Here is a 72,089-nt window from a genome sequence, read left to right as displayed (position 1 = left end):
GGAAAATCATAAAAAGTGGTTGGAATTTCTAAGATATTGGGACAAAGTTTATTGTTCGCTTACCGAAGTTATGTACGAAAAGAGATTGGAGAAGTTTATTGCCGATTGGAATGAAGTTTATCCGACTGACGTCTGGTATTGTCGGACTCAATGGTTGGATAAGTTCAAGGAAAAATTTGTGCATGCATGGACAAACCGGTATATACACTTCAAGAATGAAGCAACTAGTGCAGCGGAGTCCGCTCATCGGAGATTTAAAGATCTCATCCAGTCCGGTCAAGGCAATGTGGTTACGGTCACCGAGGCAATGGAGCAATACTTTAAGGTTGATATCAATAGGATCAAGGAGTCTTTTGAGAAAATATCAATGGAAAGGATGACTCAATTTCTTCGTTATGGTAAGTTGCTCCAAGGAATAGAATTCAACGTCTCTCATTGGGCAATAAAACATATGATGAGACAAATGGAATATGAGAAGAATTACGGAAAACCGGGTGATGTGTGTATTTGTACCGACATGTCTTCATTGGGGCTTCCGTGTCGCCATATGCTTGTGAAGTATGAAGAAGTGATACCTATAGAGGTTATTGATCCGTTTTGGAAGAAACTATCTTTCGACCCTCCCCCATTGGGAGATCCCGGGAAATCTCCATGGGAACGAACGAAGCAAAGGAATTCTTCGAAGCTTACTCACGTGGCACATTGGTAATCCGGCAAGTCTTGTTGAGCCAACTAAGGCTAATTACTCGTCCATGGATCGCACAAAACGAAGACCCAAGAAAGGGAGATCCAATAGGTAGACCACAAACTAAAACGTCAAGGAGAAAACAAAGGGTAGAATTGAAAGAAATGACTCAACGTGAAGAAGAACGCGCGACAACTAAGAAACGAGATCTAACCGCATGTGAGATTTCGGAACAAAGGTTCGTGGAAGCGCAGGTTCCAAACAAAAGAGGTAGGCCGAGGAAGGAACCGATATCAAGTCAACAACAAACGAAGGATTCCGTATCCACACCAAAAGACAACTCATCGGAGGTTCCAATGGAGAGGGGTAGGCCGCCAAAGGTATCAACATCAAGTTACAAAGAACAACAAGGTGAGTGTTCCAAAGCCATACCCATAGTCGGTGTAGCGGAGGTTCCAAGAAAAAGGGGTAGGCCTCCAAAGGTATCAACATCAAGTGACATAGAACAACAAGGTGAGCATTCCGAAGACACACCTATAGTCGATCTAGCGGAGGTTCCAAGGAAAAGGGGTAGGCCTCCAAAAGTATCAACATCAAGTGATATAGAACAACAAGATAAGCATTCTGAAGCCATACCCATAATCGATCTAGCAGAGGTTCCAAGGAAAAGGGGTAGGCCTCCAAAGGTATCAACATCAAGTGACATAGAATTACAAGGTGACGAGCCAAAGGTGGTGAAAAACCCAACTGATAGCAAAGTTGATGTAGTTTTAGTTCCAAGGAGAAGGGGTAGGCCTAGGAAGTACGGACTCCCATCAGATATTGAAGACAGTGCAAGTGTAGAGATTGCAGAGGATGGTTTGGATATAATCAAGTTAGAAAAGGGTAAAATGAAGATGTATAAGGATCCCAAAACAGGTAGGACAATTAGAAGTTATCATACCAAGATACAGTCTTACATAGACCAACTTCCTGAGGTTATTCGCGAGTATATTGTATATACGGATGATGTCGATGGAGATGGAAATTGTGTCTATCATGCTGTGACAGAACAATTAGGAATCTTTGACACTGCGGTTAGTAGAGGTATGACACCATGACGATATGCTAGAACGAGGATGTCCGAACAACTTGTGAACAAGAGGAGCTTTTATGAGCAATTGCTCGGTGTAGGCGAGGGGTTTGATGATATACATGCCCAAGTATTAGGGACCAAGCAAGAGATGAACTTTCTTCCTTCTCAATATTGGATGAGAATGCCGCTTTGTGGGCATCTAGTGGAGGATACATTTTGATGTGTTGTTCATTATTTTACCCCCACCGTAGAAGTAACATTTACCCCAAAGTGGCAAAAATGTGAAGGATCCATTAACAAGAGAAGAGTTGTTTTGGCGTTCCTGAACGGTAATCATTTCGTTATTCCAAAACTCAAGGACAATTGTCCATTGCCACCTGTTTGTGGGATGGTAAAAAACAAGGATCTAGATCCCAATATCTCGAAGGGATGGATGGCATTGTATGAGGAGAATCACCAATTTTAGGATGCGTTGGCCTTATAAAGAAACCTCTTCAAGAGGAGGAGATTCAAGTTAATACGTGTGGAAGCGATGATGAGTAATTTCGATATATGTGGTTCACTAATACGCAAACTTTTGTTTTTTTTGGAAGTTTGAATTGTAAATACCGGCATAGTTGTGTTTTATAATTATGACGCCGGAACCATGGTGCCGGTGTAGATTATTGTTTTGAAATCATGTCGGAAATACAAAAAAAATATCCAGAGAAATCAGTAAATTCGCCGGCATAGAAGTTAACATAATATCAGTGCTGGTTTTCTGTGAAAAACATATTTTCCAAGGATATTGCAGACCACCGGCATAGTATCCAAACACATTTGAATGCCGGAACTTTTTCATTTAGGAAACCGGCATTGAGTTTACTCTTTTCGAGCATGCCAGTACTGGAGAAAACTTAGAAATTTATGTGATCTTGCCACATTCAAACTCTGTAAAAGAGGTAATTTGACACAAGTTTATCAACATAATAAATATAATAACAATACTAGATTGTATACAAGAACAAACTCCAAAGTTATGTGGTTCCAAACCGAAAAAAAATCAAACATAAACCAAGTCAAGCAAAGAGTTTAGCAAAACACACAAACAAACACATTGTTCAGGACTCACAAAAAAACATAAACCAACACTAGATTGTTCAAACCAAACTAATACTATAGAAGAAACACACGATCACTCGGTTCTTGGCTTCTTGTGTACCCTCTTATTCCTTTCGTCCCACAAGTCTTTTTCCTCTGGATCTTCAATTTTGTCTATCTTTTGCTCGACGTTCTCCATTTCTTTCTGGGTCAGCACCTCTCCTTTCTTGTTCTTTTTCTTAAAGAACTTTGACAAATTTCCAATCCGCCGATGATGTTAAGGAAATTTTAAACATGTACTTAGTATGTACAATTGTATAAGTTCATAGATATAGATTAAAAGAATAGTAATGAACAAGACGTAGGTACCAACAACCTAACGAGTTGTAGAAGTGCGGGTACGGTTTACGGAGTTGTGGAGCGACGTGCTGGTGGTGGAGGAATATCTACGATATCCGGACGTACAACATAAGGATGTGATAACTTCCGATGCCCTCTTAAGAAGGTTGGTTCACTCTCATAACCGTTCTCAGCCAATTCCCAATCATCCCTATCCAACACAAGTCCTTGTTCTTCCCTTTCACTCAAATGTGCAAGAATAGGTTTAGGGTCGTAAACTATGAGAGTATGGTTATCATTTGATTGGCATTGAGGAAAGTCATGAAAGAATTTCTGATAAGATGTATCCGTGAGATCTTTCTGCTTGTACCCAAGTTGGCGCATTACACGGCGAGGGTTGTGCATAACAAATCCTTTTGGATGAAATAACGGTCCGTTGTAAAATGAAACATTGTCACGCCTTTGCAAGTAAACTCCTATGCAATTCCTATATGGGTCAAACACAACATCTTGGACAGCCACCGAGTCCAAAGACAATCTCATTGCACATAACCGTTTCTTGTTATTGGGCCTCGGGGTATTGTTGAAGAAGTATTTGTTACCTAGAGGCATATTCTGTTGATATTCAGTGAAAGCACTCAATCCTTTATACCGTATGAACAATTTTGGGAAGTGTTCATAAGCCCACACCTATGCCGATGAAATGTATAAGAAAATAAATAATTCCAAAATAACAAATTTAATGAAAACGATCACAAAATAAGTAGTTCACTATACCTGAATTATAGTGAAATTCCCATTAAATTGACGAGCGTAAGCCTTAGAAGCTCGACGCATTTCTGCCAAAAAATGCGTCAAGAAAGCAGTGCCCCATGAATACTCATGAACCTTTTCCAACGGATCCAAGTATTGTAGGTTGTTCATATGCACTCTGTTACCATTAGCTTCAGGGAATATAGCGGTTCCCAAGATGATTAACATATAAGCAGCGGCAGTTTGTTGAACTTGTTCGGGATTCAGTTCCTTGTTCTTCGTATTCCCAAACAATTCAATGAGTTTGACGAATGTGATAGTCTTTGTCTGGGAACGGTTTGTCTTGTACATATTTTCCAAAGTGGTATCCTTGTCCCATCCAAACAATTTTTTAGTTAGCTCATAGATCTTGTCCCATCCTAGGTCCTTAGAGTCATCTCCTGCCTTAACGGTTTTCCAAAGAACCTCAAGACCTATTATCCTTTGGACATCTTCATGGATAATGGTTATCTCGCCAAAAGGAAAATGCATGGTATCAGTTTCACCAAAAAACCTCTCCAAAAAATAGTTCGCCGTGACGGTATCAGTGCCCACACAATTTTTTATCGCGGGATACAACCCATATGCTTTGACTACTGCTTTAACAGTACCACACTCAAACTTCAAAAGCCATAAATTCGATTGTTTATGGCGGCTAACAAGGAAAGCTTTCATCAAGCTTAATTAAATTCACTCGATCACAGATAAATAATATAATAAGAAGATGCAAACGTCTTACATAAGTTTGATAGATCCAATGAGCCCAAGAGTGTTTGTAAGCAAATAAGAGTTATGTTTTGCTTCTACAACAGCTTTGCCTTTTCCTTTGTTCTTTTGTTCTGCTGTAGACCTATGTTCCAATATGTAAACTGAGTTAAATAATCACAGCCGACATATATATTGGACATAACATCAATGCCGGGAACTGAGCCGGTATTGTAAATAATTAAAAATCCATGCCGGTTGTCTTGAATTTTAGACAGAAAACTAACAATTTTTGATAAAGAAAACCGGCATAGTAAGTTCACATATATACACTGCAGGAACACCTGCCGGCATTGTAAGATAGATTCTGTGTATGCCGGAACTATGTGATTTTAGTACAGAGTTTTTAACAAAAGAGGGTAATGAAAACGGCATAATATTGATCAAATATACAACGCCGGCAACTAAAACCGGCATGGTATTCAATTAAATATTTATGCCGGCAGGCTCATGCAATAAAATAGGGATTCAAGACACATAATCTGGCATGATTTTCAAATTGAATTCTACCGCGAATCAAACATGTAACTGAAATTCAAATTTCGATTTCAAAATTTACTTCTAGTGTAGTAGAAAGACTAAACAACCAAGTTTCACTTTGGATAAACCCTAAAAGTACTTCAATTCAACATATACATCACTTACCGGAGCAATTGTGTTATTCTCGCCTCACCAACAGACTCTTCAGGCTCAGACATTTCTTGCGCTTTTGATTTCGATTTACCACCATCATCAGCAGATTCTTCAGGATTGGTTATGGGTTTTTCACGAGGTTTGCGACGACCCATTGTCTTTGGTATAAAAGATGAAACAAAAAGGGAGAGTGAATACAAAGGGAGATTGAATAATTTCTTTTCTATAACCGTCACTTAAATAGAATGAAGGAGTTTGTAACCGACACATAAACTGGTATTAAGGATTTTATAACCATCAAATAAGTGGGATAAAATAATTTATAACCGTCAAATTAGTGGAATGAAGGAGTTTGTAACTGCCACATAACTTGTGTTTGTAACAGTCAGGATGCCGGCATGGAAAGATGGCACAATTGAATGCCGGCGTTCTGATAATAAGTTTCAATTGTAATCATAAAACCGGCATAGTAAGCTGATCAAAGTTCAACGCCGGTAGTGATTCTTGATTCATTATTAACGCTTCTCCAAAAGGTTTAAGCAAGAAAACTGACCCAAATTGGGCTTCATAATAATACTAAGGAAATAAACTAAAAAAACATTATACACATAAACAACGTTACACATAAACATTAAACACATAAAATGAAAGATCTCAAGTTAATTGCAACTAACATCATTTCTTGGTACGAGATTCAACAAACAACGCAACTTCGAAATGCCTAAAAGGATCTTTTCTCCATTTGGTATATGCGGCTTGAGCTTGATACCTATTATCTCGGTATGTTGCGAGAAACTCGTTGTATTTACGACACAATTTTGATGAGGACAATTTTCCGATTCGCTACAAACTCATCCTCGTAATCCATTTTGCGTTTCTTGCACTTACCGTCATATAACCTCGACATATAAGGACCATCCGCAACAAGACCCCAAAAAAGGTTTGAAGGGCGGTGGTCAACATCCTCTTCTATGTGCGCTTGTTTTACACGTTCGATTATCTTTTTAGTTTCTTTGCGATTCATGGAAACAAGTCAAACGGACTCATAATATCCCTTGGCTCCTACCTTTGGAAGCATATGTTCAGTACACAGTGTTCTGTAGTGGAGCACTTCACTGGAAGTCATCCTCTTCGTCCAAAGCCTTAATTTCTTTAGGCATGACTGATGAGATCATTAGTGAAATCTGACCACCAGATAATTCAAATTTCGACGAGGAGTCCGGTGAAACTACGCTTATTGATGTGTTGGATGGGTATCTTTCCATGCTTTATAGGGCAAACCTTGGTTTTGAAGTATGGTTGATGACGGATTATGAAAAGAAAGAGTCATGGACAAAAATTTACAGCATTTCAAACCTGACATCACTCGATGAATTTAGACGGTCATTGCGATTGAGAAGGATCAGGTGTTTAAAAAGTGGACAGATGTTCTTAGTGGTTGGTTACCACTGTTATGGGCCGTACAGAAAGGCTTTGGTTTTATATGATCCAAAGAACGAAACGTCTACGACGTGGGAAAATTAGGGGCAGGCCCAGAGTTTTTTTTTCTTACCCTCAGGCTCACAATTAATTTCTGCTAAAAAGGTTTAGAAACTCGGTAATACCCCTTCACCGGTTTTGTACGGTTACAATAACTCCCTGAAAATGGAAACATTTATTTCACTACCCGTTACTTCTTTTTCTATTTTTCTTCTTCATCGGTTACAATAGATCTGCAAAAGGATTTTGTTTTTCTCCATCATCATTCGGAGAAATCAAACCCTAGAAATCAATTTCAAATTCGAAAACCCTAGAAATCATCATTGGTTACACAGTTCATAAGAAATCGAAAACACGTTCATCAGAAAATCAATTTAATGGATGTAGGGATGTTTATGGTCGGTTTTGGTTCGGTTTCTAGCCAAACCGAAACTGATACCAATACTATCGGTTTCTAAAAATCTAAACCAAACCAATCCATTAACCATTGGTTCGGTTTCCAAATGGTTCCATCCGGTTTCGGTTTGTCCCAGTGTTTTTTGGTTAACCAATAATTATGTCAAACCAAAAAAAATAATTACACAAATTTACAGAAAAAAATCGTAGTTGCAGATAGTATTGGTTTACAAAAATTTACAGACAAAAAATAAATAAAAAGAATATCAAGAATAGTTAAATCTTACTCTAAATATAGATATCAAAACAAGATATATAATATATCTTAATTTAGTTAATGACAAACAAAAAAGAAGGAAGACGGAAAGAAGAAAGTCGAGTAGCATCACTGGCTGCTGTAGTTGGGGGTGGAGAAGGGAGGCGACTGAGAGAAGGAGAAAGACAAAGAGGGAGAGTATCATAATGAAATATTAGATTTAGGGTTTCTATTTATCCTCTAAATCAATGGGTAGAATCTAATACTTGTAAATCAACTGTAGAAACTAAGTTTAAAAATTAATCGGTTTTCCAATGGTTTTTGGTTCGGTTTTAGAGGTCAAACCAAACCAAAACCAACACTATCGGTTTTCCACTTTCTACACCATAACCAATCCATTAGTAAATGGTTCGTCTTGGTTTCTTCCTAATTGGTCTGGTTCGGTCCGGTTCCAGCGAGAAATCGAAAACATGTTCAGCAATTACTTCATCTGTTTGTGTTTTGATTTTGTTTTTTCCATTTGTTTTTTTAATTTGAAGTTTCCATTTTGTCGTACCAGAATCCGATGATGAACCAGAAGCCAGAAATACCAAAAAGAAGAACAAATCTAAGAAAAAAATTGTTTCTGGTGAAATTTTTATCCTCAAATATGTTTATACCTAATTTCTTTTGCTCTATAACTTACCCACTCTTTGATTTTAACATCAATTTTACCTGAAGATGTTGAAGATGAAAAAGGAGAAAGTGATAGCGACCAAACATTGCTAAAGATGAAAAAGAAGGCAAAGAAGGATGCTGAGATAAGTTTGGAAGTCTCTGGTATGCATCCTCACTAATTGATGTGTTGATTCTGCATAAAAAAAAACTGCATAACATAAATCTGCATAACTAGTTCATTCTGCATAAAAAAAAACTGCATAGCATAAATCTGCATAACTAGTTCATTCTGCATAAAAAAAACTGCATAACATAAATCTGCATAACTTGTTCTGCAGATGCATGACAGGGTATGCAGCATCAAATTAATGTGTATAACCTGTCATGCAGCATCAAATTAATGTGTGTAACCTGTTATGCAGATAAAAAAATATTGCATAACTCTCATTTTCATCTGTTTAAATTTTAACATCATTTTTACCTGCTAATGATGATAACCTAGAAGAGCAAAAAGGAGAAACTGCTGGTGACCAGCAACAAAAGGAGACAAGAACCAAAGGAAAGCATGACGCTGCAAATAAGAAAAGAAAAGTCGCGGGTATGCATTTACGTTCCTTTGTGTGTCTGTGATTCATCTGCATAACCTGTTATGCATCTATGTGGTGCTTACCAAAGTTACTGCATTACTTAATATGAATAGCTTGTTTATTTGTGTGTTGAAAAGATCCTGAAGCAAGCCCGTCAAGGAAGTCGCAGAGATTAAAAGATAAAGTGTCACCTCAAGTATCACCTAGTTCACCTAGGCCTGAAAAAGCTACTAAAGGAAAAAAGAAAGCAAAGAATGCTGCGCCAAAGGAAGTATTGGGTGATGATACAGATAATAAGGATGCCGAAGATGGTAATATTTGCTTGTGGCATCGTCTGATATATTGTTTAATTGTTGTCATTGATTTGTTTCAATATTGATTTGGTCTGTTTCAGTAAGGCAAGTTGTTGATCATCAGAAGAAAGGAAAAAGACATGAACCCAAACAATCGAAGACCTGAAAAGGATGAAGAAGAAGCAAATTGAAAGATCCGAGAGTGAAGAGGAGGAAGAGGAAGAATCTAATAATCAATGTGTTTTCTATAAACAAGGTGCGTTGAATTCCTTCTTGTTCCTGTTATGCATCAGCTAATAAACTTCTCTTATCATTTACCTTCTTGTTTGTATGTAAAACACATTATGCTTGTTAAAAAAACAAATGCATAACAGATTGTGCCTTCTTAAAAAATATGCAGAATATGTCATGCAGTCAACTGTTTGTTTATGTAGTATTAACTAGTAGTGCATGATAGATTATGCATGGTAAAAGATGTGCATAATGGTTTATGCGGATGCCTGAGAAAGAGGCATGTGTGGTTAAATGCATAATAAGTTAAGCAGGGTTGTGTTTTTAAATGCATAATAAGTTATGCACCTTAACAAATCAATGCATGACATATTATTCAATTCCAATATTAAATGCATGACTAGTTATGCAATGTGTAAAAAAATGTTGTTATATTTGTTATGCATTCCTTTTTTGTTCTAAAATAGCAGTTCTAAAATGCATTTTTTTGTTCTTTTTTTTATGCAGTTAAACCTAAAACCAAATCTGCAGTTCAAGGAGGTACTTATAAAAGACAGAGGTGGTTTGAATCCGTTGCCGGATAACATGATGAATGTGTGTGTGTTTGGAAAGTTCTATAGCTGGTTATATGCTGCAAACATGGCATACTTGGATGGTAAGAGCAACAAGATGATGGATGAAGTCTTTCTATCATATGACCATGAAGATTTGAATCAACATTCATTCAAGTTGTCTGAAAACAAGTCCATAGCATCAACGTCTAGTGAGCTTGCTGTTACATTTATGATTCCAAGAATTGAAGGAGACAGAGGAAATGATATTCTGACTTCGAAGGCAGAGATAGAGCCGACTCAGTCACATCCCCTCGTCAAGCAAGTCAAAACAAAGCCAAGATTTATCAGCAAAGATCCCAAATCACGGGTAACAAAGGTGTGGATAGATGACATTGAAAGGCTGGTGTTGGAAAAACTTGATAAGAAAGGTCATGAAGAGGAAGTTGTCTGCCTTATCTGCCTTTATATGCTAGTCTTCTTGTTCTTTTGTCGTTCAAGTGGAGACAATTTAGACGTCTCGTATGTTTTTTTGGTTAAGAATTTGGAAACCATGGACTCTGTCTTTTTTCCTGATCTTATTCAGGAACACCTGATGGAGAGCATCAAGACTATTAAAAGAAACAATTTTCATATCAGGAATTACAGTGGTTGCACTATATATTCTCTTGTGAGTTAGTTTTTTTTTTACTTTCATAACATCTGTCAATTACTTTCTTGGATACAGAATATCTTATTAGTTATTATTTTTTGCAGCTTTGGTTGGCTGAGCATTCTAACATAGATGAGATATCATCAGACATCATCAAGGTCAGTTCCAATGGTACACCGAGAGCTGCGAAGTGGGACTTGGCAACAATGAAAAAAGCAATGCTCAAGAAGAATATTACGTTCTTAAAGGTACCTGTTTGTGAACATTTCATGATTTATAATTGACCTTCATGCATCTATGACAGTATCTCTAAATTCCTTAAAAATGAATGCATAATAAGTTACGTTAGCAAAAAAGGATAACTGCATAATAAGTTATGCACCTTAATAAATCAATGCATAACATGTTATGCAGCCGAATATATGAATGCATGACCGGTTGCGCATTTTTCAATATTGAAAAGGAGTTAATCAGGGTTGTGTTTTTAAATGCATAGTAAGTTATGCACCTTAACAAATCAATGCATGACATATTATTGAGTTCCAATATTAAATGCATGACTAGTTATGTATTGTTTAGATTAGTTGCATCACAGGTTATGCATATAAAAATGTTGTTATATTTGTTATGCATTCCTTTGATGAGTGTCATTAATCATGTTGCAGTATCATGAGAAATTTAGAGATGAGTACAGTGCAATGGAGATGAAATTATGTGAACCAAGAAAACCAAGAAAAAGGAAAGAGATATATGATCTCGTCGCAATGAATCTTGAAGAGAACAGGGATAAGTATGAAGAAGCATTTTTGGATGCGATTAATATCATTGAACAAGAAACGTGTCCCCCCGATAGTGCTGAAGCAAGGTTGCAGATCATTGAAGCAAAGCTGAAAGACATGAAACAGACTCAGGAGAGGAATATAAAGGGTGGAGTAGACTTCAATGAAAAGTTGTATAATTACGTGAAGGAATTGCTCGTTGATTGTGGCAAGATAGAAGTGCAGGAGGAGTCGTCAGGTGGACCTAGTGTCAATGTATCATCAGCTGAGCCAAGCGACCTACTGAGCCAAAAATTTCCAAGGAATGAGACTCTTGTTGAACTGGTATCTTCAACTGAACCACCTATACAAGAATCAACAGAAGTTGTCAGACTCGATATCCAAGACCAAACGGCTAGTCAAGGTATCCAGTTTTCACCTTTCAAGTTCATGGACATGGAAAAAGCTGTTAATCTCTCCAGCGACGACAAGGAAACAGACACTCAAGTGGAATTGGAGACAACACCAAATATAACAACAACACAACAAAGACTTGAAGCACAGGAAAGAGACTTTTTGGCCGGTGGTGATGATGACATTCTTCCAGAAACTCAGAAGAAAGCAGAAGAATATGTGGTGCCCACATTTAATCTGCATTTATCACAACCTGCTGCTGCAATTAAAGATGATGCTTGTGGACCACAACAGCAAGCTGAAAATCTGCAACAACCCGCTGTTGAGATACCACAACATCAAACTAAAGAACCACAACAACCAGAAAAGCCACAACAAGTAACTGTTGAGATGGTTGTTGATGCAGAGAAGGAGATGGTGGTTGAGAATCCTTTAACTCCTGTTGCCGCACAAGATGCTGAAAAAGAAAAAGGCTATAATGAAGATGCTGAGATGGAGACCATTTCACAAAACTTGGTACCTAAAATATAAACATATTTTGTATTTTAAAACTTTTAGAAAAGCAACATAACATCTTTTATTATGGTATTTTTATTAATGTCAAATCAACTATGTACCACTATATTTTTAATCAATTATAACTTTTAGAAAAGCAACATAACATCTTTTATTATGGTATTTTTATTAATGTCAAATCAACTATGTACTACTTATTATTTTTAATCAACTATAAACTGTTTACTATATTGTTGTTTTGTTGTTTAATCAACTATTTACTTAAATTCATAATAACCTGTTTATATCTAACACATTTTGGTTACATGAATCTCTAGGAAGAAGACGTAGGAGGGGAGTTTGTACCAAGAACAGAATTTTTGAAGAGGTCACCATTGAAGAAAAAGTCAGTATTGAAACGAAAAGCAAACACGGCAGAAGAGGATGGGAAGCAACCAGGAAGCAAGGTGAGAAGAATCAAGGAAAGGACAACATCGAATCAAAGGACAACCAGTGTACTACTCAAAGATTGTGATCTAGGGAAGCAGCAGAAGCAAAAAGACAAGCCTGATGAGAATAAAGTTGAAGAAGGAAATCCCCGTACGTCTGCTGGCTTGCCGTTCAGAAAATTACCTCCGCTGGAAACAATGGAATTCTTTCAAGATTACAAGGATACAATAGAACCAGCCATGATGGAAGTACTGGAGACATACTTTGAGAATGCCAACAGCCTGTAAGTACATCAAAATTACCTTTATGCTTGTTTGCATAATATGTCATGCATCTCCCAATGTTTAATGCATGGTTAGTTATGCATTGTTTAAAATATCCACATCACATGTTATGAAGCTCCTGTTTAATGCATGTTCAGTTATGCAAAAAATGTTGTTATATTTATTATGCTTGTTTAAGAAATCAATGCATTACAGGTTATGCTTCTTATGACATAAATGCATAACAAGTTATGCTTAAAAAAAACCCATGCATAACACAACCCTCTAGTTTATGGTTCTGCCGCATGTCACTTGAATAAAACATCTCAGAGAAGGAGAAGACCCGTACTTGTGGGATATTCGGATTCACGGAGATATAATAAGGCAATTAATGAACAATGAATACTTAGAAGACCAAGTAGTACGTTACTACAATTATAGGTTGTTCAGGAAGCGGGAAAATGAAAAGATGGTTGATAGTGTTGAACATAGGTATGCGGAGTCTGCATTCATGACGCCAGATGCTTGGGTAAGTCAAGAAAATAAAATCATTTTGCTACATAACAAGTCATTCCTGCATATTATCTTATGCCCATATAATTACTTCTGCATAAAATGTTATGCAATTAGATTGAACTGCATAACAAGTTATTCAGCATTGTTTTCTACACCTGTTGTGCACCCTTTCAATTGCATCCACTAAATTTTTTTTCCTAAAAAATATTTCTTTTGCAGTTCTTTGTTAAAACAAAGGAGAAAGATGGGATTGCCAAATTTGTTGGAGAATTCATCTTGAATCTCCCTATTGAAGTTGAGAGAATGTTCATTCCAATGAACTATATGACAAAGGAAAACCCTGCTGGTACACATTGGACATTGCTAGAGTATGAATTTTCAGAGGGTGAGTGGAACTACTATAACAGTCTTGAAGGCTATAAATCTAACTGCAAGAAACAAGCTCTCATAATGGCAAAGGCTTGTATGCCGTATTAGATCCAAAGATATGATGAACTGAATCTATCACCACAAATCGTGGATATAAAGAGGAAACCGCTTGTATACAGGGATATTTTTACCAAGATTGTTCCTGAACAAGGTCATCACCTCGACTGCCTCATATTTGTATGCTATTATATGAAGATGAGCATGAAGTCTCAAGTCAGGGACAAATGGCTGAAGTTGGGAAAGGAAGATGTAGTAGAAAAAGCCAACAAGAAAAGAGTAAGTCTGGTATTGAAAATGCTGACGGATCTTGGAAACACTTGGGAGATAGATTCCAATGAAGACATCTGGCATGATGTTGCGCGTCAATGTGGTGAAGCTGCGCGTCAATGTGAAGTTATGCATAATAGAAAGGCTCAAATGTAACTTTGTTTTAACAACCTGTGTGTTGTTGGTAGGTTGAGCAATTTAACTTGGGAGTGAAAACTAATGGGAAGGTAGTTAATGTGAAGCTTAACTTCAGTCAGTAGTTATGTGTAATGTGTTGGTATGAAAACTTAACTTTAGTCAGTAGTTTTTGTCAGAACAACTTATGTTATCTTGTCGATGTTTATATATATATTTATTATATATCAATGCTGGTTTCAGTGCTTCTATTTGCTGCAATCTTATTTCATTTAACTGTACTATGATATAAATCTTACAAGGAAAATGAAGGAACAACATGTTACATATAAACATCTAAATAACAAGTTATGCAACAAAATAAACCTGAATAACATGTTATTCCTAATAAAATAAATGTGCACGACTTGTTATGCAGATGCAGATTCATGAAGGAACCACATTTGCATGAGTCGTTATGCAGCCATCTTTAAAAGAATAAATGCATAACAGATCGTGCATCGTCGAAAAACAATGCATAAGAGATTATGCATCTTCAAAACAATAACGCATAATACGTTATGCATCATAAAAACTAATGCATAACAAAAACTAAAGCATAATCCATTATGCATTTAAGAATAAAAATGAAAACATTATCTGATAGAAGCAGAAAAACACACAGTGAAAAAAAAAGTATTTTTCATAAAACCAATACAAAAAAGAAACTAAGTAAAGAAAAAGTACTTGTTCATAAAAACTAATACATAAACTAATGAAAGAAAAATGAATAAGGTTCAAACATAAAAGTAATAGTCTGAAGAAACAAACAAGATAATTGCTCTCATTTAACTTCCCTTAGGCTGCTTCGGCGGCTTCTTGTAACAGGTAGGATTCGTACATGTTTGCTTGTTATGATGACCAAGCTCAAAAAAATTACCACAGCGCATATCTCTCCTGGGCGGCTTCTCATATCTGCTCAAATGCCTATTAGCTTGTGGTCTCCCTGGCGGCCTCCTAACATCAGGTACATCGATAATATCATTACCTTCATAAACTTCAGGCCTGTTATAGTTCGGAATAGGATGAATTGCATGGCTGTAGGCATTATTGAAGTATGAAGTAGTGAAATAAGGTTCAACAAAATCATATGGATTAGAACCAGACATTGTTATCGATGCGAAAGCATGCACGCATGGAAACTCATAGACGCGCCACCTCTGACAGGTACATGTCCTTGCCTCAAGGTTAACACTATGAGAACTGTCCCCTCCTTCCACTTCATAAACATGAGTATCGGACTGTATAACCAGCCAGGTTAAACCCCCATCAATAATAGCCTTCATCTTATTTCATTCTTCGGTGTGAGAATTGTTATGAAACTATTACCAGTATTCCGCCTTTCTGACATCATACTCATCACATCCTTCCTTATCTGATCCAGAAGAGCATTTGCAGGGAGCTTCTTTTGTACCTTCATCCAACTATTGAAGGATTCAGCAAGAGTAGAAGATGTCCTACCATACCTATAACCCTGGAAAAAGGCATTTGACCACTTCTCTGGAGGGATATCTTCAATATAGTCGGCAACCCAACCACAACCAAGACCCCTAATAGTAGCGATGGCAGTTTGGAAACCTTCGGGACTAAGAGCATACGCAACAGCTTGAAATGAATCAATAACTGCACCATACTTTTCGTCAGATGCATTAATAGGTAAGTTCATCTTAAGATGATAATAGCAGAAACTATGGAAGGCTCCAGGAAAGTAAAATGGAATCGCTCTCTTTAATCCTTCTGCACGATCAGATAAAAATGTGATTGGCCTTTGATCATGATCAAGAGCATTACTCAAATTCCTCATGAACCATTCCCAGTTATCATTATCTTCACCAGGTACCATGGCCATGGCTAGTGGGAAGAAGCCTGCACAGAAAAAAAATATAAAACCAAGCCAGCGTCTACATGAAGTATGTGCAGCTAAAAAAATGCATAATGGCTCATGCATCTGAACTAAATGATGCATCAGACATTATGCACCTAAAACAAAAAATGTATAATGTCATATGCATCTAAACAGAAATAATGCATAACCAGAAAAAACAAATAATGCATAATGTCTTATGCATCTAAACTAAATGATGCATAAGACATTATGCATGTGCATAAAAAGGATGCATAAAATCAATAAGTGAAAACCATAATGCATAAGACATTATGCACGTAAAACAAAAAATGTATAATGTCTTATGCATCTAAAACAGAAATGATGCATAACCAGAAAAGTGAAAACAATAATGCATAAGACATTATGAAGCAAAAATAAATAACGCATGAGACATTATGCACATATATAAAAAGGATGCATTATCAAAAAATTACTATTTTCAGCATTGATAGCGGTTGCAGCCATGAGGCATCCTCTATATGTCCCTGTAAGAAAGGTAGCATCGACATAAACCATGGGGCGAAGGTAACGATAACCATGGATGCATGCCTAGAAAGCAATAAAAAGACGCACTAACTTATTTGAAGGTGCCTCATCTTCTAATTCAGCTGAACTATCCTCGTTCGCTTCAGGTTCATCCGTTTGAACTTGAAAATCAATCCAACTCCCAGGATTTGTGTTGCGAATGGAATCTACATACCATGACAGATGCGAATACGACATGGCTTCATCACAAAATATATCCTCATACACTTTCTCTCTTCCGTTGTAAGCTTGGTAGTATTTCACATTGATCCCGTAGCTAGTTTTGAAAAACTATATCCTCATACACTTTCTCTCTTCCGTTGTAAGCTTGGTAGTATTTCACATTGATCCCGTAGCTAGTTTTGAAAAACTTTGCCAAATCAGATGCTTTGAAACTCGGATCACTTCGGATTTCATCCTTGATCAGACTAGAAACAAATTTACTGCTGAACCTGTGGAAAAGCCTTTCAGTTCCAACACCACAGGTATGACTGCTCTCATATTTCTTAACCTTAAGCATCCTGTTTTCAACATCAACAGCACAAACCTTATACTCCCAAGGGCAATTTTCGTTTGAGCATTTTGCATAGAACCTGCTAGGTTCATTCTTCTTATATACAAGAACACACCCATCTTTTTAACTCATATTTATTCACTACGATACATACCTCTGCTACACCTCAAAAAACACTTTACCAACTTCACCAAGTAATTTATCCCAACCTTCAGTCCTAAGAACCTTGTTAACAGGCACAAAACCATCTTCAAGGAAATTCACCATAGCTTGTTCGGGTTCAGGTTCTATTACACGACTACTTGAAGCTCTACTACGACTTCTGGAAGAATTACATCGAACTTCGATAAGTAAATCAAAACTCTTCTGACCTTTACAGTGTCAACGAGATACAAAACATTGAAGCAGAATATCAGAATCAACTCGCACAAACTTGCTTCCATCATTAAAGGAAAATATGACATGATGCGGTAATAAACGAGTCCACTTCTGGCAAACGGCTGTCTTCAAAGACTCCAAAGTTGTGTTGACATCAACAGGATGTGCTAAGAATTCACTGAAGTAGTGAATTACAGCTAGTGCACTACCAACATGCATTTTCACCCTGCAAAAAAAAAAGAGAACAAACCAAACATATCTATCTTGCATATTGCTTCACAAAAATTCTTACTCAAAATTAAAAGATCAAATCAACAACAGCAAACAATCTACATTAACCATAATCATATGAGAAATCAACAAGATATCAAAATCCATAACAGATAACATATCAAAAATAAGAATGGAAAACAAATCAAATAAAAAATCCAACAGAACAGAAGCAAAACCTAGTAAATTGGTATGTCAACATCGGAATATGAAATCGAAACAAAAAAAATTAATCGAAAAGATCTACATTGATGTTAACAAATTCAAAACCTAGAAAATAAACAAAAATTCAAAAACAAGCTTAAAATATCTAAAAAACGATTCGAAAAACTAAATTAAGCTTCGGAAACCTAAAATAATAGATCCTAATCTTACAGAAACTAAAACATAGAATCGAATCAAGATTAAAGAAAAATCAGAATCAAGATTGGAATAAAAACGAACGAACCTGAAGCTTTGCTGAGTAAATTGAATCTCGGTAATCAAGGACAAGTGAGGCTAAAGCTTGCTGAGTAAATTGAATCTCGGTAATCAAGGACAATTCTCGATAATCAATCTCTCGAAAATAAACAGGATAAACTGAAACTGAAAGTGAGACTAAACTGGGAAATAAAAAAGAAAATAAACGAATTTTGAAAACTCTGGGCCTGGGAATAATTTGTTGGCCGCTTTTGGGTGCGCCCGTGAGATTTTGTGGGGTGGGTTTCACAGTAGGAAAATGTGTAAGAAATGGTCTCCCTGTAATTTTCACCTCTGACTTTTGATTGAAGATGAGGACGAGTACACTTCAAATTCACTATCATTCCATAGTTATTTGAAGAGTTCGGTTTCGGTTTCATTGGGTACTAACGCTGGCTAATTACGGTCGAACTTAGTTTTCCCAAAACTGATCACTTGCTTAACGTTGACATCTACCATATTCACTAATTTTCTGTAGTGATTATCTCTGAGATTTTTCTTTATTTATATTGAACATAAATTTTTTACCAATAACAGATTATTGGTATTTTTTGTCATCATCTCTCACTTATAGCTGGGATTAGAGGTGTAAAACGTGTCGTCTCGGCTCAGCACAGCCCATCCCACGAAATCACGTGTTTAGCGTGTTGTGTGTCGTTTTGTGTTATGCCGGAGATTAAGACGTGATGTGTCGTGCTAGAAGGCGTGTTGTGTTGTGCTCTGCCACAAAAATAAACGTGATGTGCCGTGTTGTGCTGTGCCGGGCACATTTATTTTATGTTTTTCAATATAAATATTTTCCAAATATTTAGGTATTATATGTGTTTTATGAAAATAATTCAACATGATGACAATAAAATGTCACTAATTGGCTATCTTTTGTGAAATATACATAAAATGTGATGTATTATGCCATGTCGTGAAATATTTTATACATATTATGGCGTGCTTTCTTAACGTGTTGTATTGTGTCGTGCCACGTGCTTGCCCATGCTGCGTGCTGTGCTTGGCTACTGTGCCGATTGGTCTAACCCAGCCCGTCCCATTAAATTAACGGGTTATGTCGTGCTGGGCTAAGTCACGTGCTGGACTGTGTTGTGCTCAAATTTTAGCGTACTGGGTTGTGCTATGCTCGTGCTGGCACAGTCTACACCTCTAGCTGGGATTTTCTTTTCTTTGAATGATTAATTCTAGCTAAGCTAAGTAGATGATACAAGTAAACTAACTTATTGGTATTTTCTTGATTTCGTTGGGTGTGGTTCTTATTCATTCATTTATATAAATACAATTTCCCACAACATCTACTTTGTGTATACAGCCAATATATACAATATCAATTAGCCAACAAGGGAGTCGGTATGTTTTGGTTCAGATAACAAAAAGGAAAGATACATGTTGGGAGATACAAGGCTCGAATCATTCTTAAATTCACAACTAGACAAATTCACCTTAGTTCATTCCCAACCATAGCATATCATATGAACTATAATATTGGGCATACCAAAAACTTTATAGGCATACAAAGTCATTTTTCTAATCAGGGTGCATTGATAAGGGGTGTCTAATGGGTATGAATGACCTATATACCCTTAAACACTTCAAAAATATTGATTTATAGGCTTTAGTTTCGGATGACTCGTGTTGATGAGTTATCAGCCGAACTTCCCGCTGTAGACTGAATTTTTTCGATCTTGTTTTGATCATAACTTCTTCGTCCAACGTCGGAATGACCTCATTCTTTTTGCGTTATCTTCGTATTTTCATTCTCTTGAAGATGAAGATAAAATCTACTTGATTTTAATGGGTTAAAATCTACGATTTCCATTATATAAGCTGAACCATTAACATTTTTTATTCTTGAACTCTCAGGAATAGGTTCGGCTTACATCTATGAGCCGAACCAACCCATTGATGAACAATTCGGCTTACATCTATGAGCCGAACCTCACATAATTTTTCTTCCAGATCACACAGGACTAGGTTCGGCTCATTATGATATTTTTAAACAAGTGGTTCGGCTCATAACAATTACACTTTCACCTTGCCGAACTGTTCATTAGTTGTCATTATCCAGGTTTCAGATCAAGGTTCGGCGCATAATTTAGGTGAGTTGTGACCCGAACCTAGGTTCGGCACATAATTTAGTTGCGTTGTGAGCCGAACCTAGGTTTAGCGCATAATTTTTTTGTTTTTTTAAGCCGAACAGTTCTTCAAATTTTCAGCCTGAAAGTGTATATGAACAGTTCGGCTGATACGATTTTCATTATATAAGCCGAACCATTAACATTTTTTATTCCAGAACTCTCAGGAATAGGTTCGGCTTTCTAGGAAAATTTTATACAAGCCGAACTAGTGTCTAGCAAATGTTCGGCGTATACCTAAACAGTTTCAGCTAGCCGAACTGTTCATAAAGGGATCGGTTCGGCTCATAAATGTAAGTCGAACCTTTTCATCCTCCATTGAATCATTCTCGTAATCTAGGAAATCAACCATTTGGGAATCATTGTTGTAGTTGATGTGTATTTTCCTAGGTTTTTTAGATGATATATGACACTCCTCATCCTCCATTGAATCAAGAATTAGAATTTTCTCACTTTCTCCTTCTCTTTCTCTCCTTCTTAACCAAACCAAAACTTTGACTTTTTTCCCCAAATTTTTCATCTAAACAACTCTTATAATTCTGAAAATTATTTTAATCACTAAACAAAATATTTAATCACTAATCAAGATTAGTAACACTAATACGTAAAGGGCATATTTGCCATTAAAATTTTTTGGGTTAAGGGGTTATCTGATTTTGCTATTTCACAACCTTTTTTGTCTTCATTCAGTATGCCTTGGAAGATTTTGGTGTGCCCAATATTATGGTTCTATCATATTACTAACTTTTCACAAGAGCAAATAAAATACATTTTTGAAATTTACGAATTTACTTATTTTATTATTTTTTTCTGATAAATACAACAAAAAAATTTATAGAAGAGAAAGAATATACAACAGAGTTTAGTTCTGGGAATCCCAAAGGGATACAACACCCTAGCAGGAAAGAGAGCAGATGTCAAAGTTCCAAATCCATCTACAGAATAGTACTGGGTTTTTATTACAAGAAGGCTTGATTGAGTTAATCAGAAGCCGTCAAAGGCCATGAGACATTGAGATTTGAGACCTGATACACAATCTGTTGCGATGAAATTGGGACAATCTCGGAGGAAATTGAGGGAAATAAATACACACGTATGTAGGGCTGCACAACGGGTAGGGTGGGTAGGATATGGCCTATACCCGTCACCTTACCCGTTTACTGGCGGTTAAGAAAATCTTTACCTGCCACCCTACCCGTCAAATAATGGATAGGGTAGGATACGATTAAAAAACTGGCGGGTAGGGTAGGTTGGCGGGTATGGATAGGGTATGTGCACTCCTAGGTAGGGTGGGTAGGATATGGCCTATACCCGCCACCCTACCCGTTTACTGGCGGTTAAGAAAATCTTTACCCGCTACCGTACCCGCCAAATAGTGAATAGGGTAGGATACGGTTAAAAAACTGGTGAGTAGGGTTGGCGGATATGGGTAGGGTATGTGCACCCCTACACGTATGTATTTTGTGTTGAAGAGCGTCCAAGGGGATCACGAGCATCTATTTTGTATGCCATATATTTTCAAAATTGAATTGATGAGAGCACGCCATTCATTTTTGTGCAAACAAAATCTTCAAATTATTAAGATTTATTGTCACGTTGTATGGGAATAATTCAATGTCTAAAATCATCCGAATGGTCGATATACTTTTCTCATCTCTGTTGTGGCTGTTAGCATGTCAATATATAATGGAATTAATCGCCTGATCGATATTGTACTGAATAGAACTAAAGTCATCGAGTGATGTTACCAATAACCTGGACTAGAAATTTCTCAGTATCAAATTCTTTATTTAAAATAAAAAAGAAGAAAAATAATTATCTCAAAATATATCCTAGCTCAAGAAAGAAATGAGGATGAAATGCAAGTCATGTAATGTTTATGTAACGGTGGCGTTGCCAAATACGACATCGTTGTTTATTGCTCGGCAAAGGGAATGCAAGCGATGCACCAAATGTATGAAGCTGAACCAAACAACAAAGCAAAACTCGATTGGAGGATGGAGAGAGAGGAGAGAGAAGAGAGAGGTTTATCACCGATCAATTTATATAAGAAGAAAAGAGATAATGATTATCCAAACTGAGTTTTCAGTCGGATATCAAATGGCAATAAGACACTATCTGAAATCAGCAAACTTTACATTAGCTCTATGCTCTCTCTTATACTACATTAATTTATTATTCACATACAAACACAGCCCCGGAAAAAAGGTACCAGTTGGCAACTGCCAACTTCTCACCTCCCTGATAGTTTTTCAGGGCTTTTCTTAAATATAGTCCATGCTTTTATTAACCATAGTCCAAAAAATTTAAGTTAAAACGAAAAATAAACATTATCAGAAAAGTCTTAATTAGGGGTGCAGATACCCTACCCATACCCGCCAACCCTACCCTACCCGTCAGTTTTTTAACCGTATCCTATCCTATCCACTATTTGGCGGATAGGGTGACGGGTAAAGATTTTCTTAACCGCCAATAAACGGGTAGGGTAGCGGGTAAAGCTCGAAATTATCCTACCCTACTGGTCTTCGAGCAATTCCTACTAGGGGTGCACATACCCTACCCATACCCGCCAACCCTACCCTACCCGCCAGTTTTTTAACCGTATCCTACCCTATCCACTATTTGGCGGGTAGGATGACGGATAAAGATTTTCTTAACCGCCAATAAACGGGTAGAGTGGCGGGTATAGGCTAGAGCTGTCAAACGGGCAAGCTAGGGTCAACCCGGCCCTAGCTTGCCAACCCATACTAGGGTTAGGGTCAACCCTAGCCCTAGTACTATTCACGAACAAGCTCAAAACCCCAACCCTAGCCCTAGACCGGTCAACCCTGACGGGTTGGCGGGTTGGCTTGTTAATGTTATCAATTTAAAAATTAAATTTAAAATTTAGGATTGTTTAGGATTATTCATTTAGTAAAGGTCGAACCTAGGTCAATTTGGTGTTTAACTAGAAGCCCCACCACTGAGTTGTAAAGTAGACGTTTTTATTGCCACTTAATCAACGATATAGCCGGTTACGGTGCTTTAGTTTTCTTAGGCAGAGAACCCTAACATCAACTAAGCATTTTACTTTTTTTTTTTATCATTTTATAAGTTTAAATTAATGTGAGTAAGACTAACTCACTGTTTAAATTATGCTAGTCCTTTTATCAATTTAGGACATCCCGAATAAATATGTGATTGATGAATCTAAGTTGTAATTTAATTTATTGATTGATTATTTAAAATCTAAAAATTGTTATATTTGTTTGGGTAGATCCAAAATTAGCTTTATTTATTGATTTAAAATTAACTAATTCTAATATATGTTTGCAAATCATGGATTTTAAAGAGTTGGTGGGATTGAGGGATATATTTATTAATTTTGACGGGTTGACGGGTAACCCGCGGGTTGGCCCTAGCCCGGCTTGTTTTCTAGTAGGGTTGTATTTGCCAACCCTAACCCGGCCCGTTTAGACAACAAGCCAAGCCGGGCCGGGTTGAAACAAGTCGGACTAGGGTCAACCCGCAAGCCGGGTTATAAATTGACAGCTCTAGTATAGGCCATATCCTACCCACCCTACCAGTTGTGCAGCCCTAATCTTAATTTGTGTACTAATGATCATACTTCTTCCCCAAAATCAAATTATAAACCCTAACTTTTCTTTTTTTAAATCCAAAATAAGTTACATTTCAATTTATTTCTAATTATTCTCTCACTATTCTTACAACTTGTCCTATCATAAATCTTAATTTTATTTTTCCCGTGTAACAAACCTTACCCAAATCACCTTTTGTCTAAAATGATTCTATTTTTCCTAAATGATGATTACAATAATATCGATTTAGGTTATCTATTATTTAAAATTTTCCACAATCTAAAATCGAAATGAAATCAATTAGGGTTTTGATTCTTTTCCTAAAATCAATTTTCTAAACTCCATAAGCATTATTATTTTATAAAAATTATAAGATGATCTTTTTTTTTAATCACGAACAATAAATTGAGTACTCTTCGAAATCATCAATTATGTTACTCTTAAAAATAATCAATTATGTCACAAATCTTACATAAATTTATTTATGAAAATTATATAATAACTTTATTCTTTTTTCTAATTTAGGGATTTGATAATTTATTCAATTATTTTGGGCTATATATAAAAATTGTGTTGAATTTTATGGGTTATGTTAAGGAATATAAGAATTCGTTTGGTTAGCTTAATAACTTATTTTACATGGACTATGATTAATATAATCATGGGATATATTTAAGAGAAACCTTTTTCAGTTGTTTGAGTTTGACTAATTAACCGGAAAGAATGTGAGGGGCATTCCTCTAGTTCAACAAAAATACCAGACGCTCCGCCCCTTGTGCAGTTTAGGTTCTCTAATCTCTTTATAAAACAGTTCAATTCTTATGCAGTTTAGGTTCTCTAATCTCTCTATAAAACAGGTCAATTGTTGTTAAGTAAGAGGGTTTAAGGAAGGAAAGATATAAAAACTTTGCTAACCTTTTTGAGGTCACAGTTTCCTCCAACATCTCATTAGTTTGGTTAGCGGGGGAAAAAGTTAAAACCCTGTAATTGCATCAAGACCAACAATGACGGAGCCAAAATTTATTGCTCCCGGGTCAAATTCAAGGAAATCTACATTTTCAGTTTCCACTTACCTAATTTGCCCCCACAAATGGCTGAACTTACCAGAAAATGAAGCTTTTTGACACTAGAGTTTGAAAACAAGTGGGTCCGTAGACCCCATTTATCTCAATGCGCCTCCGTCCCTGAAAACCAACTATGAGAAAGCAGAATGGACTTTATACATAAATCAATAAATAAAATTATTGATGATGCTCATTTAAATTATGCTGAGTTCATGTATAATATGCAGGAAATCATAAAAAAAAAGAAACATTATAAAGTGATACAATTTGAAAAGTGTGCCAATTTTTAAGACGCGCGCGATATACTCCCACAAAAAATTGATTATTGGATCAGCCCCTTAGAGTAGTGGGTTCACAGACTCTACACTCCACACTTCATATGTCTAGATTATTACTAGCGCGTGCATGAATTCATGCTGACCATGTACCGCTAAATCGTCAAATTTGTTATTTTAGAGATGCAGGTAAAGCTCATGCATACCGTGTCATACAAGCTACAAATCAGCGTGAAATTCGGTTCATGCGCAACAGAAAGAATGGATATTTGTATTTTTAAAGTTCTGGCGTTCGAAAAAGTTCACATTAGTTTTATGTTAATTTCACACTCCATGTTTTTCCATTGTGAAGTTATTTCGATATAATCTCAATGATACATTATAATAGGATAACAAATAAGTTGTTCTCATTTCATTTCATGATGGGATTATAGGTGCCACTGGTTATGAAAATAAGCGTCATTACTTATAGGGACATTCCCCTTTCTCTTTCCTCTTCTTTCTCCCATCTTCTCTAAACGAAACCCTTACCCTCTCCGGCGTTTCTTGCTCAGATCTGCGGAGCAGATCTGAGCAGCCATGTTACCTAGTTCATCAGCCTCTTTTATTTGTATTAACTAGCTGTAGTTTTCCTTTATGTTGTGCTTTAATCTCTGTTGTTTATGGTTTAGCTGTTGCTGAGATGCAATTTTGGTTTTGTTTGTTTGGGTTTTGGGGTGGTATGGAAACTATGGGTGTGGATCAGATGAAGAAAAGCGACCGAGATTTACCACCATGTTCATCTCGGGTCAATGAGAAAATCGTTGTTTCAGCCTCAAATCAGGTGTTTTTGTTTAGATCGGCGATTAACAGCCCTAGATATCCTATGATTTTTTCATTAGGGGTTATCTTTGATTTATTTTCAAATAGATCGATTTTTACTTCGGCTGTTAGTTTTAGTTTTATGTTAATCAGGTCTGCTTTGGTGTTTTCTTTGATGGGTTTGGTGTTAATCTCTGTATTGTGGATCTTATGTTCGGGTCACTTTCTATTACTGATGGATACTCCCCAAGTTTGGTGATGATCTCTGCAGGCAAGAACAACAACTCCGACGATTTTTCAGGCGAGTTTTTATAGTTCCGGTAGGCGAAGTATCTGATAAGCATTTTTTGGAAGGTCAGGGTTTTCAGATAAAAATTAAAAATGTTTCTAGGGTTGTGGATCACGCTTCAACGATCCAAGCTCTCCCGTATGTAAGCGGGTGCTACTATTACTATTATTACCGGTCTCTCCCGTATTTAATCGGGCGTTACCACTATTACTGGATTCTGGTATACATGATTTTGTTAACTGAGATTTTGATTCTCGAGATTTGTCACTTGGTCCTGTTAGAAGATTACTTGGAGTCGGTCCTATTTTTTTACTTTGTGGTGTCCTGTAATTCCAGGTTTTAATGCATGTTTTATCTATTAAAAAAAAAATTATGAAAATAAGCAAAATGAAGGGAAACCGAGAATAAATGAGATATTGGAGGCAACTACAGGGAACAAGACTTGAACTCTCTGAAATTTTATAAAACTTGTATAATTCTTCTGCCAAATAATTATTTACGTCTTTTTTTTTTCAATATTTATTACCAAATCCTTAATAACTAAAGGTTTATTATTCTTGACGGTTAAAATTGTTCTCCTTGGACCAAGTAGGGATGCTTCCTTAAAAGTCCATCATAATCATCTCTAAGTTTTGCTTCTTCTTTTTTTACGAGCCTTAAGTTTCTCAAATTTATGTCTCTGTTGTCTTCTTCTCTTCTTAAAACACAATCTGAAATAATTATAACCAAAATGAACTGGATTTACCATTTTGTATCTTCAAAGATGAAAATTTGGATATTACTACAGAATATTGAGAGATAGACTTCCAACATCCAGTGCCATGAGCTTTCTTGATTTTATCAGGGACCCAACTGGGGCTAACATTACCATATTATCACAAATCTCCATTTAGACGATTAAGCAGTGCTGATGTACGTGTAGTTTAGACTTAGTCTTATATCGAGTAGTAGCTGTTACCATGGATGCAACTCCAATACTAATAGTTGTTTTAAGGATTTCACCAATTCTCGTGAAATAATGATATTAAGCCTTGAACGTGGAATTTTCAATAGTCTCATGGATCTTAATGTTATTATTATTTTTTTGCTTTTTTAGGTTGTTCAAATGAAGACATCAGCCAACTCCAAAGCTCTTAAATTTACAAGGATAAAAAAAGGAGCCTGCAACAGACCCTCCTTCGGGTAGAAAACATTTTGTGCCGCGTGATCCAAATTCCAAAACTCCCGACTTAATAAAAGACTCAACCTGTATGTTCAATCCTTGTGTAGTTGCAAATGTCGCACCTTGTATAGGCTGTCTGTTTGTTGCCACTTAATTTTCTCCACAACGTTAGGAACTTTAGTTGGTTGGTTTTTATAACATGATGAAAAGGCCTCTACTCGTTTTTGATGTCCGTCGGTTGACATATATTCTTGTGCTTCATGCTTAAGGTTGCGAGATTAAAACCTTGAATAGTCTCCAATCAAAAGGGTTTAGATGAGTGGGTAAAGACTAAAGTTCTCTAAATTAATCAAATGGACGGCTGTCGGCTGAGCAGCTTCGAGCCATAGCAAAAACCCTAATAAAGAAACAGGTCCAATATACATCATAGGCCCGTCTGAATGTGGTATCAGCCTGGATCCGATAAGTCTTTCTAACTCTCTTCTTATTATTATTGTGTTTGTTGTATGAGCAGGATTTCCGAGAACCCGAAACCGCACATATTTTCCAACACTTGTATTGGACAATAAAACTCTGATCAGTAACAGATTATTTGTATTAGCAACAAATCTTAAAGCTCTACTCCCTGTAGTCGTCAGGTTTCTCAGACTCAAAATTCATCCGCCAGTTCTGAAGAGATACGACGTGCACTATTCTTCATCGCCTATTCTTCATCGCCTTCTCTTACTTCTTACTTTTCCGTTTAAAATTCCACGACGTGCATAGAACGTACACTCTACTTTACTTGTAAAAATTAATAGCCCAAAGATCTGAAGAGATTAAGAAAGATAATCTCGATTTCTTCCGTCAATAAACTTGTTTAGAAAAGGGAGTCTCCGTTAAACTTGTTTTCCTTCTTCGATCCAGATTCAGAAACATACAAAAGTAGATTTATTTTGTACACAGAAAAAGGAATATACGATCACGATCAGCGAAGTACTCAAACACGAACGAGAAGAAGAAGAAGATCTGAAGATCTGAAGATGGACGAGAACGAAACCATGAATGTAAAGCCATTAATGCCGTACTTTCCAGAAGAAATCATCAAGGAAATCCATTCGAGGTTACCTCCCAAATCTCTCTTAAAATTCAGGTGTGTATCAAAACTTTGGAGCGTCCTTTATAATAACCCTAAGCTTATTGAGATGATGCAAATCAATTTCAATATCATGATAGTATATGACGACAATATGTATCATACAGATAGCGAATCATTATCATCATTACTTGACGGTATGGAGAGGATTCATTGCCCAGACCCAGAATTTGAATATGGTAATAATAGATCATCATCATTACTTGACGGTATGGAGCAGATTCATTGCCCAGACCCAGATTTTGAATATGGTTACAGTATCACTGGTTTTGTGGGTTGTTGTAATGGCTTGTTTTGCTTACTTATTCACAATCGGGGGGGTATTGATTATTGTTTATGGAACCCATCTACTGGGGATTGCAAACGAATACCAAGTCCACCTGATCAATTCGATTATTCTTTACACGGATACTCAGCAATTAAAGGATATGGGTTTGGTTATGACTCGAAAAGTGATGATTACAAGTTTGTATGTATTACAACAGATTTTAATTGTAACCTATCTGCAGTTCAGATCTATTCACTTAAATCAGATTCATGGAAACAAGTCAAACGGAATCTTAATATCCCTTGGCTACTACCTTTGCGAACCGATCTCCAGTACGCAGTGTTTTGTAATGGAGCACTTCATTGGCAGACATCTTCGTCGTCCAAAGAGTTAATTGCTTTAGGCATGACTGATGAGCTCATCGGAGGAATCTCACCACCAGAAAATTCAAATTTCGACGAGGATCCCGATGACACTACACGTATTGGTATGTTGGATGGGTGTCTTTCCATGCTTTATAGTAGTACAACCCTTGGTATTGAAGTATGGTTGATGAAGGATTATGGAGAGAAAGAGTCATGGACTAAAATTTACAGCATTCCGAAACTGACATCCCTAGATGGTCGAGTGTCAAGGCATTTGTGCTTGAGAAGGATCAAGTGTTTAAAAAGTGGAGAGATGCTATTAGAGGTTAGTTACCAATGGTTTGCGCCTTATAGAAAGGCTTTGGTTTTATATGATCCAAAGAACGAAACTTCTGAAACTTTGATGGAAGATGAGGACGAGTACTATTCAAATTTACTATCATTTCATAGTTATGTGAAGAGTTCTGTTTCGGTTTGGTTGGGTACTATGCTGGCTAATTGTCATGGAACTTGATGTTTTCCAAACTGATCACCAGCTTAACATTGACATCTATCATATTCATTAATTTTCTGTAGTGGTTAACCGATTCATGTTTGAGTATGTTGGGGGTTATGATATGATGATTTTATGAACCCTGAATGTGTGTATTGTTGTTGAGTGGTTGATGTTTTTGTTTGTTTGAATATTTTAAATGAAGCTTTCCTAGTTTGACCTATGACTCTATGAGAGTTACTGTGAGAAGGGTACTTTTAATTTTTATCGTCTCTCTATGAGCTGTAAGTTTGTTGTTGTTTACTGAATCTGACTGCACAAATGGACGAGTTACTATATATCTGAAGAAGTCAGTTTGTTGCACATCCATTTGCAGTTTAAAGCATATTTTCTTGAATTAGTATCGTGCTAAACAACCAAAATAAGATTGAATCCATCGATTGGGTCTATTTTCAAAAGTGACATTTCGGCACACCTTGTGATCCAATTTTACACAATTACCCTGTCAAGGATTTCTTCTACTGCTTCCTAGGATTGTTTTGCGCATATAACAGTTCCACCAAGTCAGTCGAATTGGGTACCAGTGAACCCTCAGTAAACAAAAATCAAGGTAACAAACCATATCGCATAAAATCCAAAAGGATTTGGCGAATCGGCGATTTTGAAATGTCAACTCAGTAAACAAAAATTTGATTTTTAATCCTTGTCTCTAAATCCTAAGCCATCGTCAATGATTTCAATTCTTTATTTGAGTTCATATGCATATCTCTTATTCGCATTTGGTTTTTAGACATTAGAATTCCTAGCATCTTTTGTGGATTAATTTTGATCTCATTTTCTTGTTTTCACATCAACAAAGTTTTCTTTTAACTATGTATCTCAACTAATTTTCAATCTTCCCTAATGTGTTTGCGGATTGTTATCTCCTTAATGGTGTTTGCCTCCAGATTTGTTGTGTTTACAACGTTTGCTCTGTTAGCTAAGTGGCTTTTTGAAGTCCTGTTGTCACCATTGTTGCTCCATCATGAGAATTTTCGACCCAGTCAGAACCGATCCAATATCATTCATCTCAAAAGTCAAAGGCAAAAACAGCGGAAGAGGAAAAAATTTGAAATTCAAAAAAGTCATTGCAAATTTGGTAACAAGCTCCTGATTCTTCTCTTTGGATTTTATGCGATATGGTTTGTTACTGCAAATAGATATAATATCAATAACCGTAGAATATATTTGTTTCAAAAATATCGTGAAGAAATATCTTTGATTGTGGAAAGAAACCTTAATTTCATTGGGCTAACTCATTATATAAATCAAGATATTGAAGACACAGAGGAACAAGGAAACTGTTTTATGAACAAAAGTATAATGGCTGAAGAGAATAATGAGCAAGTGATTGACCTAGCTGAAAGGTTTAAGCAAGCAACCCTTGATCTAGATAAGGAAGAAGATGAAGTGGAAGCTGTTACTAATGAAGATACAACGAATTGGGATAACTGCCTAATTGGTATGATTATCATGGAAGAAGGAAACATGGGATTTAAAGAGGTGGAACATCATATCAAGTTTGCCTGGTCACACATCCCAGAAGGAGAAGTGAAGGTAGTGGAAATTGATAAAAACATCATGATTTTCAAATTCAATGATGAAGAAACAAAGAACAATATCTTCATAACCAGGCCATGGAGTTTAAACAAAAACTTAGTTGTCCTGCACCACTATAACTCTGAGGTTATCTATAAGGAATTGGATTGGAATCATCAATGTGTCTGGCTCCAATTAAAGAAGCTATTTCCAGAGCATTTGAATGTTATTTATGTCACAAAAATTGGAAAACTGGTGGGTGAAGTTGTTGCAATTGAACCCAAAGATGCAATTCCAGTGGACAAAGAAGGAGTCAAAGTCTGTGTCAATGTTGATATAAACTTTCCACTAAGAAGAGGTGTGATGGCAAAAACTAATGCAGGATGTACCAGATGGATTAAGTTCTTTTTTGAAAAACAGCCTCATAACATCTGTCCAAAATGCTACATTATCAAGCACACCAAAGGTGTTGTTTGCAAGGAAGCTGGAGATTTTCTAACAAAAGCTCATAGTAAGCCATACTTCCTTGGAGCTAGTAATACTGCAAATAAGAAGACTATGGAGAATGGAAGGCATGACAGTATCATTCATAGCTTCCCAAAGAATAAAGAGACTAAGAAGATAGGATTCATCCCTCCAAAGGATGGCATTATGCTGGTACCAAGGACTGAGCCCTCAGCTCATATGGATGACGAAAATGATGCAACAAGATTAGACAAAAGGTTGAGAATTACTGCTCCTCAAGATGAAGCTGGATCAAGCAAACTTTCTCATGATGGGGGACAATTGGAAACACAAGCTGAGAAGCAATCTGACAACACTAAGGGAATACATAAGGTAATACACAAAAAACTTTTTATAACTTTAAATATCTTGCATTATTTTCATAATATTTACCTTAGTTATCTCTTTCAAAATCAATATGCTATTTTTATAACTAATTTCTCTTATTCTTCTGCAAATATGAAAATCATTTCTTGGAATGTATGTGGATTTGGAAACAAAGATACTAGAAATCATCTTAACATGCTCATTAAAACTCAAAACCCTGACATAATTTTCTTGAGTGAAATCAAAAATCAGTCAAAGAGAATGAGCTACTTACTGAAGAGATTCAAGTATCCAAATATAACCCTTTTAGATCCTATAGGCCTTTCAGGAGGGTTATGTGTCCTGTGGAAAGATGGTATTGATTTGCAAATTATTGATGCTCATCTGAATATGATAAACTGCACTGTCAAACTTGATAGTCAAAATAACAGTAGTCTGTTGACATGTATTTATGGTGATCTAAATGCTTGGGACAAGGAGAATCAATGGAACCACCTTATAAACCTAAGGACAACATATCATAATCCTTGGATTGTAATAGGAGACCTCAATTTCATATTACATCAGAATGAAAAAGACGGTGGAAATCCACATAGTCAAAGTGATATTGATGTTAATTATCTGCTTTTGGATAGTAATAACCTATTCACTATGCCTTATAGGGAATCCCTTTACCTGGACCAATAGAAGGAATGATAGTGATCTAATTCTTGAAAGACTAGATAAAGCTGTTATTTCTTATGACTGGTTCAATATCTATCCAAATGCTGCTTTATATCACTTAACTGTCTTAGGGAGTGATCATTGTCCTATAATGCTAATCACTAGCAAACTGGAGTGCAACACAAAGAAACCCTTTAGGGTGAATAAGTCATGGTTCAGAGACCCTACTTGCTCTGAATTAATCAAAGCTGAATGGAAAGGTAATACTAATGTCTCTGCTAGTTTTATCCTTGCTCATTTACAACACCAAATATTGCCTCAGAAACTGGAATTATCAACACTTTGGTTATATAAATTCTCAGATTTCTAACTTGGAATTTCAGCTATCTAATCTTACTAGAACTGTTAGTAATCACAATGACAGCAGGGTTGTGGAGCTAACAAGGAAACTAAAGTATTTGTATGATGTTGAAGAAGAATTTTGGAGGCAAAGAGGTAAGGATGATGCTATGCTCTTAGATGATAGGAACACAGCCTATTTTCATCAAAAAGCAAACTTTAGAAAACAAAGAACTCAAATTGAGTCTCTACAAAACAATATAGGTATTTGGCTGGATGATAGACATGATATTGAAACTAAGCTTCTTAGACATTTCAGTGACATGAGTAGAACTATACACCCCCTAGATCTGATGCTTATCTTGATAACCTTGATAATATCATAACTGATCAGGATAATCTTATGTTAACTGAAATTCCCTCTAGTGAAGAAATTAAGAAAATTGTTTTTGATATGAAGCTTTGGACCACTCCAGGTCCTGATGGCTTTCCATCTGGTTTCTATCAGTTAATGTGGGAGACAGTTAGACCTGAAGTTGTTAAAATGGTAAAATCTTTTTTCCATTCTAAATACATTCTAAAGCAATTGAATCATAACTTCACTACTCTCATTCCTAAGAGTAATTGTCCTAAAAATGCTGCTGATTTTAGGCCCATTAACCTCTGCAATGTGTCTTACAAAATAATATCTAAGTTGCTAGCCTCTAGACTTAAGAAAGTTCTGAACAAAATTATATCTCCTTCTCAGACTGCTTTCATATCTGGTAGGTTAATACATGATAATATAGTTATTTCCCATGAATTGATTCATTCTATGAAGAAAACTAAGGCTAAAGATGGTTGTGTAGCTATCAAACTTGATATGTCAAAGGATTTTGACAGAATTGAGTGGTCCTTTCTCCTTGAAAGCCTCAAAAAGCTAGGTTTCTCTTCAGATTGGTGCAGTATGATCAACCAGTGCATTTTAACTGTCTCCACTTCCATCCTGCTCAATGGTGCTCCAGGTAAAATTTACTATCCCCAAAGAGGATTGATACAAGGAGATCCCTTGTCTCCGTACCTCTTCATTCTGTGCATGGAAGCTTTGTCTAGAAGTTTAATTCAAGCTGAGCATGATAAGCTCATCCATGGGTTTAAGGCTAATAAACATTGCCCTTCAATCTGTCATTTGTTCTTTGCTGATGATTTCCTTATTTTCATAAAGGCAAGAACTAGAGATGCTAGAAACTTATCTAGTATCATTGATCAATTTAGCAAATTTTCTGGGCAATCTGTTAACTTTGAGAAATCAGCTCTAGCTTTTAGCAAAAAAGTTCCTAATAATGTCAAGAATGAGATAGCCAATATTCTTAGAATTAGGAGAATGTCTTTAAATGAAAAATATCTAGGTGTTCCTCTTCTTTTACAAAAAAGAAAATTTGATTCTTTCAAGCATTTGATTGACAATTATGAGGGTAGACTTGCTCACTGGAAACCAACCTATCTAGGTCCACCAGGAAGAACCGTAATGAACCAATCTGTTTTAGGAAGCTTAGCTAGTCATCACTTAGCTGTTTTTCCTATGCCAAAGGAGCTTACTGATAAGCTTGACTCTATTCAAATGAGATTTTGGTGGGGTAAAAAAGATGGTGAGAAGGGTTGTTTTCCTAAGGGATGGACTGACATACCTCTTCCAAAAGAGTTAGGAGGTCTGAATATCAGGCAAACTGATATTTTAAATCTTGCTCTTCTAGCTAAATTAGCTTGGAGGATGGTGGAGAATCCAGATGATAAATAGGCTTGTATTCTTAGGGGTAAATACTTTATGAATGCTAATCCTTTGTGTGATAGTGTGTCTAAACAGGGCTCTTGGATTTGGTAGGGGATCTGCACAGGCCTGGACATAGTCAAAAAAATTTATGTCTGGGAAATTGGTAATGGTAAGTCTGTACATATTTGGAAAGACAATTGGATTCCAAATATGCACAGACCTCCCTCAACTCAATTTTACTCCTCTAATATGGTGCATGTGAGTCAGTTAATGATCATGATATGAAGTGCTGGAAGTTGGAAACCATTAATGCTTTATTTGATAGGAATACTGTGTATGAAATTCTAAAGATTAGAATTCCTTTCAATGGAGAAGATAAGCTTAGATGGGAACCAAGTAGTAATGGAAGCTTTACTGTGAAATATGCCTACAAAGTCATTTTAAATGACAGACTATTAAACAAACCTAGCAAAAATAATATGAATATTAACTGGTGCTCCTTCTGGAAACATAAACTGCCTCCTAGAATACAACATTTTATGTGGAAATTTCTGCATAAATGTCTTCCAACTAAGTACAAACTTGCTAGAATCACCAAGTACCATTGTAATATTTGTCCTATGTATAATCAAAATGTTGAAACTACTCAACATCTGTTTGTCTCCTGTACTGTTGCTAGAGATATCTGGAACAAGATTGATACTAATCTTTTAAATCTGATCTTAAATACTGATTTACATCAATGGGTGTGCCAGTCTTTTCCAACAGGTAACACCTCTACAGTGCTGGATTTTAAAAAGTATGGAATTGTGGTTTTTTGTATGTGGTCTATTTGGAAGACAAGATGTGCTAAAAACTTTGATACAGGAAAACCTAATATTGATGTTGTAGCTAATGCCATTAATATGCAGATGAATGACTGGAGGAATTTAATTCCACTACATTCCAATAATAATCAACTTCCTAGACAGAGGCAACATCATTGGTCTCCACCAACTAATGATATGATCAAAATAAACTTCGATGCTTCATTTGTTGATAGTAATAGCTACTCTGGATGGGCACTAATTGCGAGAAATTTTGCAGGTAACTGCGATGGACTGCGAGGAGGTGCAGATAGTGCAATAGATCCTGAGCAGGCTGAGGCACAGGCTTTGTTGAATGCAGTTTTATGGGCTAAGCAGAAGGCTGGACAAAGGTGCACTTGGAAGGAGACTGCCTGAACATGATCAATGCAGTAAATGGTTCTCATTCAGCAGTGAAATGGACAACACAAAACTTAATAAATGATGTAGTAGACATTCTTAATTCTTTTGCAGTTTGGTTATGCACATATGTGCACAGGGATGCAAATCATTTAGCTGACAATTTAGCTAAATTTGCAAGATCCCAATTTGTTTGCTTTCAGTATTTCTTAGATGCTCCTGAATGGATTCAAACTTTGATTCGACAGGATAAAACTCTTATGTAAGCTCTTTTTGATGTATGTCATCTTTTCTATTTAAGAAAAAAAAAAAAAAAAAAGTCAGTCATGCTGTTGCTTATTGACTTACAATGCTGGAGATTCAAACCCATTAGAGGATCGCCCATGTCAGCCAGATATGTGAGTCCCATGGATAGGAACTGCAATTTGAGCCCCTGCACAAGAAAGTGATGAAACTGCAAAATCTGTAAACAGTACACGTTGAAACATCAAGTCCATGGTTTACTGCAATTGAACCCAAGCTATCGTCAGTAACCTTACTGCAGTCACTAAGGTTTACATCCGTGGAGAGAAATTCAGTGTCAGTAACTCCACAAAGACCACTGAGATCTATGAATAGTTTGTTTGTGTTTAGGTTTTAGCACAAACTGAAGCATGCTTTTTTTTTTGGGGTTGTATCCTGTTATGTTGCCATTAATTAGGGATTTGTTGGTATTTATTGGCGATGTAGTTTTATTAACTTTGAACTAGTCTAGTATGGTTGTTCAAAAAATAGCTGGTTATCCATGATATTTTTCTTTATATGTATTGGATTAGTAACAGATTATTGGTATTTTCTTGTCATATCATGATTTCTCACTTATAGCTGGGATTTTCTTTTTTTTGAATGATTTAGTAGATGTAGACTAATGATTGGGGCCCAAACTGACTGGCCCAGTTGGAAATGCTCCTATGCACCACTACAATACTAATTAAAAGATGCCTGGAACTTGCAGTTTGCACTATGTTGGACCATATAGCTTTTGCAATGAAGCCTGGAACTTTACACAACCACCTGAGAATTTTCACAAGATGAATTAAAAACCTAAATAACAGAATCCCACCACACTCTCTTTTTTGTCATACAATTACGAAAGAAAATAAGTTATTCGAATAATTACGAAAGAAAATAAGTTAAGAGTTCGAATAAACTAGATAAAGGAAAGAGATTAACGAAAACTTGACAGGAACGGAAATTGTCACCCTAGAAAATTACAAGGTCTCATAGCAATACCTCCAGACTTTTCATTTCATCCGTTAGTGTTTATCAACAATGAAACAACAGAATCACTTGGTACAATGCCAAGATACTGCAGTGCCTTCTCAGTCTCATTTCCTTTAAGAAAGCCCTTAATGATGATATCATAGTTCTGAGGTTTGGTAAACAACCTTTCTCTATCTATCATTGTGAGATATGTTACTACATTAGGGACCAATTCTTCTTTTGGAATCTTATTAAGCAGTTTCTTTTGTAATCAAAGATTTAGATAACTACACAGAATTGAGCAACAGACCAGGGAAAACTCCTGCAAACCCATCGGCCTTCTCGATCAGCTCATCTACATGGAGAGAAGCAATTGATGCATCCTTGTTGTTGCCAAGGAGTGCAGAAGAGGGGTACATGTTAGTTCCCATTCCTAGCCTTCTTCCGGTTTCCTTAGCAATGGCAAGCTGGTCTCATGCAATCATCTTTACGTTCACTCCAAGGTTGAGTGCTCTTCTGATGGTTTCTGCACTGTCATGCCTGGGAGGATCGAAGAGAGGCAATAGCCCAACAAACTGCCATGGTGCACCTGGACTGTCTTTATTGTTCTCAGGAATTTCCTGCAAACATTAACAAAAAGGTTATAATATGTAAATATTAAAGTGAAAGGTATGTGAGAAATCATCAAATAGTCACGGATCATTACCTGTCTTGCGGCGGCCAATGCAGACCACATTCTGCATACTTGTCAATTACGGAATGAACCTTGATTCTTACATCCTCTTTGCAGTTGCAAAGATCAATAATCTGTTCAGGTTGCCCCTTTACTGGCCCTGTGCCATTTGCTGTCATTATCAATATAGGTAAGAGCAGTCCTCTTATCCACATGGTTGAACGGCAAAAAGTGAACCTCTCTTAAACCAGCTCTAGCCTGCCAAGTATAAATGAATATGTAGGACAACAGGTGAAATATAAAATATAAGAGGAGATAGAGAAAGATGAATACCTCTTTGGGATCCGCAAGCATACCAACCATGCAAGCATCAATTGCATCCTGATTTTCCACCCTGGATGCCCTTGTAGCAACAAGGAGAACGTGATCTTTCTCAACACCCTTAGCGAACACTTCAACCAAGTTCTTGTCAACACTAAGCTTGTTTAGGGTAAGGGTTCCCCTGTCTTATCGGAACAGAGCACATCCATACCTGCCATCTCTTCAATAGCAGCTCTTAGTGATAGCACCTTGTTGAGAGAGCCTGTGGGATCCAATGGCCATGGTGACAGATAACACAGTGGGCATGGCAATTGGGATACCACCAATCAATAGAACCAATAGGTTATCAATTCCATCTCTGTACTTTCGTTTATGAGTTGGGTACATTACTATGATCCCAATTACCATACCGAGTGCGATCGAACAGATACAGAAATTACCAATAGCAGTAAGAACCTTCTGGAAATGGCCAACTTGGTTAGTACTGTCAACTAAATGTGCAGCCTTGCCAAAGAAAGTGTGCACTCCAGTCTCCAGTTACAATAACAACGGCTTCAAGTTCTCCTTGTTTACATTCAAGCTCTGTACTTTCGTTTCTGAATTGGGTACATTACTATGATCTCAATTACCATACCGAGTGCGATCGTAACAGATACAGAAGTTACCAATAGCAGTAAGAACCTTCTGGAAATGGCCAACTTGGTTAGTACTGTCAACTAAATGTGCAACCTTGCCAAAGAAAGTGTGCACTCCAGTTGCAATAACAACGGCTTCACGCTCTCCTTGTTTACATTCAAGCTCTGTACTTTCGTTTCTGAATTGGGTACATTACTATGATCTCAATTACCATACTGAGTGCGATCGAACAAATACAGAAGTTACCAATAGCAGTAAGAACCTTCTGGAAATGGCCAACTTGGTTAGTATTGTCAACTAAATGTGCAGCCTTGCCAAAGAAAGTGTGCACTCCAGTTGCAATAACAACGGCTTCAAGCTCTCCTTGTTTACAGGTTGAACCAGAGAACACCTCGTCAGATGGATTCTTAGTAACTGGGAGAGATTCTCCAGTAAGAGCAGATTGATCAATTTCACCCTCTAGAAGACGAGCATCAGCTGGGACGATGTCACCCAATTTGATGCTGATAATATCTCCTGGAACAAGAATTGCGGCATCTTGCTCACTCCAACGACCATCTCTAAGTACCTATATTTGAAGAACACAGACCAAGCAATATAAGAACCAGTATTTTAAGCACAAATTCATGTAAACCTATATTTCAAATTAAAGTTTAAATATAATAACTTCGCTGAATGGCGCATACAAGTCAAAATAAGACAATTGGTCATACTTAGTGCCCACAAGAAAACTATGATCAGAGATCTAAACAAATATGCAATGGCCCAAAGTAATGCAAAATACAGCAATGTCATAATCTGTGCTATGATTGAACACCAAACAATAATTGAAGACTAACCCTAACACCATGCTATGTGAACGTGGCAAATGCGATACTAAAAATCAAATAATAAACAGCAGCGTCAATATAAAGACAATCTAATTGGGACCACATACGGCAAGCGCTCTAACAGAGCCTTGACTATCAGAGTGGATTGGATGCATTACTAGGGTATGATGTCTGAACTCTAGATTGAAATTCTAAGTTTCAAGCAGAAGAAACAAATAAGCACAGCACAAATGAAAAGGCAACAGTGAACTAAGTTTTAGCTGTCAATAAATAAAAGGTGGATGACGAACTTTTTAAAGATATGTTCTCCTGTCAAAGTTATAAAGCAAAGGACTTCAAAAGAATGTTTGAAGATTCATACCGTACAAAATTTTAAGGACACCTGAACCTCTGTGCAACATTGTTCTGATTCCTCATTGAGTTGACGAAATGGACTTTGCATTTGAAAACTTCTACTTACTTAGTCAGTTCCTTGAAATCTGGCAGTCGAGGTGAAGGAGAAGTATGAACCAACGAAGCAGAAAAATATGATGTTTATAATATTTGTTGCAAACTATTAACTTAGTTCATACATATATTTTTGAAACAGTGCCACTCCATTTAAAACATATTTCCAAGAAAATATATGTTGCAGGTGATTCAACAAAATCAACTCTACTAGGAATAACAAGTCAGGAAAAATGTTGCGGTTGTACAGCACCCCTATACAGACCTGGAATACTCATCTTTCTGCCTATGGGATTTCTAACAGTGCTATGGGTTGAGCAGAAATGACGGACCTTGAAATTACTTACGAAAGATGTTAATAACTAGCGTATAAATCCATTCTTTTTGTGCTTTTCGGCAGATTTTAGGCAGAGTAACCCCTTAGGAAGTCAGTGCTGGCTGCCATGATTTCTACTTTCTGCTAAACCAAAAATCACAACAAAATTGGTTTAAATCTAAATACCAGAACCACTTAACCAGAAACTTATAGAATAATGGATCATAGATCAACATAGAAGAAAAGACTCAAAGGAGTTAAGCAATGAGAGCTTAAAAGATGTTATTAATTAATAGAAAATAAACGAAAAGGAGAGAACTTGAAAAAATTTACCAGAAAGAATAGTTTTTTGTATTGATTCTGTTAGTCGCTTCAGCTTCAGCATAGATGGAAAGACAGCAACTACGTAAATCAGTCATTCACCCGCAAACTTATAACCATAACATCATGCACAACCTCCACAATCCACTTATAAGCTGACATCATGTAACAGAAATTTGTGAAGACCTCGACCATGGCCTCCGTAAAAATGGATGTTTTCATGGCAAAATTTGCAACAAATTTGCTCCACTTGATAATGCTTATTTGAACCATTCAGACAAACATATTCCAACAGGACACCAAATCAAAAACACACAAACCCTTGCAATGAGCAACTTCATTTACACATGTGAGTTTCCAAATGATAACTCCTCGCACTGTCAACCACATATTCCACAGCACACTCTGGGATTTGTTGAGAAATTAGCCTGAAAGTAAAACCAACCAGAATAACTCATCTGCAAAATTGAAGGCCACAATCCACCACTGTTCGATTTTATTAGTTCACCAGGGACACGATCTCTCCTCATTACTCTTTTGGTGCAACCAATACTAAATAGATGAGTAATGAAGTATTTCCCGGTCTTGGATACTTATCTGCATTCAAATACAGACTCAAATGGAACCCTAGAAAATATTGTTAGTGTATTATCTACAGGAAGAACTTTCTCCATAGATTGATGATTTTTTTTTCCGCAGAAAAAGGCTAAGTTTATTAAAAAACAGACCGCGTCACAAAGACTGTGAAACGGCTGCAGTGAGATACAAAGAGAGAACTAAACAATCTGGTTACAACTTACAGATTGCAGCTTGCCAATTTTTGAGAACCATTTTCTCTAAGGAAATGTTTTAAACACTCTCGTACTAAAAGACCAATTACATGGCAAGCATTTTACATCATCATCTGTCAGTTGTTACATACTTGCGCTGAAAAGTTTTCCTCCTTTCCCTCCAAACAGTCAACCAATTACCAAATAGCTTACGGAACCAAACTCCACAGCTTCTACTTCTGAGCTCTACCTTCTTTCTCCATTCCCCCAGAGAACCTCTGGTAGAGTCTTGAAACACCCATTGAACATTGAAACTAGCAAGAAAACAAAGAAATTTTTAGTTGCAGGAATTATCTGATATACCTTAATAGTAATGAATTCACAGTAAATAGGGTTCAGTCTCGTGCCTCTCGGCTCTATTGAAGTTCTAACCTAACAGCATGGTTGCCGAATTATGTTCCAAAATAGGGAATCTAGAGAGTGTCTAGCTAACTGTTTTCTGACAATTACACTGAAAAAATCTTTAATGTTCAACATTTCCAATAAAGCAAAATGGATTAGAAGTAGAACGATTTCAAGCAAAGAAGAAATGATGATGAGTTATGCAGCAAAGACAGAAAAATTCACTCACATTCTCACTTGCTTTTAACACTAACACCTTCTTTGCCAGCAATAATAACAGCAGTAGCCATATCCAGAAACAATCCATGTTCAACAACACCTTGGAACGACGAAATCTCTTTACCAGCTGCTAATCCATCTCTAATTGGTGTCTTAAAATACAAATCAACAATATAATTAGCATTATCAGTAACATAAGGCTTCCCATCCCCATCAATTCTCAATTTGGCTTCACAACCTTCATCTTTAAACAATTCTTCTAACTTCACCAAATTATATTTCCAACAAAACTGTACAACTTCAACAGGCATAGCTAATCCACTACCACCAAGACCATCAACCAATTTAGTATCATCAACCACAACAACAAATTTCTTAGAAGCTGCTTCAACCATTTTCTCTCTTAATAACGCGCCACCACGCCCTTTAACTAGATTCAGATCTGGATCAACTTCATCAGCACCATCAATTGACAAATCAAGATATGGATGATCATCAAGAACAGATAATGGAATACCTAGAGATAACGCTTGTTCATAGGTTCTTTTTGAAGTAGGTATACCAACTATGTCTTTGAGCTCACCAGATTTTAGTAATTCACCAATTTTTGATACAACAAATGCAGCTGTAGATCCAGTACCAAGACCTAGAACCATTCCGCTGCGTACATATTCAACTGCTTTATCTGCTGCTATTTTTTTTAAGTCATCTTGAGTTAGGATTGGAGTTGGAGAAGGTGATGAAAATGCTTTGATTGATAGGGATGATTGAGTGTGGTGGTGTAGCTTAAGGGTTGATGGTGGTGAGTGTGGGATAAGTCTACTGATTCCATTGTTGTAAATAGAACGGGAGGCGGATTTCAGAGAGGATGTGCGAGATTGCAGAGACGAGGTAGCAGCCATGGTTGAGTGAAAATGGAGAAGAAATTTAGGGATTTTGATTAGAATTAAGAAGTGTTTTTCTTCTTCTCTATTTGTTTGTTTTGTTTTCTTTGGAATTAATATGGGGAGGGTGGGAGATTTTAGGAGGAGATACAGTTTGGTGACCAAAGGTCCAAAGCAATTGATGATTGAATGTGGTATCTCTGGCTGGTCCAAAGTCCAAACGCACCAAAGCTGAAATGTCAGCTGTTTCTGTGGAAAGTAGCTCAAAACATTCTTCCAGTCGACCAAAGGCTCAACAGATACAATCAAGATCAAGACAACACCTGTATAAGACGTCAAGAAGAAGAGGAAAATACTATTCACATGCTAATTCACTACAACTATGCCAGAAGTATTTGGAATGCTATCTTCCCAGATATGGATCAAGAAATTAGTAACATTGAAGATGTCCAGCATTGGATAAAATCTTGGGATAACAAAGATCCAAGAATAAATTTCTGGAGACATGGCAATGTGAACCTCATTGTGGTCACCATGTGGTTTATGTGGAAATCCAGATGTGAGCTAGTCTTTGAAGGAAAAAATTGCTCCATTAACAGCTTGAAAGCCAGAGTTTACTCTTTTTGCAATGAGAACAAAATCCAGACTAACAATCACTTGATTCAGATGCAGGTCTTAAGTCCTAGAAACAATACTATGGAGAATAGAAGATATACATGAATAGATGGTCTCCTCCCCTAAGGGGAAGACTGAAAATTAATATAGACGCTTCTGTTTTTCCTGGTAACCATTTTGCTGGAATTTCTCTAATAATCAGGGATTTTACAGGTCAATTGGTGGAGGCATGTAAACTGGTAGAAAGGGTGAGGGATGTAACTCAGGCTGAGGTTGTTGCGGCGCTTAAAGCTCTTCAATGGATCATTCAACTCCAAATCCAAAATGTCATTGTGGAAGGTGATAACAAGAAAGTCATGGATAGCATCAATGGCATGTGTAATATCTCCCCATGGGAAGATGGTAATCTTATTAAAGAGTGTCAGCATCTAGTTAGTTATTTAGGTAATGCCGTGGTTTGTTTTAGAAATAGGAAGTATAATCAAGTGGCAGATCTTCTTGCCAGGTTTGCTAGGACAAACAATTGTAGTAGGAAATGGAGTATGCATCTCCTTGAGTCTGTTAGAGTCAAGATTGAAGCTGAAAAAGTTATCATGTAACCGGTTCTGGCTTTTAATGATTATCTGAGTGTTTTTCTTTCAACAAAAAAAAAAACTGAGCCTCCCTAGTCACACCATGTTTGTTTGGTTTTGAATCCAAGTTTAATAGCGTGTGCGGATGTAAATCTGCTTCTGCTTTTCCAAAAGTTGAAGTTAGAAGCATATATATTCTGCTTCACAGAAAGTTAACTTTTCGACTTCTAGCATTCTTTTGAAATCTGACAGCCAAACTAATTCTTTATTTTTCGATTTCTAGAAAAGATCCATCTGCCATAACCTATTGGTATGATTTCTTAATACATGGGCTTTATATAGACGACTTCATTAATAGGACAAAAATGGGCCATCGGTTAGTAATTTCAGAAACCACGTATCTAAAAGAAAAATCATAATAGTTAAACAACCTCCATTTAGTTAGTGTCAATTGTCTAACTAAATTAGATAATTTAGTATTAGATTAGATAAATGATTTTGATTTATTTGTGAGAGATAGAAAAATAGATTAAATTTTTGGGTTTCTGGAAGGAAGAGAAGTAGAAGGGAAAATGGATTTTTTTTAAATAATGAAATTTGATTTAACTACCGAAATAAGTGATTTCAGTGAGAAATTTGAGTTGGGTAAATCCTTATGTGATATATTAACTAAAATTTACATATTTCATGTTGGAGATCCGAGGATGGCTGAATTTTTAAGCTTTCCAGACACGTTTACGGTTGTGTTCTTCCTTACGTACCTAACCGTAAGGAAATTTTACGGAAAAGAAACGATGAACTCCTAATCATAACTGTGTAAAATTGGTAAACCCAATTGTAACTCACTTACGGTTGGGTTTTTGGCCCATAAAAAAATTATGGTTGGTTTCATAAACTCGAACCTAACCGTAGGTAAAATCTGTTGGACACAAATTTAAAGTGTCGGGATTTTTTTACGGTTAGGTAAATGAAAGAAAACCCAACTTTGAATGAATGTTTTTTGATAAACTAGGAATCTTTTAATTAATGAAAATTCGAGGTTACAATGAGTTTAATCTCGAAAATAAGAGAATACAAAGTAACAAGAAAATACCATAAAAGTACAATACCCAAGAAATCCGACAAGAGAAAGATAAGGATTACCGGAGTAAGACAAATACAAGTATGAATAAGATCTGGTTAAATCAGAAGAAGAATGGTTTTTCTCGGAAGTAAATTTCAACCATTTAATTTGTTTTTCTTCTTTAGAAAGATGTGCTCCCAAAATAGGACTGATTTACTCAAATCTCTTGTAACAAGTGATGAAGCTTCTGTCGTCAAAGAAATCATCGATGAAGATTTCATCGCTGGAGACAACAAAGATGAGGATTTTACAGTTGGAGATCATCACTATCGATTTTATAACCCAACCCAATAGCCAAGAACCGTCATTAAAGCGAAGATAAACCTCAAAACATTATATTAAACCACAATAATTGTGTAGATAAGTAGGGAACATAATAGAAACTAAGCTAAAACTACTAACTAACCTAGAAAGCGAGAAATAATGAAGAAATTTGCACAGATCCGGTCCAAAATGAACCACATATGACCAAAGAAATGTTGGTGCTGATGGTTTTGTTGATGAAGAAGAAGGGGTGAGAGAGAGGAGAAAGAGATAAAGGATATAATTGATGGTTTCCCCAACTTTAACAGAATTACGATTGGTTTTCTAAAATCAAATCAAACCTAACCTTTTTTTTTTTTGCGATTTTGAAATCTCATATTCCAAAAAGTATATTTCCATATCTTATTTAGGTAATAAAATCTTAACAGTAACGACACAATATCAGAGAATGAACAAACTAATTCTCATCTGTCATCCGTCACTGTTATAATCAAGTTGTATTTAATTGGGATCGTATGTTCAACGAATTATAAATATAGTATGAAAACATAGGGGATACCAAACACACCCAACTTTTTTGTTCGGCAACCTACATAGATAAAACTTAATACACTAGCAAGTAGACCAACTTAATGATCATTGACAATATGTATATAGAGTTTATATCTCAACCTCTACTCAATCAGTATGTGTATAGACACAAGGTTCGTGAATTTGATTGTTAAGTAGAGTACTTGTACGATTTCAAAAATTAAAATCCAAGATCAATCTAGTCGTGTCCAGATAATTCAATCAAAATTATGCCAAGTGATTAAACTTGTTATCTATCTTTCAAGATACAAATTCTACAAGAAACAAGTCTCGTAATCGATTACAATTAAGCGAACGTATCTACTTAGATTACATAACGAAAAACACAAGATACTAGAAATTTTGTTAACAAGAAAAACCACAATAGCAGAAAAACCCCGGGACCTCGTCCGGATTTGAACACCACACTGTATTACGCCACTATAGACACTAGCCTACTATCAAACTTTGGACCAGAATGTAGTTGAGACCAAATCCACCCTCCAAATGATTCATTTACAATTGCGCTCGTTACGTCTCTTGAACCTCGTAAGGCTCTATGTACTTGATTCCTTTAGCTAGCGTCTTTTGCAGTGTAAGAGTTGCTTCAGCCGCAGTGAATACTTTTGATACCAATCTTAAGCTTCCTTTAACATATAAGCCTATTTGATTTCTGTTTATATCAAAGATCAAAGTATGGAAATATGTTTTATAATAAGCAAAGCTGGCAAACCTCACAAATCCGGAACTTCTGACTCCCAAAAAGCAACTCATATTCTTAACCACCTCTCAAGAACAATCTTCAAAAGATCGATTAATTAAGATCAGTTTTCAGATATCTATCTTGAGGAATCACTAAGTCTAGAACTTTATGATTTCTATCTATCTTTCCTGAAAGAGATTACGAGAACCTCGATAACATAAAAGCAAGATCAGGAATTATCAAGGTAAAGATAGTCAGACCTGGATTCACGAATCCCCAAAAAGAATTAGTCTTTTAGTCGTAGACCTAATTATGTTTTTTGGAGGAAACACATGTCAATAAAGGAAGACTCTAGAATCAACTAGAACACAAAGTGTTAGGCGTTGATGTTCCCAGTTGAAAGAGCATCTCTATTTATAGTTTTTCAAAGACCAGGGTTAGCTTAGAATTCAAGCTAAGATAACTTCAGAATCAACCAAACTTTATTCTTGAAAAATACAATAGAAGAACACACACTTAGGTTCGGTTATTGAACAGTGTATAATGACCATTTGGTTTGGCAAGTTAGCCAGAAAATTAAAAGCAATTTGATATCCATTCACACACTTAAGAGTTTAATCATGATACACATATGTAAATAAGTGATTAAGTGATCAATTAGTAATGATAAACATATTATGAAAATAAGTATTTGAATATTTACTAAAACATAAACGGTGACAATTAGTACACCGGTTTTCCAACCATATGGCTTGTTCATGAGCCAGGGTGCAATGGTTTGTGAACCACGATCGCTAATCCTACAAGACTGCAGAACTCAGTTGACAACGGTTCGTGAACCGGGTTCTCCAATTGTTAGCCTATTATTCCAACTTTGAAAATTCAGTTCACCACGGTTCTCCAACCGGGTTTGTGAAATGTTGCCAACTGAACTTGCTGTTTGCGAACTGGTTCTCCAACCTTTCTGTATTTCTGAAACTCGGATATCTATGATTTGCAAACTGGTTTTTCAACCTTCCCTGAGTAGAAATAGCAGTAAGTTCAATACTTCTCTCTTATAATGATTAAAACATTTTCAAGTGATAAAATCATTTGCATGGGAAATTTTCCATTGATCCAAAAATTAATTCATAGAACTAATTTTGTTAAGGACCGTTGAACATCTTTTCTTAATCATATTTCGAGATTTTTCACAAGACAAGCTTGACTCGAAACTTATTCTTTGTAAATCTACTAGAAATCATATACGACATAGTCTCAATTGGTAGAATACTAAGATAGTGAGTAAAATAAAATGGTTCAGTCTTCATATACCTGATACATAAGTTTTTCAAATGTCTTCGTCGATCTTCAGTCTTCAAGGGTGATCTCTAATACTCAACTACAAAATAACCTCTTCCGACAGTTGACTTAGTAGACTAGAAATCAAGAAATAGTTTTGATTATCTAACATTGACAACAAGCTTTATATAGCGAAACTTGAGGATTCAACCGAGAAATGCTCTTACAGAATAGACTTCTAGAGAGGCATATAAAGGGGAAGACGATAACTTATTGGTTTGAACTTTTAGATTTACCTTGGTGGAGATTTTATTACCTAAAAAAATATATACAAATATTTTATTACCTAACAAAATATATACAAAGATTTTATTACCTACAAAATATTTGTAAAATCGTATAAGAATGTAGCCCGGCTCTAAACCGAGACATTTAATTACGGGAATCAAGCATATTTGGCCCAAAGTTATGATCATTGGATATATTATGATTAGTGGACGTCCTTATATAGTGTTAAAAATTAAGCATATAATTCAAGTATAGTAACATGATCCGTAAAATAAAAACTATTTGAATTTTTCTGAACTTCCAAGATTATTTACGGTCAGGTTTGATCTCACTTGTAGCCAACCGTAACAAGATTACGGTTATAATATCGAACTGTGGTATCACATGTAAATACAAAATATCAAAAGTACGGCTCTCACTTGTAGCCAAATGTAACAGGATTACAGTTATAATATCAAACCGTAGTATCACATGTAAATAAAAAATATCAAAAGTACGGCTGGGAAATGAAGAACATCTAACCGTAACTACATCTTTTCGAATCGTTGATTATCGAAGACGATGAAAAAAAATGGAATGGAAAAGAGTTGTGGTTGAAGAAGAGGAGGAAAGGGGATGAATGAGAAGAAGATTTATGATTTTGATGAGTTTTTATTTTTTTGATTAGGTTTTGTTTAATTGATGAAAGGGTAATGACATTTTATATGCCTTTGGACACCCTTAACCAACTAACTGAGTCACTATGAATCCTAGTAAAACCCCTCTTTTGGAAAGTGAAGCCCCCATATTAATTAGGTTTCAAATTTAAGAGCCTCTCCAATGGAATGTATGTGAAGGTATCCACAATAATATTTATAAAAAAATCATCTCCAACCAATTGATGTGAAGATGATGTGGAAAAAACAAAAGTTAGACATCCTCTAGGTGAACCTCTAGTTTTAGACATTTACTTAGAGGATGTCTTCCCATCATAGTCACACTTTTATTAATAAAAATCACTGAAAAAATAAAAATGGAAAGGGTTTTAACCAATTATATGCCTACAAATAAGTAAATAAATAACTGAAAACTTAGGGGTTGAAGATAAAACTTTATTTTTCCTAATATCTAGGATTTTATGTTCAAATGATGTCTTAGAAGTGATGCCACATATGAGATATTTACATTCACCATTGGAGAAGCTCTAAACCCACTTAGTTCATTTTTTATGTGTCTGGTTCCAAGTTTGATATGATTCATACAACCGACTATCAGATATTTAAGAGAGATACAATTTTGTACCTGACTTGTAGGGCACAATATCTAATAAAATTCAAAAGGTTTTTATAATCCTATTATTTACCAAATTTTTGAATCAAATATAATGAGTCAGATTTATTCATGCCAGTCGGGGAAAATAAAAAAGCTTGTCATTATAATTATTCTTATTATTTTGGACATCCGGAATATATCATCTTCCATAAATATATGTTCCAATAACTTCGTTCCAACTCTTATGAGTGATGTACTTACCATAATTTAGATCACGTTCGGATTCCACCTCATTTAGCAGTATTCGAATTAGCAGTATCCTTTCCCTCTTTCAGTACCCGATTCCGAAATTTTGTTCAACATGCTTGTGTTAACATAAACATATTTTTTTCATACTGCTTGAGCCAGGATCAAACTGTTTATGGAATTATTTTTGAACAGGTTAGCTCCTCAACTATTGTTGAATCTAAAGACATTTGTCAAGAGCCACACCTCTTCTAATTTTCTCCCTTTCTTTTGTTTAGTACGATATGGCTGAACACCTGGCGATGCTTACACCTCTCACCTATCGAATATCTATTTTAACCTTATTGCACGGAAACTTATCGGTATCCGTCAAATAGTTTTTTCAACAGAAACTTAGTTTCTGTGTGATTTCTCTTAGCTAAAAGGTGTATCAGATTTGATCAACTTTAAAGTGTAGCTAAAGGATTTCGCTACATTTAAACGACATGGAAGACCATAATAGTCGGATTTAAATACAATTAATTTATAGCGAAGCGAAATCTCTTATTATTTCTCTTACCTTAGGTAAGTATTAGAAACCTACCATGGGTTGCACGAGTGATAAGTCTTATGAAGTAGTGTTTTTTAAAGTGAAATTTAGCCTTTAGGAGTAGGAATTGTTTTTGAACAAAATTTCTACTCTTTATAGCTTAGAAAGAAAAAGAATGTCTAATAATAGTAGAAGATGCTTTTTTGGGTCACGATGTGACAAGATCACTCTCGTGGCGGCTACCGTAAGAGTGCACATCTTAGCCCTTGGATATCATATCATCTATATGTACACATCTCAAAGCGAATTTAAGAAAATAAAAATCTTTTTATTAATTTTCGTATCTTAAAAATCTCTACGTACAATATTATTTTGTCTAAAGTACTCCTCTTAGGAAAACGTGGGGTCTTTTTACTTCGTGAATAAATTTATGTTTTTAGTTTTCATCTTGTAGACCTATAATAATATTGTTTTTTATAAAAAATATCAATTTAGTCCTACTGTAAAACATAGTGTTGCTTTTATCGGATTCTGAAACAGTAAATGGTACATAACCGGTATTTCAGTTATTGGTTTGTGTAATAATTTGGGTGCTGCCTTGGCAATTCGTAAACCAGAGAATACATGACAGATTAGTGAACCCAGATTAGGAACATAACCTCTTTTCCTTTAGTCATTTATATGTAATCCATTTAAATTTACGTGTTGCACTAGCTGCCGGTTGAATCCGGCAGTTTGTTCCGACCTACATATGGATGGACCCTCTTTGTGTCGCGGTCTAGCAAGGAGTGGTCTTAAGGTAAGGGTCCTACCAATTATGTGGGTCGAGACAGACCATGGGATTTAATTCGCGATCAGTATAACACGTATGTGGTTCCTAAATATTATCTTCATATTCTTTATCACTTAGGTTTTATTGAAAAAATGGTTTCCAAAATATGAGATAGTGCTAGAATTACAGTGTGGTTGGTACTCCCTCAATATTTATTGCTTAAATCATTCTTAAAGTCTAAACAAGACCAAATCGGCATTGGTTCATTCCCAAATCCCAACCATAGCATGTCATACTGGGTTTTCCCAAGGACAAAAATATTGTAATGTTATGAAATTTATGATTATTTTTTAGTTTGAAAGTTGTATATTAGAATTTCATGAAATTATAAAGTTCACATTAGTTTCATGTTAGTTTCATACTCCATGTTTTGCCGTTATTGAATTCATAAGAGACAATTTTACATTCCTAGAAATAAATAGTTTGTTCTTATTTCATTTCGTGATGGGTTTAGTGTGGTAGTGGTCATGGTCCTTATAGAAATAAGCAAGATCAAGGTAATTGAAGATAAACATATTGTACGAGACGATAATCAAGGTAATTGAAGATAAAACATATTGTATGAGATATAAGAGGAAACTATGGCGGATCAAGAGTTGGGATTGAACCAGTTTGATTATTCTGAACAGGTAGATTAGTCAAGCCGGAGTAATACAAGAAAGTTTGGCCAAATTAGAAACTGTGAAATGCTATAAAATTTTGTATAAATGAAAATTGATATATAATTTATGGCATTTCTTTTATGGACGTTATGGCATGTCAATAAAAAATCAGCATGACCGAGAAAAGTTGTTTTATCAATATATAATTTACGTGATTTATGCTATGGCATGTTAATAAAAAATCAGCATGACCGAGAAATTATTTTATTAATATATAATTTACTTGATTTTATAACATAACTAGGGCTTAACCCGTGCCGTAACGGCACGAGCATAATTTTTATTTAGTTATGGATTTTCCGACATACGAATATTAAGTATAATATGCATTAATATCAATTTTACCTTTCTTTTCGTTGCAAAAGTAAAGGGAAACCGATAGATATTTTTATTCTTCACTTTAAAAATCCTTTTTAGCATTTTCCGTCCTGACATCCTCCATACTATGTCTCTCCTTTTTCGAGTTGTATCCTCAAGCCAGCAATGTAATTATATCGAAATTAATTTTTTACATATTTTGTCCAAAAAAAATATTATTTGATATGTTTTTTAGTTTACAAAGATATCTTATCGATCTTTTAAAATGGTATTACCTTTCTGTATCTTCCTTATTTTAGTGAACGATGTTAGGATCTTCATGGACAATAGGAACCTACTACGGGCCCGACAACATAGTACGATGATATTCCTACTTGACCTTCTTGGGATAAGAAGTGTGCGGTTTTAATCGAAAAGGCCTCAGTGCTATGTAAGGAGATGCCAAAGCTTATTAAGCTCCACATGTACTCCTCTTTCTTCCATGTGGGACTATCCCTACCTATACTTAAGTGGTTTATCGCGCCACATACTCCAACAATCTCCACCTTGGCGATATTAAACCACTTCACCAGTTCAATCAGACTTCACCATATGATTACCATATGTATATGCCACCCATCAATCATGAGTATTGTCACTATGCGCCCTAGAATACTACTCGACCTTGAGTTAATGAGAAGGCAAGCACCAACTCCATCTTGAGCATTTCCTTTCCCACATAGATAACCGCTACTTGAGAGTTAATGTGTGAGACACTAACTCCACCTTGAGTGTCAGTTCAACTTTGAGTATTGCCTTGCCGATCTAAAACCCTGCTCCATCTGAGTTAATGGGTGAGACACTAACTCCACCTTGAGCGCGAGTTAAACTTTAGGCCTTGCCTTCTTCACCTTGAGTCTGATTCCGCTTGCGCCCTAAACCGGGTGACATCCACAATCACTTCTACGTTCAGACAGTAGCCCCAATCACGGGCTCGGATACCAATTGTTAGGATCTTCATGGAGCATCAGAAACTAATCAGGGCCTGGCCACATAATACCAAACTCCACTTGACCACCTTGGGATAAGAGGGGTAGGGTTTTTAACTAAAAAGTCTCGGTGTTATGTGTGGAGATGCTCATGCTTATTGTATGTTCTTACTATTTCAATGACATAATTAAAAACTAATTCATTTACTTAAGATATTATATTTTAAAATGTTAAGTCATTTCCGATGGCAACCATTTTACTCACATACAATGTAATTCTAGTTTTTCAAAATCCCCATATATATTATGTACGTAATTCAATTCGGTAGGGAGAGTTCACCGAATGGAATATAGGTAATGGCTTGTCCTTTCGTAATATTGTGGCCTTTTCAACATAGTTGGATCCAGAGTTGGTAAAAATCACTGAATTTATGCATTCTCGGGCGAGAGTAATCTAGGCATGGTCTACCTCCCATAAAACTGCTGACGGATGACCACATCAGTTTTAGTTGAAAATCCCACACTGTCGGATAACCACAGTGCCTAAGTGGGGATAGTATTGGCGGAGGATCAGGTCCTTACAAATGGTATTAGAGTCGACCACGGGTTACATGTCGAGGTCGAAAGAGTATGCTTGACGGATTGTGTCGGTAAAGGGTCTCATGAGTGAGAAAAAATGCCAGAGTCTAGAATTGAACATATTCCGTACCCGAGGAAGGATCTAAATTAAGTTGGAATATAGGTAATGGTTTATCATTTCCTAACACTGAGACTTTTTCAGCACAATTGGCTTCATAGTTGGCGAAAAATTTCTATAGTTAAGCATGATCGGTATTGAGTAATCTTGGGATGGGTGACCTCCTAAGAAGATGTTGCTAGATGACCGCAGCGGTGACCGTTGAAAACTCAATACTATTAGATGACCTCGGTGGCTTAGTGAGGACATTATTGGTAGAGGGTCAGGTCATTACATTCTACGACATTATGCTTCCAAATGTGAGGTTATTCGTTGCATAAAAATAATAATACCATGATCAGTTAGTAAGTAAAAATCATTAAGTAATTGACCTAATAACAATAAACTCTGCTATCCGTCATCATTGAATAAAAATAACGTTAAACCATTGATCAAGAAATACGTGAGGTGATGCGAAATTACCCATTGGGCACCAATACTTGCCACCATCACTATGGTCCACTTATATAATTGTTAACCAATTTAACTAAGTTTGCTGCTGCTTTTTTTCATTAAAAAAAGTACTTTGAAACCATATTTATAGCAATATTTTTCATCTTAGTGTTTGGTAAAGATTTCATAAAGTGTACACTTCCAAAATCTATCAATTTTAAAAATGGGGGAAAAGGAGCTTTTAAAGCTTCAAAAGGAAATGTTATAGTTCATCCTAGTTTCATATTTTATTTTCCAATTCTAGCCCATCTTTTTATGATTGAAAACAATAATCCTTGAATCTATATATGATCACCAATTTTTATTCGTTATATTTTATTCTTTAAAGATAATTATTTTTTATTTTCAAACTACATTTTATTGTATATCGTATCACTGAAATATACTTTTATTTTCAACAATAAATATTAAGAAATTATTGATTTTTAAAAAGTGGTTAAGAAAAATAATACTTTTTAGTAATAATACTAAGTAGTAAATTTAATATTACATGTATGTACTCTAATAATAGAAAATTTACTTATTTTATGCACAATAAAATAGAATAAACAATTTTCAGAGATATGTCTGCTTTTGTCATTTTCTCACTAATTATAGTTGAACCTGATATTTTCAGAGATATGTCTGCTTTTTAAAATAGTTTTAGCTTTAGTTTATAATTGCAACCATTCAATTGCTTTTTTTTTTACAAAGCTCGACACAATAACGTACATCGGCAACTATTCAATTATTTTTTTTTACATAGCTCCACACAATAACGTACATCGGAAAAGCACTTTTGTAAAGCTCGCAGCAATACCAAACTATTTTAAGTATTAACTAATAAAAATATATTTATTATCATCATTAGTAGAATAATTTATATATTATCATTTTTAATTTGACATATAACAAAATATTATCATGGCTAATTAATAGACTATTTATTATGAAGAATTATGGAACCTTAATGACATGATAACTTTTGTCCATTAGATGGTTTTCTAATCTCAATCAAAACCATCACTTATGACAAACGATTACATCCCTAGATTTATCTTTTGTGAGGATAAATCTGAACTGCCACAAAGTTATCCAAACTGTGTTTTACATTCTTGATGATAATAATAATAAAGTGAAGTAACAAAGTATTAGTATTGATTTTGCTTAATGGGATTGCATAAACAAAACATAAATTGTTCCATTATATGAATTACCGGAAGATCCAGGTCTCTTGTACTTGTTCCTTAGATTAGTGGTTATTAATGTGTCTATAGGGCTTAACCCGTGCCGTAACTAATATATATTATTAGATTAGTGATTCATTCGACCTCCCCCAGTGCTTTCACAACCTACTATCGCAACTAATATCTATTGATATTGTTTATATTTTTATCAAAATTATTTATTAGTAGAAATATAAATTTATTAATTTAATTAAGATAAATTTTATAATGAAAAAAATTAATAGATTATTTATTATGAGCAATTAGTGAACAAACATTATTCTGACCAATTAATACATCATTTATTATCATCAATTTGTGTGGAACACTAATTAGTTGGGTATTTATTATATTAATCATTTACTATATTTATTATGTTAGATTTCCATTAATGGGGCATTAAATGTCAGTTTTATGGGAGAAATTACAGCCATAAATTTATCAATTGGGAGATGAAATCTTGGCCACCACTTACACGTGCGAGATGAGGGTGTGGTCAGAAGAACTACAACCGTAGATTTATCTTTTTGAGGACAAATCTGGACCACCACTAACACAGACTAACTTAGCCAAACTGTGTTTTGTACTTAAGATTTGTCATCGCCAAAGCAATGAGAGTTGGTAATGCTTCAACAAAAAAAAAATCAAATAGCACTATGTTTGTTTACTCCTGACTCATCTGAGTCGTCTGGATCTGAGTCATCTGGATCTGAGTGAAATCACCTGACTCATCTGGATCTGACTCAATATGTTTGTTTTGAGTCAGATCTGACTCAAAAAATTGAGTCAGTGGTTTGGTCCCGTGAGTCAGGTTTATTTTGTTACCTGACTCAAATGGGTCCGAGTCAGTGGTTATGTCTGAGTCATAGATCGAGTCAGATCTGACTCAAAATACAAAACAAACGGTCTGACTGCTGACTCGACCCGAGTCAGAGATTGACTCAGATCCATACGCCGAGTCAGCTGCAAACAAACAAGATGTAGGTATAATTTGTTTTACACATGTACATCGTAGTGGCGGAGCCAGTTGAATGCATACTCACGCCTATTCTTTTTAGGATTTGGGCTTCCAAGCCCATTTTTCCTTTTTTGCACGCCTAAAAGGATCTGGCTCCGCCCATGGTACATCGTCAATGAGAAGGTCATTCATCTAGCTAATTATTCATGCATATTTACGTCCATCTTGCTCAGTCAATTCATGCATCTTAGGATAAGGAAACTTAAAAGAGCTAACAACAAATTAATATATTTTGCAGAGAGCTCTCTTGTTGAGGCAAAGACTAAGGCACCAGGGGGATTAGAACTTTTGTTACTATTTTTTTTTTTAACATCAGTGGGGCAAAAATTTATTTGAAACCAAGTCATGAGGATAGTAAACCCAGGAAAACATGGTTATCATATCTGGATGCATAAAAAACAACATCCTAATTACAGATTAAGGTTGACAAAGACAACCTATGAAAATACAATATCAAAATTCAGATGCCCAGTTGAGTACAAATATTTACCAGCAGAAATTAATTAGAGCACGCCGCCCTCATCAAAGATTTTAGCGAAGCAAAAATTTATAACCAATATCAGGGTATCAGATTGTATTGCAAACCAGTATAGACTCATTCAACTAAGAGGCCTCGGCAACTAATGTCTAGTTTCATGCAAGGGAAAAGCTTAAGATTAATAAAAAGAAAAATGGGAGTTAAATTTACATGTCTAATTTTTATTTAGATACTTGTTAATCTGGTTAGCACTTAGAAGATGCTTTTGAGGCCAAATTCCTTTTTTTTAGAATGCCTTCGTCTTCCTTTCAGCCATACATAATACTACTGACTTTCAAAAACAAGAAAATTAGTCAATAATCAAACAGAATAATATTTTCATTGTAAAAGTTTATCACAACATATATAGATTTAATAAAAATAATAAGACTAAAAAGAAAACGCCAAAATAATTAAAATGAGTTTCATGTCATTTTTCTTTAGTCCCAAAATGTTTTCCTTTTTGTGCAAGATTTCTAATTAGTTTCTTAGTTACATATATCATAAAAACAAAATCACTTACCACAACAAATCTCTCTTAAAAAACAATTTCATTTCAGGAATCAAATATCTTGAAACTCGTTCCTTTATGTAACCAATGCCTTCCAGAGCAAAAACATCTTCCAATTAAGAGAGCAAGAACCTTCAATTCAAATCCTATCGGTATCATTATGTCAGACTTAATGTTGTTTATTACCGGTATATGCAAGATATCCTTGCGCTTTTGTATCCATTTATTTATATAAATACAGTTTTGCCCAGCATCTCATTTGTTTATACACGGCGGAAGATTCATATATAAATGCAACAAAATCAATAACGGAATGAAATGGGTGTGTTATATATAGACCAACCAGGAGTAAGATGGCTTGTCGACTCTTCAATGAATTACATTTGGTTGAAGTACCCCTTAATTATTATTTTTTCAATGAATCTTTTCCTCTTGACCGGCTAAAAAACAATTTTTTTTTTGTTGTTGTTGATGACGCTTCCATCAACAATTACATGCTAACGCTCATGCTTACTATGTCACACGCACATGCTACGAATCAACGTGAAATTCAGTTCACGCAATAGGATGGACGAATGCATGTTGGCAAATATTAGTTGCCAAAATTATTTTCAAAGTGGCAACAATAAAATGTTGTACTTTTTAGAAATTTAAGAATCTAATTTCAAAGTTTTATTTAATTATATTTCTATTTTCAATGTTCACATTAGCTTCACGTTAATTTCACACTCCATGTTTTTGTGGTTGTTGAATTCATTTCCATGTACCATGTAATTTCGATGAGATGATATCTCATCAGAACTACTGTAATTCAAAAAAAGAATTTTTTTTCTAAGAGACCACTTTGTCAGTGGTTAAATGGAAAATAAAGAAAATGAGAAATTGGGGTAATTATGCCGGAATAAGAGTCGGAAAATGGGTCATTTGTCCAAATATTTTTAAATCACGGTCCAAATGGACGAGTAAAAAATAGTTGAGTGAAATGGCCAAAAAAAATAGTAAGGATGAAACTGGATACATCTTGGTTTCATCCTAGCTTAAGTTTAAAAAATAGCAAGGATGAAACTGAATACATCCTGTGTAAATTAAAAATAAGAAAAAATATTTGAAAATGGGCACGATAAAACTGGTTACATCCTGTCTATTTTTACATTTTTGTCCATTTAAACAGTATCAAAATCTAACTGTCCGTTTCACTAAGGAATTGTTGATTTTGGTCTTTTTAACCATTTTGTGAATACGAGTTGGGATTAGAAACTTGAAACTAGTTAAAGTAACGTGGTTTTCCCATTTCATCTGATTATGGTAAACATGTATAGAATAGTACCGGGTTCTTTTTACACGAAGACTTGGTTGAGTTAATCAGAAGCCATGAAATGACATGAGAGACACTGAGACCTGATCCGTGATGTGTTTTGATGAAATTAGGACAATGTACGAAGAAATAGAGAATTTATAATCTAAGCTATATATATATACATTGTTTTTGTTCCCAAATTAAATTTCAGAAATTTTGTGTTCAAGCATGAAACCATCTTAGCGCATCAAGCTTTCATAGCTCAGTTGGTTAGAGCACCCGTTTAGTAAGCGGGAGGTCTTGAGTTCAACTCTCAATGAAAGCAGTTTGCAAGTTTCTATTTTTTTGCCTCCTTTTCAACATATGCAAAATACTTCTTCTAGACAAAAAAAACATATGGAAATTGAAATACTACGTACCCATTCAACGAACCATTCGCTTTTATTTTAAGTTGAACCCCTAACAATGCTCTCAACTTTCCTTAGCTATATATGATTGATTAAGAACTCACTGGGTCAAGGAAGTAACAACAACGAGTGTCAATGGTGATGATGCTCCAACACCACCTTATTAACGAACATACTTTGACGCATACTGAAGATAATGTTACTTACTGGATGATGCCATGTCAATTTTACTGAGTAGACGGGTTAATTGAGAGAGTTAAAAACCATGATGCATGACAACTGTGATTAAAAACCTGTACATGCTGGTGAGGAAGATTACTTACAGGAGACTTCTCAGCAAAGAAACTTTACGAACGGTTGTGTAGAGAAGAAGCTGTTTGGGAACATGCAGATCCGATGAAGGTAAAACATGTTCCTCCGAAGGTTTTATTTTTAATTTTGTTTTGGGAAACCGGCAAGGCTTCATGATTCGATGCCTACTAGAGTTATGTTGGAACATAGAGGGATGCAAGTTAATAGCAACATCTGCTGTCTTTGTCAGAGAGATCCGGTGACTCTAAGGCTTAGTTCTATGAGCTAGATATCTAGCTGCTAGATTGGCCATCCACATCAGTATGGGCAACCTCCTAAGTCCTATGGGATGGCTAATCTAGCAGCTAGATTAGCAGGGGGACCACCATATACCGCCGAACGGTTCAGCGCTTTAAATCTCAGCCGTTAGATCAGAAAATTTTCTCCCAACGCTGAACGGTTCAACGTTTAGATCATTTTTTGAGCGCCGAACGGTTCAGCGTTTCAATCTCGCTGATAGTTGGACTGCGAGCACCTGGTAGGAGAGAGAACTATCAACTATCACTGTTAACTTTTTTCCAACACTTATTTTTTGATTTGCAACACTTTTTGGCCAATCTAGCACTCCAATTTAGCCCATAGGGGTTAGCCTAAACCATCTATTCATACATTGTTCTTGGACCACAGAGATTTAGGGTTACTTCATTAACACTTGCAGGCTTAGTTGGGTTATGCCAACTTCTTTTTCGGGTCTCTTTCAGGCTTGGAACTCTTATATATTTTATGACATCAGGAAGGAGCTTTGGAAGTTAATTCCATTTGCAATAATTTGGAAGACGTGGAGGGAAAGGAATGATAGATACATGGAAACAGACCTAAATCTATGGAGGAGATCAAGAAGTTTATTAAGCAAACTGGGCATCTGTGGTCTCATACTTTGAAGAATTTCAGTAAATACTCTTTCAGCCAAGTGTTGGTTCAATGGGAAACCATATTAAACTTGTAGTTTCCTGCGTTTGTTTCTTTGCTTCAAGGCTAGTCATGGCCTGACGTTGTACATACTGTAAATTCCTCTTTTTTCTTTCTAAAAAAAAAAAACCGTGCAGGAACACATAATAATAATTAACCCTTAAGAAATTCATGAATTTATATTCATATTTTCAAAGATCACAATAATGTCATTTTGTTAGGCACTCAGCATTCTGCTATGTTTTGCTGTTGTTGAATTATTTAGCATGTAATTTCTATGATATGGCAGGTAAGCGAACAACACTTTCATTCAGGGAGATATATACGTTTTTCCAGTTTCATATCATAATGTGATTCTAGCTATGTGGCAGTGGTTATGAAAGTAAGCAAACTCAAGGTAACCAAAGATCAAAGCACATGAGATATTGAAGCAAACTGAGTTGACACAATATATAGTTTGGACCCAGACCAGTTTGAGTAGCGGTTTTTCCCCTATTCTTATGACTATGGTAGACTTTTAAAATAGTCAAGCCCCTCCTCTACAAGATGATAGAGGCTGCTGAGAGCTCTGCGTGTCAAATCTCTTTGAGTGAAATATGACAATTTGAGAGGAAATTTAGAGGGATATAGTTAATAAAGGCTATGAGCTTTGGTGTACAATCTTTTCGGGAGAAAATGAGACAATTTGGGAAATTTTTTGAGGGAAATAAGTAAATATCCTTAATCAAAGCATGTATTCTGTCATTTTGGTTCGAGCACATTCAACTTACAACACTGGAAGTGTTGTAATTATTGTTAATTAGTAAGAATAATAATCCAATTATCATCCATTTTTTTATTGGAGTTTGGTGCGAACAAAGTCGGAGGAAACTGTGTGCTGATACAATAGTTTGAACTGAAACCAGTTGGAGTATACTGCTATTTATCCTGTCTTATGAATATGGTAAACGGTTAAAATAATCAAGACCTTTACAAGAGAATAAAAGCCGCTGAGTAATGCTCTGGTAGTCGATTTACAATCTCCTTAGAGCGAATTGGGACAATTTGGGAAAAAAAAAATTAACGCCCAAACATAAGTTCAAGAATAATCAACGCCCAAGATCAAACATAAGCTCAAGCAGAACTCCATCTAGGTTCTCTGCATTCAAAATAATCAAATAAACGATCTTACTACTCAAACATAAAGAGATTCAGTTTTATATCAGTGAAACAGAAATGTCACGGTACCCTAGATCCCAATATATCCAATGCAAACTACCTGCAGATAAGCATTAGCCAGAAAACAAAATATGTGCCCCAGCTACACCTTCCTAACTCCTGGTACCCGGATTTCGCTTGCTCACCTATCAGCGAGAAGAACTTATAAGCGCTAGGATTGGCATCCACCTTGAGTATCTTTTTTATATCTTCTACGAATTCACTTGAACCGAGTGAAACAAGACTTCCAACAAAAGTCGTAGGCCAAAAATATTTTGGTACGCAAGGGATATCCAAAGTGACAAGTATTCCATTTTTTGGGTCACAAGAAACCAAAACATCCTGGTATAAATCTTCGTCACCTTCTATACGTACGCTTCCGTATAATAAAATCTCGCAATTCTTATTGAGATAATGCAGTGGCCGTAATGACCCAAAATTTGTTTCAGTTTTGGAAATACTGAAAATTTTGGTCCAAGAATCTATAACTCCATACTCTTTCATCACCCATAGATCGATATTGCGTTCATACCATCCAGTATTAACTGCCAGATAAAGATCATCTCCCAAAACACCCACACCCAAATCATAAAGCGAGTACAATTCATCGTCTAGATAGCAACTTGGTATCTGGAATTCGTCTTTGGTTCGCTCTTCAACTATATCAAACGAAACTATATAACTCTTATGTGTTTTATCCAATGAATAATTCCATATAAAATCTTCAAAGGTGTTGGATTAACTTCAACATAGAAGTCACTAACAAGCTGGTTAGGATAAGATTAGGAAATTGATGTAATCCTAAGGGAATTAGAAGTCATCTAGTTCTAAGAAAAGGAAAGACATGTAATAAGGTAATAGGACTAGGAAAAGGAATTCATAGTTCTATATATATATGATCACCAAAGTTGTGGTTGATCATATGAGCAAGATTAGAGCTTGTGTTTAGTTTTTGAGAGATTTTCTAAACATCAATAAAGAGAGTTGTCTTTATATAAGCTAAGTTTCATCTTGCAGTTGCCATTAATTGGTATCAGAGCTTGTCTACACCGAGCCATGGGAGACGAGAGCACCATCATGCGTACAAGATTTTTCACAAGCACAGTTGAAGCTTAAGGGGGAGAATGTTGGATTAACTTCAACATAGAAGTCACTAACAAGCTGGTTAGGACAAGATTAGGAAACTGATGTAATCCTAAGAGAATTAGAAGTCATCTAGCTCTAAGAAAAGGAAAGACATGTAATAAGGTAATAGGATTAGGAAAAGGAATTCATAGTTCTATATATATATGATCACCAAAGTTGTGGTTGATCATATGAGCAAGATTAGAACTTGTGTTTAATTTTTGAGAGATTTTCTAAACATCAATAAAGAGAGTTGTCTTTATATAAGCTAAGTTTCATCTTGCAGTTGTCATTAAAAGGCACATGACTATGATCACAAGGTACGTTTCGAATGCTATTCCATATATTTGAGCCTAATCTACGAACCCAAACTTCAATATCGTCATATCGTTCGGTCACTATTAAGAATAACTTATAATCATCGATTTTCCAATCATAACACACCCCATATTTAGACAAAGTCTTTGTTTTGCCAACAATTGATGTTGGTACCGACATATTCTGGTATTCTCCAGTTGATGGATTCCACAAACAAATCGTTTCGAGTATATCCCCATCTGGATTACGGGTGGCGGATAAGCCGATCAGGCCATTGCTTGGGTCAATGAGTGGAGAATCAAGTACAAACATATCTCGTGGGACATCAGTTCGAACAGACGTATGGTAAGATGAGGATGTTATATCGAAATCTAATGTATAATGATAGCCATCCTTTTCATAGTAAGAATTTTCCGTACATGATTCGAGTAGAACACTAAGCTTGTCGTTTTGAATAGCATGTTGATGGTGCATCCTAACAAACTTAGGGTTTTTTACCAATTCATAGCAGAGTTTGCATACACACCTGAACCGAGCGACCGACTTGGCTGATAACTTCAATAGTATATCGGTGATAATATCTTCAGGAAGGCTAGCCAGTGTCGCCATTGTGCTTTTGTTTTCCTTCTTAATTGTTTAGCTGATGGAATTTGCAGGATGAATGCAGGTAGGTCCTGTTATTCATATATATATATAAGGGATTCACTCCCAAATACGTAGCTTACCAATCAATGTATACGGTTTCCTTATATAAAACCAAACCCTTATATATTATTGGAATTCTTGTTCTACTAGAACTCTAATACTGAGTTCTTCCTCACTCAATTTCGAAGCAGAACAACAGGGTGGAATGATGGGGAACCAAGTTATGATATCTTAATTTGTTATAAGGTTGAAAAAGCTAGCTATATAGTGACATTCGGCCAAAATCATATTTGTATGGTTATTTCGTGTGTGATCGATGTCCCCAAATTTTAGTTATTTTTTATTTGTGATGTAAATCTATCGAGAGGTTAATTGATTGAGACAGTTAAAATCCGTGATGACAACTGCGGTTTATATGATAGCTGAAACTGTTGAATACTTCAGCCAACTCATTCTTGGAAAGAAGGAACTCTAAGATGACAAAGAAATCCATGAATGAAATCCGATAATCAGATTTTTGGATCATCAGTTGTCCAATAGCCTAAACAATTGGATTGGTCTCCGGTTTGGGAAGAGGTCATTTTGGATACTTCCCAAAGACTAATTTTGAGATGAAATAGCTTACAACAAACGGTTTCAAATATTTTTAAATCTTTAGAGGAGGCAATACAATTTAGCGATCTTAACTGGTGACTAACACAAAATAACCTTTTCAGGAATTCACGAAATAATGATATTATTTTTGAAGTTCATTATAGTGTCATGTTGATTTGGCACTCTACGTTTTGTCGTTGCTGAATTATTCATTTCCATCATTTAGCATGCAATTTTAATGATAGGACAGGTAAGCGAGCAACACTTCCGTTCAGGGAAATAAATAGGCTCTTCTAATTTCACTTCATTATACGTGTGGCAGTGGTTATATGCTTTAGAAAAGAAAAAGGAAAAAAAGTGGCAGTGGCTAATTATGAAAGTAAGCAAAATCAAGGTAAGTGAAGATCAAAACATATAAGATATCGGAGGAAACTGTGTTGGAGTAGTGTTTTTGCCCTTATTATTATTATTATGGTAAACGTTTAAAATATTATGTCTACAAAAGGATTCAGTTCAATTAGAGAAGCCCTTCAGAAATGCTCTGAGCTTCGATTTACAGTCTCTTGAAACGAAATTGAGATAGTTTGGGAAGAAATTTTGTAGAAATAGTTATGAAAATCTTTGAGCTTTGGTATACAATCTCTCTTCGGGCAAATATGTTACAATTGGGAAGATTTTTTGATGGAAAAAGGTAAATTTATTTTTATGATTTGTGATGAAAAGCATCTAGCTTCCAACCTTGGGAATGTTGTAATTACTGTAATTAATGATACTAATCAAATTATCATCCATTTTTTATTGGAGCTTGGTGCCAACAATTTTTTTTTTTTTTTTTTTTTTTTTTTTTGAAGGAAAGAGGTAACCCTTTATTTCATTAATAAGATAAAACACTTGGTGCCAACAATAATATCATGTTTGTAGAGCTTATTGATATTTATAATCCAAATATGACAACAAATCATGTCATGAATGTCAAAACAATCAGGTTATGGTTGATAACAGAGAAACAAAGCAGTTCCATGTAAAGTATAATCCGTGGAGGCAAAGAAAGAGTTCCTACGGAAATCCATGGAATCAAGTTCGAAACTGAATTTAGACCACATTTTTATATTAAATGGGCCATAATTTTAAGGAATTAGATTTGTTATCAAACCTAGATATATTTCTCCTTCCACTCCCCTATAAGAAAAAAAAAAACTTCTCCTTATTCTTGCTCAGATCTAGTCACTTGGGTTAGATCTGAGCAAGGATTTTAGTTTTTTATGAATAAGAATAATCTCATTTGTGTTTTTAGATTTTGTTTTTGGTGTCTATGGACACATTTCTTCGCTGATTGGGCGATTTTTGCTTCGTCTTTTGGATGATTTTCTCTTCGCTTTAATAGCGATTATTTCAAATCTTCATGGTATTTCTTGGCTTGCTATTCTCGATTCATCATGAACATCAATGATTCTGCTCGGCGTCGCTTTGGATTCGTCTTCAACAAGAGGGATTAAGCTAGGGCACCCGGCATTTGGATCTACAAGATTTTGGGAAAAATACTCTATTTTCGTTTGGAGCATCTCTTATCGAAGAAGATAATTATTTTAAATGGTCGGAGTTGTTTCGGTATACACCATCATTCATCATTACTACATCTACAAAAATTGGATGTCTTTGCGGTTCATGGCTCTTTCTCTTCGCGATGTACTTGCAATTGGTGTCATCATTTGTATTTGGGTTTTGATTATCTGGTATTTTGGTATTTTTGATAATCTTGTAAGCAATCATGTAATCATCATTTTGGTTGGAATGAATTGAAATGTGATTTCCAAAAAAAAAAAAAGATTTGTTATCAAACGAGAGAAAACATGCTATTTCTATGGAAAGATGGGTAATTTTTGGAAATTAGATGTTATCAAACACAGCACAACAGTAGGTATATTTTGATAGTTTGTTTTGTCAATCCATGCATATTTCCATGAATCTTGCTTGTTTAAAGTTACTTAAGTAGAGGTAACTAAAGTTTGATCTTTCTTTGTTAAATATGGTTTCCACTGTGCACCAACTCTTAGGGGGGAATGTGCACATTTCATGATGCTTATTGTCTTTTCAGCCGGATGATTAAATTTTTTCGTCGGATAATTTTACTAACAAACTTGCTGGTTTGAAAAAAAAAATTTATCTACGGCCGGGAAAACCACACTTACTAACATTTTTCTCTTTAATTTTCCTGTCTATTAAATTTCGATGTTCGACATGCCTGCATGTGTAGTCGCTGAACTTAAAAAGATCATGTGATTTTGTATGGAATGAGAATAAAAATAAGAATAAAGTGCATCTACTCTGCCATCTATAAACACAAGAAGCAAGGAGTCCTTGGTATAAAAATTTGAAATTGATGAACAAAGCCTTGATTTATAAATGGTCGTGGAGATATGTTTTTAAAACTGATGCACTTTGACGCAATATAATTACTGAGAAACATGGTGCTTTTATTTTTGATTGGCAGACTAAGTTGCCAAAAGGTTTTTTCGATAAATCTATATTAAAATCAAGGAGTTTAAAATGCCAAGGAAATCAAGACATGTTGGACTCAATAAGTTGTCAAAGCTTTATTTTTTATCCATATGTATTGAAAGTTTTGTCATTAAAACTGAAACAGGGGGAGATTGTTAGAGCATTGCTCGGTCGAACTCACATGTGTTGCTATCTCAAGCTTGTTGTCAAATTTAGTTGTCAAAAATATCTTTTGATTTGTAGTCTACAATTAGTTAAGTCTAGGACTAGGATAGAAACGTAGTTAAGAAACAGTGGATCACAACAGTCATCATTGTGTTCTACTATTTGAAGGCGAAGATCAACCGAAACTTTTGCAGAACTTCATCTACAAAAGGTAAGTGAAAACGGAACCACTTATATCTTAATTTATATTTCTTTATCATTTGTGACTATGTCGCATAACTAATTAGACTAGTTTGCATAGATAATAATTTCGAGTCGAAAACTAATTTCTAGTTAACAAATTTCTTGAATATAATGATTAAGCTTAATGAACATTTGTTCATACTTGATGAATTTTGGTTAACAACAATTTCTTTTTCAGAATCAAAATTATGATTCAAGTTTATCATTCGGAAATAGCCTGTACCAATGATATGTGCCATTGATGTTATTCAGGAATGTTTCAGATTGATTTAGAAAATTATAGAACTACTATTGATTCGGGTATAAGACAACGGATCAGTTTTACTAGGAAAACTGTTATAAGTCTGGACCCGTATTACATGTATTCGTACAAGTATCAGAGTAGTTATATACATATCGACTTACAGATTAGTGATAAACATGTTCTTATGTGTATATTATGAAAATCAGTGTGACCCGTGAACCAGGTCGGTATGCATACTCGTATGTAAACTATTCTTGAACTGTGGTTACGGAACCAGGGTTGAATATCCAAACCGGTACGCAAGATAAAATTGTTTTGTGTTCCTAAACTCGGTAACGTTTCCAAACCAATACGCAAACCGGTTTAGTTCTGTGAATTCCGAAACCGGTGAAGCCTTAGTTTTCCAAACCGGTACACAAATCTTGAAAGTTCTGAACTCCGAAACTTTGGTTTGATAGAAAGTTTCTAAACCGGTACGCAAATCTTGAGAGTTTCGTGAACTCCGAAATTTTGGTTTTAGTTGAAAGTTTACAAACCGGTATGCGTACTGTGACTGAACCGACTCACGAACTATTATGTATTTATACTTTGTACATCTACTAATCATGTCGATTATATTTTCAAGTGTGTTTAAATTATTTCTATGAGATAATTAACATTTGATTAATTATCTAAAAACACTAGACTTAATTTATCACATGTTTGTGACTCAGAGTTAATGTCTTATGTGTTCATGAAAATGAAGGTTAAGATTTTAAGTTCAAATCGGCTAGTTTCGCCTAACCATGTTGAACATAGTCTTTGTACACGGTTCGGTTACGGTTTACCTATCCAGAGTGTATATATTATTGATGTGAATCAGATTCAAAGATTCATCTAACGATAGGTATTGTTTACTTGGTTCCAAATATATCTTAGCTTAAACCTAAAGCAACCTATGATTTGAAAGCTTATTAAAAGTGAACTCCAAGAAACTGAGATCTTTGAATCCGGACACTACTTTTTGGTGTTTCCTAGTTGTATCTAGAGTCGTCCTCTCCAGACACCCTTTTGGGGTGTAGAGACTACAAAGACTTCATAGGGATTCGTTAATCCAGGTCCAGTTATCTTTCTTTGATAAGTCGTGTATACTGTATCTTGATCTTTTATTGAGTTTACTCCATCGATAAAGATATATATAAATCATTAAATCTCTCTTGGTATCAAACTTTGTTGATTCCACAGGTTTTACACTTGTGAGGTTGTACTTCGGGTTGCATAAGTATGGATTTTGAGGTTATCTAGACATTGTATATTTCTATCGATTTCTACACCTTTGATCACATTGTTTGTAAAAGGAAATCAATGATATAGGCTTAGTCTGTGGGAGGAAGATTTGGTTTAAAGTCTTCAATTGAGTTGAATCAACTCTTAGTTGGTGTAACGTCATCTAATGGAATCAATTGCGCACATTCCTGGTGGGATTCAAGAGGCGTAAGGAGCACGACTGTACCTTAATCGGTGGGATACCTTTTAGGGATCAACTACATTCCATTCCGAAGTTTATTGGTAGTGGGCGCTAGTGTCTATAGCGGCTTATTACAGTTTGGTGTTCAATCTGGACCAGGTCCGGAAATTTTTCAGTATTCGCGGTTTCCTTGTTAACAAAACTTCTGGTGTCTATGTAAAAAGAAAAATCGCATTATATTGTTTATCTTTATTATTGAATTATCATAGGTTGTGTGTTGATCAATCATAGTAGAGACGTTCGACCTAGTTTTTGTTGGATACAACTTGATTGATACTTGGATATTGTTTTTTTGGTACCTTCCATTATCTTTTTGTTATTAGGTTCACGAATTTAGTTCTGTAAACGTTCTAATCACAAAAGATAAAGAGATATAACTCTAAGATACTATTCCTTGATTGAGATTAACTCTCGAAGTTGTATTGAGTTTTTCCATACATATTTTCTAGGAAAAAAGTGGTGGTGTATTTTGGTACCCCGCGTTTTCATTTATTATTTACCAAATTTTTGAATCAGATTTGATGAGCCAAATTCATTTAGGCTAGTTGGAAAAAATAGAAAAGCTTTTCACTATCATTATGCATATTATTTTCTACGTCTAGAATATATCATCTTCCAAAAATATAGGTTCCAATAAATTCGTTCCAACTCTAATGATCGATCTATTTACCATAAGTAGGATCACGTTCGGATTTCACCTCACTTCCAGTATCAAATCCATTTCAACAAATTCATTATTATTCTGATCAATGGGTACACATTCCCATTTTACGCAATAGGATCTTCATACTTAGGTTCATCCATTTCAAATTAACAGTCTTCTTCTAATAAATCGTTTTTCCATGGTCTTTTCCGATAATTGATTGGGTAGTAGTTGAAAATGATTAAAAAGACATGCCATACCAATATATATCATCGAACATTATAGATTTAACATTTTTCTTACTACTTATATAAAAAGGTTCATAATTAAAATAAAATATTAAATAGAACAAAATAACAAACCAGCGTTCCATTTCATTTCTTCATGTCCTTTTGTCCTGCACAATCTCTTAAAAACAAATTTTGTGGATACTCTGTAGGCCAAAAACGATGGTGCATTTTATTTAAGTATAACTTAACTAAATGAAAAAGCGGGGGTCTAACAACCACACCCAATATTTCTCTTAGAAATCTTTATGGACATACTCCAATATAAGATAATCAACTAGACAGTCAGACTCAATCTTAATAAAAGTATATCAAAGAGTTATCTCTCTCTCTCTCTCGATTCAATACTTACTCAAGCAAATAGAAATCTGTGAGTCTAATTGAATACAAGAGAAATCACTTGAACGGTACCAAAGACCAATGTTCAAGGATCAATCAACAACCAAAGGTTGGATAATCGATTCAATGCACAACCTGTGATATTTCAATTATATAACAGAATATAATGCGGAAAACAAATAACACGGACGCAAGAAGTCTTGGTAACAAGGAAACCGCGAATGCAGAAAAACCCCGGGACCTAGTCCAGATTGAACACACACATTGTATTAAGCCGTTACAGACACTAGCCTACTTCAAACTAACTTCGGTCTGGACTGTAGTTGAACCCAAATCAATCTCACACTGATCCAAGGTACAGTTGCGCTCCTTACGTCTCCCATCCCAGCAGGATACTACGCACTTTATTCCCTTAGTTGATCTCACCCACAACTAACAGTTGCTACGACCCAAGTCGAAGACTTTAATGAACAAATATGTATCACACAGAAAAGTCTACGGTAATAGATAAATTTGTCTCCCACAGAAATACCTACGATTTTTTGTTCTGTTTTTTGATAAATCAAGGTGAATAGGAATCGGTTGATAACCCAGACTTATATTCCCGAAGAACAACCTATAATTATCAATCACCTCACAATAATCTTAATGGACTATAGAAAGAAGACATTCCGGAATCACAAACGATGAGACGAAGGTGTTTGTGACTTCTTTTATATCTTTACTATCGGAGAAATCAATCTCAATCCAATCTTACGATTGTACTCAAATACGATAGAAACAACAAGATCAGATCACGCAACTACAGAGAAAATAGTTGGGTCTGGATTCACAATCCCAATGAAGTCTTCAAGTCGTTAACCTACGGGTTCTCGAGAATAAACCTAAGGTTAAAGGAGAATCGAATCTATCTAATACAACTAGTATCACACAAGAGGTGTGTGGATTATGTTTCCCAGTTGATAGAGTTCTCCTTTATACATTCTTTCAAATCAGGGTTTGCAATCAATGTTAGCTTAGTAACAAAGCATTCAATATTCACCGTTAGATGAAAACCTGATTAGATTCAAGCTAATATATTTCAACCGTTAGATCGAACTTAGATTGTTACACACAAATGAAGTGCACGTTTATTTAGGTTTGTGTAATCATACCGAAACATGTACACTTAGTTGGTTCAACAATTAACCAAATGGTTAGCCATATGAGCACTTTCATATCAACCATATTCATCTTAACCATAACTAGTTCAAATGACTCAAGATAACTAGTTAGAGAGGTGTTCAATTGCTTAGATCTCATAGAAGTATATAAGAAACAATCGAAGCGAAAACGATTTGATTCACTCGAATCAATTCATGAACTTTATAGCCACGGTTTTCAAGTAT

General features: G+C 35.6%; 5 protein-coding genes, 1 non-coding gene and 1 pseudogene across 6 annotated transcripts; 4 read left to right on the top strand and 3 right to left on the bottom strand.

Moving 5' to 3' along the window:
* Positions 1–6,671: 6,671 nt before the first annotated feature.
* On the top strand, positions 6,672–9,203 carry LOC113316460 (protein PXR1-like). Its single transcript, XM_026564635.1, has 6 exons — positions 6,672–6,775; positions 8,040–8,128; positions 8,221–8,319; positions 8,660–8,755; positions 8,882–9,055; positions 9,139–9,203. Exons 1-6 carry the CDS (start codon positions 6,672–6,674, stop codon positions 9,201–9,203), a joined length of 627 nt encoding a protein of 208 aa, XP_026420420.1.
* A 19,418-nt stretch (positions 9,204–28,621) lies between these two features.
* LOC113316458 (F-box/kelch-repeat protein At3g06240-like) lies at positions 28,622–29,863 on the top strand. The gene has a single exon (XM_026564634.1). It carries the CDS (start codon positions 28,622–28,624, stop codon positions 29,861–29,863), a length of 1,242 nt encoding a protein of 413 aa, XP_026420419.1.
* A 7,808-nt stretch (positions 29,864–37,671) lies between these two features.
* Positions 37,672–39,227, bottom strand: LOC113318034 (annotated as a pseudogene).
* On the bottom strand, positions 39,066–41,267 carry LOC113316457 (probable plasma membrane ATPase). Its single transcript, XM_026564633.1, has 4 exons — positions 41,097–41,267; positions 40,018–40,101; positions 39,327–39,648; positions 39,066–39,244 (listed from the first exon to the last, which is right to left on the bottom strand). Exons 1-4 carry the CDS (start codon positions 41,265–41,267, stop codon positions 39,066–39,068), a joined length of 756 nt encoding a protein of 251 aa, XP_026420418.1.
* Positions 41,268–41,675: 408 nt separating this feature from the next.
* On the bottom strand, positions 41,676–43,345 carry LOC113318036 (probable ribose-5-phosphate isomerase 3, chloroplastic). Its single transcript, XM_026566158.1, has 2 exons — positions 42,396–43,345; positions 41,676–42,078 (listed from the first exon to the last, which is right to left on the bottom strand). Exon 1 carries the CDS (start codon positions 43,285–43,287, stop codon positions 42,400–42,402), a length of 888 nt encoding a protein of 295 aa, XP_026421943.1. The 5' UTR covers positions 43,288–43,345; the 3' UTR covers positions 41,676–42,078; positions 42,396–42,399.
* A 640-nt stretch (positions 43,346–43,985) lies between these two features.
* Positions 43,986–45,873, top strand: LOC113316456. The gene is made up of 2 exons (XM_026564632.1): positions 43,986–44,389; positions 45,705–45,873. The coding sequence occupies exons 1-2, from the start codon at positions 43,986–43,988 to the stop codon at positions 45,871–45,873; spliced, it is 573 nt and encodes a 190-aa protein (XP_026420417.1).
* A 13,606-nt stretch (positions 45,874–59,479) lies between these two features.
* Positions 59,480–59,553, top strand: TRNAT-AGU. The gene has a single exon. It is a non-coding gene; the product is annotated as a tRNA-Thr (tRNA).
* Positions 59,554–72,089: the final 12,536 nt, after the last annotated feature.

This window comes from Papaver somniferum, chromosome 10, assembly GCF_003573695.1.
Source record: "Papaver somniferum cultivar HN1 chromosome 10, ASM357369v1, whole genome shotgun sequence".
NCBI classification, from domain to species: domain Eukaryota; kingdom Viridiplantae; phylum Streptophyta; class Magnoliopsida; order Ranunculales; family Papaveraceae; genus Papaver; species Papaver somniferum.
Note: the sequence above shows the minus strand (reverse complement) of the source record. Positions and strands in the feature narration are given on the sequence as shown.

What these genes read in the sequence shown, in the direction of transcription:
- LOC113316460 (XM_026564635.1), top strand. Translation starts at nt 6,672, where the DNA reads ATGACGGATTATGAAAAGAAAGAGTCATGGACAAAAATTTACAGCATT. An exon ending in TTGCGATTGAGAAGGATCAG is followed by an intron (nt 6,776 to 8,039) that starts GTGTTTAAAAAG and finishes TTTAATTTGAAG; the next exon opens with TTTCCATTTTGTCGTACCAG. An exon ending in TAATAAGGATGCCGAAGATG is followed by an intron (nt 9,056 to 9,138) that starts GTAATATTTGCT and finishes GGTCTGTTTCAG; the next exon opens with TAAGGCAAGTTGTTGATCAT.
- LOC113316458 (XM_026564634.1), top strand. Translation starts at nt 28,622, where the DNA reads ATGAATGTAAAGCCATTAATGCCGTACTTTCCAGAAGAAATCATCAAG.
- LOC113316457 (XM_026564633.1), bottom strand. Translation starts at nt 41,267, where the DNA reads ATGGTTCAAATAAGCATTATCAAGTGGAGCAAATTTGTTGCAAATTTT. An exon ending in GCTCTGTTAGAGCGCTTGCC is followed by an intron (nt 39,649 to 40,017) that starts GTATGTGGTCCC and finishes CTTCAAATATAG; the next exon opens with GTACTTAGAGATGGTCGTTG. An exon ending in GAAGGTTCTTACTGCTATTG is followed by an intron (nt 39,245 to 39,326) that starts GTAACTTCTGTA and finishes ACGAAAGTACAG; the next exon opens with AGCTTGAATGTAAACAAGGA.
- LOC113318036 (XM_026566158.1), bottom strand. Translation starts at nt 43,287, where the DNA reads ATGGCTGCTACCTCGTCTCTGCAATCTCGCACATCCTCTCTGAAATCC.
- LOC113316456 (XM_026564632.1), top strand. Translation starts at nt 43,986, where the DNA reads ATGAATAGATGGTCTCCTCCCCTAAGGGGAAGACTGAAAATTAATATA. An exon ending in GTGGCAGATCTTCTTGCCAG is followed by an intron (nt 44,390 to 45,704) that starts GTTTGCTAGGAC and finishes TTTCTTCTTTAG; the next exon opens with AAAGATGTGCTCCCAAAATA.